Source organism: Oncorhynchus nerka, unplaced genomic scaffold, assembly GCF_034236695.1.
Source record: "Oncorhynchus nerka isolate Pitt River unplaced genomic scaffold, Oner_Uvic_2.0 unplaced_scaffold_876, whole genome shotgun sequence".
NCBI lineage: Eukaryota > Metazoa > Chordata > Actinopteri > Salmoniformes > Salmonidae > Oncorhynchus > Oncorhynchus nerka.
The window spans coordinates 55,128-127,216 of NW_027040411.1; the positions used below are offsets into that span (position 1 = coordinate 55,128).

A 72,089-nucleotide genomic window follows, 5' to 3' on the forward strand; every position below is an offset into this window, starting at 1 on the left:
TGATTTTAAGAGCCACATATAAGCTGTGGCCTAGCCGAACGATGAACACACACAGACACACGGACCACAAGTAGACAGAGACTACAATACATAGACTCAGACGGCAGGGTTCAGGAAAAATCATGTGTCACATGTGCCGAATACAATAAGTGTAGACCTTACTTATGAAATGCTTACTTACAAGCCCTTAAACAACAATGCAGTTATAAGAAAAATACGTGTTAAGTAAAAAATAAGAAATAAAAAAGTAACAAATAATTAGAGCTAGAGCAGCAGTAAAATAACAATGGGGAGGCTGTATACAAGGGGTACAGGGACAGAGTCAATGTGCGGGGTACAGATGAGTTGAGGTAATTGAGATAAGATGTATATGTAGATAGTTAGTGACTATTCGACTAATGCAAAATAAAGGGGTTTAATGACAAACTTACAAATACAAAGTCAAACTGAAAAACAAAAGGCCTAACTATCAGAGCATATATTTTTAAAATCAAATGAAATGTTATTGGTCACATAGACGTGATTTATACACCATTTTAGAAGCAACCTACACCATTTCTGTGATTGCGGGTGCTTATAACTCCGACAGTGTAGTAATATCTAATTCCACAACATATACCCAATACACACATCTAAGTAGGAAGGAATTAAGACTATATATACATATGGATGAGCGATGTCAGAGCTGAACCAGACTAAGATACAGTCGAATAGTATAGAAAACACTATATACATGAGATGAGTAATGCAAGATATGTAGACATTATTAAGTGAATGAGATACCGTAGAATACTATATAAAACAGTATACACACATGAAATGAGTAATGCCAGATATGTAGACATTATTAAAGTGACTAGTGTTCCATTCCTTAAAGTGGCCAGGGATTTCTAGTCTATGCCTATAGGCAGCAGCCTCTAATGTGCTAGTGATGGCTGTTTAACAGTCTGATGACCTTGAGATAGAAGCTGTTTTTCAGTCTCTCGGTCCCTGCTTTGATGCACCAGTACTGACCTTGCCTTCTGGATGATAACGGGGTGAACAGGCAGTGGCTCGGGTGGTTGATGTCCTTGATGATCTTTTTGGCTACATGATTTCACCAAGAACTCACCACGCTAGGATCACTATGTCAGGACTGGTGTAGTTTGAGCGGGTCAAGAACGCACCGATGATGGCTGTTCCGTTCTCCAGACCCCTGGCGGATGTTCTGATCATTTTCTGACATCAGACATGTTGGTCGTACATCTTGTAATATGAGCAGTGTTACAACGTGATTGGGCAAGGACTACTACCAATAGCCAATAAGCACTCAGGTGTGAGACCAAAACATTTATGGCGAAGAAACGGCAACACTCACCGTGCGGACCGACGTGTTGGGAGAGATTGGTGGAGCTGTGGAGTGAACCTGGCTGCATTTTCAATAATACAAGTTTCATATTACCTCCAACTTCCTCTGTAGAATAGAAACTGCATATTGTCCACGTCTACCAGCCATTTGTGGGTCCATATTCTGCACCTCTGGGTCCATATTTCTGCACCTCTGGGTCCATATTTCTGCACCTCTGGGTCCATATTTCTGTACTTCTGGGTCCATATTTCTGCACCTCTGGGTCCATATTTCTGCACTTCTGGGTCCATATTTCTGCACCTCTGGGCCCATATTTCTCCACCTCCGGGTCCATATTTCTGGACCTCTGGGTCCATATTTCTCCACCTCCGGGTCCATATTTCTGGACCTCTGGGTCCATATTTCTGCACCTCTGGGTCCATATTTCTGCACCTCTGGGTCCATATTTCTGCACCTCTGGGTCCATATTTCTGCACCTCTGGGTCCATATTTCTGTACCACTGGGTCCATATTTCTGTACCACTGGGTCCATATTTCTGCACCTCTGGGTCCATATTTCTGCACCTCTGGGTCCATATTTCTGCACCTCTGGGTCCATATTTCTGCCCATAATAATGTGCACACCAATAAAGCAGCTTGCTGTTGGCATTCTTTTCAGAAGCCAACCAATTAAAACGCAGGGCAGGATCAACTAGGGTGTCACGGTGTAATGTAAGCATCCTCGTCCCGGGGTTGAAGATTGACTGAATGATAGATTTGGGACGAGGAAATGTTAGCAAGTTAAGATCCTAGATTTTTTTGTGTGGTGTATACCCAGCATTACTACATTCACATTTGTCATTTACCAGATGCTCTTATCCAGAGAGACTTACAGTAGTGAGTGCATACATTTTCGTATTGGTCTCCCATGGGAACTGTGGTGTTGCGAGCACAATGATCTAACAACTGAGCCAAACAGGACATCAAAGGGAACCAAAGTCCTTTGTTTAAACAAAGTTCCATGGAACTTGGATAGTCTTCAGCTGCTCTCCGTGTGGAAAACCACCAATGCAGCGCAGATGCTGTTAATTTAAACCATAATGAGGCCACTCAGGCCAGGTGACCTTTAGAGCAGGTGGTTATGGGCCGCGTAGTCTTTACCATGGCAGCCATCTTAGGCAGTGGTGTAAAGTACTTAAGTAAAAATACTTTTAACTACTACTTAAGTTGTTTTTTTCATGTATCTGTACTTTACTGTTTTTACTCCTGACATTTACCCTGACACCCAAAAGTACTCGTTACATTTACCCTGACACCCAAAAGTACTCGTTACATTTACCCTGACACCCAAAAGTACTCGTTACCTTTACCCTGACACCCAAAAGTACTCGTTACATTTGCCCTGACACCCAAAAGTACTCGTTACATTTAACCTGACACCCAAAAGTACTCGTTACAATTTGAATGCTTAGCAGGAGAGGAAAATGGTCTAATTCACACACTTATCAAGAGAAGATCCCTGGTCATCCCTACTGCCTCTGATCTGGCAGACTCACTAAACACAAGTGCTTCATTTGTAAATTATGTCCGAGTATTGAACTGTGCCCTGGCTATCCGTAAATTTAAAAAACAAGAAAATCGTGTCATCTGGTTTGCTTAATATAAGACATTTTAAATGATTTATACTTTTGATACTTAAGTACATTTAAAACAAAATAATTTTAGACTTTTACTCAAGTAGTATTTTACTGAGTGACTTTCACTGGAGTAATTCTCTTTTAAGGTATTTTTACACTAGTATGAAACATTGGGTACTTTTCCCACCACTGATCTTAGGGTAGACACCTCCTGTGACAGCACAAGGCTTACTGTGTGGCATGGCCGCAGGTGGAGGGGCTTGTCACATGTGTGTGTGGTAGTATGAAACATTGGGTACTTTTTCCACCACTGATCTTAGGGTAGACACCTCCTGTGACAGCACAAGGCTTACTGTGTGGCATGGCCGCAGGTGGAGGGGCTTGTCACATGTGTGTGTGGTAGTATGAAACATTGGGTACTTTTCCCACCACTGATCTTAGGGTAGACACCTCCTGTGACAGCACAAGGCTTACTGTGTGGCATGGCCGCAGGTGGAGGGGCTTGTCACATGTGTGTGTGGTAGTATGAAACATTGGGTACTTTTCCACCACTGATCTTAGGGTAGACACCTCCTGTGACAGCACAAGGCTTACTGTGTGGCATGGCCGCAGGTGGAGGGGCTTATCACATGTGTGTGTGGTAGTATGAAACATTGGGTACTTTTCCACCACTGATCTTAGGGTAGACACCTCCTGTGACAGCACAAGGCTTACTGTGTGGCATGGCCGCAGGTGGAGGGGCTTGTCACATGTGTGTGTGGTAGTATGAAACATTGGGTACTTTTCCACCACTGATCTTAGGGTAGACACCTCCTGTGACAGCACAAGGCTTACTGTGTGGCATGGCCGCAGGTGGAGGGGCTTGTCACATGTGTGTGTGGTAGTATGAAACATTGGGTACTTTTCCACCACTGATCTTAGGGTAGACACCTCCTGTGACAGCACAAGGCTTACTGTGTGGCATGGCCGCAGGTGGAGGGGCTTGTCACATGTGTGTGTGGTAGTATGAAACATTGGGTACTTTTCCACCACTGATCTTAGGGTAGACACCTCCTGTGACAGCACAAGGCTTACTGTGTGGCATGGCCGCAGGTGGAGGGGCTTGTCACGTGTGTGTGTGGTAGTATGAAACATTGGGTACTTTTCCACCACTGATCTTAGGGTAGACACCTCCTGTGACAGCACAAGGCTTACTGTGTGGCATGGCCGCAGGTGGAGGGGCTTGTCACATGTGTGTGTGGTAGTATGAAACATTGGGTACTTTTCCACCACTGATCTTAGGGTAGACACCTCCTGTGACAGCACAAGGCTTACTGTGTGGCATGGCCGCAGGTGGAGGGGCTTGTCACATGTGTGTGTGGTAGTATGAAACATTGGGTACTTTTCCACCACTGATCTTAGGGTAGACACCTCCTGTGACAGCACAAGGCTTACTGTGTGGCATGGCCGCAGGTGGAGGGGCTTGTCACATGTGTGTGTGGTAGTATGAAACATTGGGTACTTTTCCACCACTGATCTTAGGGTAGACACCTCCTGTGACAGCACAAGGCTTACTGTGTGGCATGGCCGCAGGTGGAGGGGCTTGTCACATGTGTGTGTGGTAGTATGAAACATTGGGTACTTTTCCACCACTGATCTTAGGGTAGACACCTCCTGTGACAGCACAAGGCTTACTGTGTGGCATGGCCGCAGGTGGAGGGGCTTGTCACATGTGTGTGTGGTAGTATGAAACATTGGGTACTTTTCCACCACTGATCTTAGGGTAGACACCTCCTGTGACAGCACAAGGCTTACTGTGTGGCATGGCCGCAGGTGGAGGGGCTTGTCACATGTGTGTGTGGTAGTATGAAACATTGGGTACTTTTCCACCACTGATCTTAGGGTAGACACCTCCTGTGACAGCACAAGGCTTACTGTGTGGCATGGCCGCAGGTGGAGGGGCTTGTCACATGTGTGTGTGGTAGTATGAAACATTGGGTACTTTTCCACCACTGATCTTAGGGTAGACACCTCCTGTGACAGCACAAGGCTTACTGTGTGGCATGGCCGCAGGTGGAGGGGCTTGTCACATGTGTGTGTGGTAGTATGAAACATTGGGTACTTTTCCACCACTGATCTTAGGGTAGACACCTCCTGTGACAGCACAAGGCTTACTGTGTGGCATGGCCGCAGGTGGAGGGGCTTGTCACATGTGTGTGTGGTAGTCCAACAGCATGAGAGACAGGAGTTTAAGCAAGAGACATTTTACTTTAATAAACTATTTAATGTGATTTATTAGGATCCCCTTTAATGACGACCGCTCTTCTTACTGAGGTCGGACATGTAAAAAGAAAGATATTACAGACAAAATACTTTACAATTGACATTTATTTAAAAACATTAAGTGTTTGTGTGCATCGATCAGTTCCACATACATGTCAGTACGTACACACAACAAGTCGGTCACATGGAGGAGAGGCGTTGTGCTTTATTCGTTTTTTGAAACAAGGAGTAACTCAAACGGGAAAATGCATCTCGGAATGACAACTTTGGGGGAAACCAGGGGAGCTGCCTCTCTATTCCTATAAAGGGGGAGCTGCCTCTTAGCCCACGCAGTCTTCTCCTATACAGGGGAGTTGCCTCTTACCCAACACAGTCTTCTCCTATACAGGGGAGCTGCCTCTTACCCCGCGCAGTATTCTCCTATACAGGGGAGCTGCCTCTTACCCCACGCAGTATTCTCCTATACAGGGGGAGCTGCCTCTTAGCCCATGCAGTCTATTCCTATACAGGGGAGCTGCCTCTTAGCCCACGCAGTCTATTCCTATACAGGGGAGCTGCCTCTTAGCCCACACAGTCTATTCCTATACAGGGGAGCTGCCTCTTAGCCCACACAGTCTATTCCTATACAGGGGGAGCTGCCTCTTAGCCCACGCAGTCTATTCCTATACAGGGGAGCTGCCTCTTAGCCCACGCAGTCTATTCCTATACAGGGGAGCTGCCTCTTAGCCCACGCAGTCTATTCCTATACAGGGGAGCTGCCTCTTAGCCCACGCAGTCTATTCCTATACAGGGGAGCTGCCTCTTAGCCCACGCAGTCTTCTCCTATGCAATGGAGTTGCCTCTTACCCCACGCAGTCTTCCTCTATGCAGGGGAGTTGCCTCTTACCCTACACAGTCTTCTTCTATGCATGGTGAGCTCACTCTTACCCCACTGTAGCACATGGGGATGTTGGAAGCCCCAGCCTGAAGTGTCCCCAGCCTGAAGTGTCCCCACTTGCGCCACCGAATAGCTAGCTTTTCGCATGTAGCAACTAGCAAGACACTTCGGGAGGGAGGTCACATGTGCTAGTAAAGCAGAGGTCCTGGTTCCGAGCCTCGGTGTGAGCCCAATCAGGAGGAAGTGGTACCCGCTAAGCACCGTGACATCCATTATACTAACCCCTAACCCCTGTAAAGCTGTAAAGCTGTTTGTGGCTGCTGTGCCAGGAGTCTACTAAACGTAGCTCACAGCAATAGCACCCACTAGAGCTTTTACTAGCAGTTCCACTCTTGTGTTGGCAAGAGTGGATTGCAGCCAGGTGTCAGGGCTCCACATCTGCAGTCAATAAGATGATTAATTCACCAGAAAACCACACCCCTGGCTACGTCCCAATTCTCCCAAATAGTGGCTACATCCCAATTCTCCCAAACAGTGGCTAAGGAGGGTGTGAGAGGCACTTCCCTATCCACACACCCCTCAAGATGCCACAACTAAATGTGGAATAAGGCCAATTCTATTTGATCCGGAAATTAGTGCGCTTGACATTTACAGGTAATTTCAGATTGAGCCGACATATGCAGTCTTTACCATGAATGTGGTCTCCACAAACATTGCCTGTAAAAGGTGCTTGGCTGAAAAGGGGGATAGCGGATGAAATACCGGCCTAAATGCATTAACTGAGTCACTATAAATAAGGACATCTCCTAAATATTATTGCCGTTATATTTGATCCAACGTTGGGATGTTCCTTCCTTCTCCGTGTTATTGTGCTTCTTTTAATATGCTGCCATCCAGCCAATTATCACGTTAAGACAATGAGACTCTGTGACCTTTACACCCCCCCCCTCTTTTTATTCCCCCTTTTCTTTCTCACTCTTTTTCTTGCCCTCATGCCCCTGGGGAGCCTACGGTTCACCGGTGTAAAGCATCTCTTCTGGATCATCACTCTTTACTTCTGTTCGCCCCACATCCTTATTATCCTCCCCCTCTCCCCCTTCTTCTCTTCCTTCCCTCCCCTCCCCCTCCTCTTCTCCCCTACCTTTCCTCCCTCCCCCTTCTCCCCCTCTCCCCTCCACTTCCCTCCCCCTCCTCTTCTCCCCTACTCTTCCTCCCCTCTCCTCTTCTCCCATCTTCTCCCCCCCCCCTCCCCCTCCCCATCTTCTCCCCCCCCCTCCCCTCCACTTCCCTCCCCCTCCTCTTCTCCCCTACTCTTCCTCCCCTTTCCTCTTCTCCCATCTTCTCCCCTCCCCATCTTCTCCCCTCCACTTCCCTCCCCCCCTCCTCTTCTCCCCTCTCCTCTTCTCCCATCTTCTCCCCCCTCCACTTCCCTCCCCCTCCTCTTCTCCCCTACTCTTCCTCCCCCTCTCCTCCCCCTCTCCCCCCTCCCTCCCCCCTCCCCTCCCCATCTTCCCCCCTCTTCTCCCCTCCACTTCCCCCCCTCCTCTTCTCCCCTACTCTTCCTCCCCTTTCCTCTTCTCCCATCTTCTCCCCCTCCCCCTCTTCTCCCCCTCCACTTCCCTCCCCCTCCTCTTCTCCCCTACTCTTCCTCCCCTTTCCTCTTCTCCCATCTTCTCCCCCCCTCCCCATCTTCCCCCTCCACTTCCCTCCCCCTCCTCTTCTCCCCTCTCCTCTTCTCCCATCTTCTCCCCCTCCACTTCCCTCCCCCTCCTCTTCTCCCCCTCCCTCCCCTCTCCCCCCCTCTACTCCCTCCCCCTCTTCTCCCCCTCCACTTCCCTCCCCTCTTCTCACCCTCCACTTCCCTCCCCCTCCTCTTCTCCCCTACTCTTCCTCCCCTCTCCTCCCCCTCTCCCCCTCTACTTCTCTCCCCTACTCTTCCCACCCCTCTCCCCCTCTTCTCCCCTCCACTTCCCTCCCCCCTCCTCTTCTCCCTACTCTTCCTCCCCTCTTCTCCTCCACTTCCCTTCCTCCCCTCTTTTCCCCTCTCCTTCCCACATATCAGGAATTCAGCAGCCTTCCACCTCCAATCACATTTTAATGGGATGCCGATATCCTTTTCCAGAAGAGGGTATCTGGGTCAGATGAGTCTTTCCCACACACACATACAGAGACACACACACACACACACACACACACACACACACACACACACACACACACACACACACACACACACACACACACACACAGCCCAGTGGAGCTGCCATCAGTCAAAGCGGCACGGTGGGTCTGGGGGCATTTACATAGATAGATGATGGAGCGATTACAGGGCACCAGGGTTATTAATCATGCTGGTGAGGAGAGCGAGAGGCCCACTGTGCTCCTCTATAGGGGTGGCTCTCTCTACCTAGGGTATAGTCTCTACTGTAACTCCTGAGCCTTGGTCTATGTGCCTAACCACTGTGTTTGATATAAGGCCTAGAAATGCCTTGTTTCTTTCACTATTAACCACGTTTCCATCCACAGTTTTATGCGAGTAAAGTCATACCGTATTAAAAGAAAATCATGACGGCTGTGATGGAAACAGGAAGTTTCGCTACAAGTGTATAACCACCGACAGATCATTTGTTAGTTCGACATGGTGGGATCTTTTAGTGTCGGTAAAATGAATTATGTGAGAAGTGGTGGTGGAAATGCCTTTATGGCCAAATATTGATATAAGAGCCATCGTATGGAAGTAAACTTGGAGTCACCCGATGATGTGGTGTGTGGTCTTCTCCTAGGGAAACCATGCAGTTTATTAGTCTACAGATGAGATCATTTATGAGGAACTTCATAGGGTGGTGAAAGTGCACAGTGATGATCTTGATGCTCCTTTCCAATAAATATTGAGGGTCTGATTCTGGTAACGTGATGATAGATGCTATGACTTATCCATAATAATCTCATCATGGGGCGGCAGGGTAGCCTAGTGGTTAGAGTGTTGGACTAGTAACCGGAAGGTTGCAAGTTCAAACCCCTGAGCTGACAATGTACAAATCTGTTGTTCTGCCCCTGAACAGGCAGTTAACCCACTGTTCCTAGGCCGTCATTGAAAATAAGAATTTGTTCTTACCTGACTTGCCTAGTTAAATAAAGGTAAAATAAATACAAATCTAGCCTTTCAGCACAGCCTACCTGTACTGTATCTGCCAGCTGTTGGCGAGAGCGCACGTGGCAAGACCAGAGTAGGCACATTTGCTATTTAACGCAACAGTTTCTCTGACAAAAGTAGAGTTGAAAATGTGATGGAAACATATTCAACTTTAGATTATTACTCGGTACATGAAAACTTAAGCGATAAAACACATTGTGTGTGCACTACATCTCATCGCACACAGATTTTTATCCGCAACACATCCATGTAGAAAATGCGCATATTTTCTTTATACAAATTCTAGAATATTCACATGAAAATTTGTCACCAATCAGATGGAAACCTAGCTACTGAAGTACTTAAATGTCAGTTTCATTTAATGTCAGTGACACTTTTATGGACATTCGGAAAATTCTCCATGTTTTCACATGGAGCGACCCCATGCTTACTGTAAGTGTACTAAAACATGCCATCTTCAGCACTTTAACATTTCATACCACCCTAGTTTCTGGTGGTTTAATGAATTTTGAATCGTGAGTGGTGGCTCTCAATATGACGGTCTGGGCGGACGAGGTGATGGCCTAATCTACAGAGACAGGTGAAGTACTGAGCTTCTCCTGGCGGTTTGCTTTGATAAATGCATCTGCCATTCCCTGACCTCAATGGGACGTGACACATGAACCCCCGCCCCCCACCCCCATATCCCACCACCATGGGACGTGACACATCAACCCCCGCCCCCCACCACTATATCCCACCACCATGGGACGTGACACATCAACCCCCGCCCCCACCACTATATCGCACCACCATGGGACGTGACACATCAACCCCCGCCCCCACCACTATATCCCACCACCATGGGACGTGACACATCAACCCCGCCCCCACCCCCACCACTATATCCCACCACCATGGGACGTGACACATCAACCCCGCCCCACCACTATATCCCACCACCATGGGACGTGACACATCAACCCCCACCCCCACCACTATATCCCACCACCATGGGACGTGACACATCAACCCCGCCCCCCACCCCCACCACTATATCCCACCACCATGGGACGTGACACATCAACCCCCACCCCCACCACTATATCCCACCACCATGGGACGTGACACATCAACCCCCACCCCCACCACTATATCCCACCACCATGGGACGTGACACATCAACCCCCACCCCCACCACTATATCCCACCACCATGGGACGTGACACATCAACCCCGCCCCCACCCCCACCACTATATCCCACCACCATGGGACGTGACACATCAACCCCCACCCCACCCCCACCACTATATCCCACCACCATGGGACGTGACACATCAACCCCGCCCCCACCCCCACCACTATATCCCACCACCATGGGACGTGACACATCAACCCCCACCCCCACCCCCACCACTATATCCCACCACCATGGGACGTGACACATCAACCCCCGCCCCCACCCCCACCACTATATCCCACCACCATGGGACGTGACACATCAACCCCCGCCCCCACCCCCACCACTATATCCCACCACCATGGGACGTGACACATCAACCCCCACCACTATATCCCACCACCATGGGACGTGACACATCAACCCCACCCCCACCACTATATCCCACCACCATGGGACGTGACACATCAACCCCGCCCCCACCACTATATCCCACCACCATGTTTCTAAGAAGGAGACCAGTGTTTTGGCTATATTGCTCCTGATCATTCTTTAAATGATCTACATTTTTATCTCAACCATGTTGTGAAGCCAAAGGCACATTTTCACATGTGGACAATTATGTTATTCAAAATCCAATGTATTGAATCCAATTTATTGTATTCTAATAACTTATTCTATCCAGTCAAAAATGGCTGCTAGGCCATGCCTTAACAGACATGGATAATGTTATGAATATCCAAGAAGGGTTGTCTAATATAGACGGACGGATAGATGGATGGATGATAAACGAGTGGATGAATGGGTGCATGGGTGGATATAGATGGATTGACGTATATCTTGGTAGATCAGTCACAGTGACAACGCTCTATGAAGGATGATGCATATATGGGCTTCTGGAAATGAAAAATGTGATGACTCGGAATTTACATTTGATCCAGCTGGCGAGATTATCAGTATAGGCTGCTGTCACAGACTAGCGTACGGTCTCCCCACAAGCACAGCTGTGTCATGCCACAACAAGTCAACACATTCATATAAACATAGAGGTTTGAGGTGTGTGGGAGTTATGCGGTAGCCGATTTCATTATTTTAAATGAGTCGGATCCACATCCACAACAACTTTATCGCCACGTTTGAAAAAGATTGCTGTAAATAACTGAATACGTTACTCTGGGAATTTTTCTAATTTGAAGAGTGTAGATATGCAACTTGTCACTCTGCCAATCACTCCATTAGCTGTGAGCCTTGGTAGTGTTGCCCGATGACATCATTCAGTGTCCTTTTGACACAAGTCAATTTGATTACCCTAGGAGGCTTAAACAGATTGGAAGCAACACAATGGTCTGAAATGATATGGTTTTAGAACACACAGATGGAACACTGATCTACTTAACACCAGCCGTCCTATTACGTCAGATTAGATTTGAGTGGTTCAAAGCAGAACATCAAAACTGTGTCCAACCTCAAGCAAGGCAACACTTTGTCTTGTCTACAAGATACAATATGAATGCTGTATGAGCAGTTCCTTTACTAATTACAGGACAATACAGAAGAAACATAAAGACATTTCTTTGCATCCTGCAATGCTCCTTTCATGTCTTCCATGATGTCCAGTCCCGGTCTCTATTCCAATGTCCACAGGCCACACTAACATACAAAATGAGTATGAAACCATATATCAGAGATGCATTCTAAACAGTGGACATTGCAACACAGCCTCCGTCTGCATAGCGAGCCTCAGTGCTGCCGCCCTGAAATACACCTCCAGTGAGTGACTTTGATTGGCTAATTCCTCAGTGGTCAGTCTGGGGCCTGCCACCGGGGGGAAAGGAGGGTTTAAATGATGTGGAGAAATGTCAGTGGACGTCAGGAGGCTCACCACCCTGATCAATCAATCAGGCTGGCCTGATCCCCCTGTGGTGTGTGTGTGTGTGTGTGTGTGTGTGTGTGTGTGTGTGTGTGTGTGTGTGTGTGTGTGTGGAGGGGGGGGGGGGGCATACCCTAAACATATTAACTTTCCCCATTCATCAATTACCCTGGAAACTGGAGTCTGTCAGAGGGATGAGCAGATGGTGTGTGTGTGTGAGCGCGCGGGCGGGAGCGAGAGACAGCAGGGTTCAGTACGCTCACTCAGGAGGCTGCAGGATAACTAATCAATCTACCTGCCTCAGAGAGCAGGAGAGGCACAGGGAGAGCCAATGAGCAGAGAGCAGGAGAGGAACAGGGAGAGCCAATGAGCAGAGAGCAAGCCAAGGAGGTGCCTGCACATTCTTCAGGAAGGGGGTGAAAATATGATTTTCTGCATCCTTCTCAAAACACATTGGAGAAGGTCTGCGCTTGCTCCCTAATTTTCTCCAATGTGTTAGAATGAGAGGAGAGAGAATGCAAGGAATTGAGGCAAGACTTTTGAGATTCACTCAGCTTCTAAAGAGTCTATTAAATCAAAACAGAATGGGACCCTTCAGAGGTTAAAACACAACAACATTTCTTCTGACCCTGCATGAGTACACATCAGATTAATTGAATTGATAAAATCATGTTTATTGTGAGCAGCAAATAGTGAACTGAATATTAATTCAATCAATCAATCACACAGCTTACTTCCGGCGCCGACAGAGATGGCCGCCTCGCTTCGCGTTCCTAGGAAACTATGCAGTTTTTTGTTTTTTTACGTGTTATTTCTTACATTAGTACCCCAGGTCATCTTAGGTTTCATTACATACAGTCGAGAAGAACTACTGAATATAAGATCAGCGTCAACTCACCATCAGTACGACCAAGAATATGTTTTCCGCGATGCGGATCCTGTGTTCTGCCTTACAAACAGGACAACGGAATGGATCGCATGCAGCGACCCAAGAAAACGACTCCGAAAAAGAGGGAAACGTAGCGGTCTTCTGGTCAGACTCCGGACAAGGGCACATCGCGCACCACTCCCCAGCATTCTTCTTGCCAATGTCCAGTCTCTTGACAACAAGGTTGATGAAATCCGAGCAAGGGTAGCATTCCAGAGGGACATCAGAGACTGCAATGTTCTCTGCTTCACGGAAACATGGCTTACTGGGAAGACGCTATCCGATGCGGTGCAGCCAACGGGTTTCTCCACGCATCGCGCCGACAGAAACAAACATCTTTCTGGTAAGAAGAGCGGCGGGGCGTATGCCTCATGACTAACGAGACATGGTGTGATGAAGGAAACATACAGGAACTCAAATCCTTCTGTTCACCTGATTTAGAATTCCTCACAATCAAATGTAGACCGCATTATCTTCCAAGAGAATTCTCTTCGATTATAATCACAGCCGTATATATCCCCCAAGCAGACACATCGATGGCTCTGAACGAACTTTATTTAACTCTTTGCAAACTGGAAACCATTTATCCGGAGGCTGCATTCATTGTAGCTGGGGATTTTAACAAAGCTAATCTGAAAACAAGACTCCTAAATTTTATCAGCATATCGATTGCGCAACCAGGGGTGGTAAAACCTTGGATCATTGTTACTCTAACTTCCGCGACGCATATAAGGCCCTGCCCCGCCCCCTTTCGGAAAAGCTGACCACGACTCCATTTTGTTGATCCCTGCCTACAGGCAGAAACTTAAACAAGAGGCTCCCACGCTGAGGTCTGTCCAACGCTGGTCAGACCAAGCTGACTCCACACTCCAAGACTGCTTCCATCACGTGGACTGGGACATGTTTCGTATTGCGTCAGATGAAAATATTGACGAATACGCTGATTCGGTGTGCGAGTTCATTAGAACGTGCGTCGAAGATGTCGTTCCCATAGCAACGATAAAAACATTCCCAAACCAGAAACCGTGGATTGATGGCAGCATTCGCGTGAAACTGAAAGCGCGAACCACTGCTTTTAATCAGGGCAAGGTGTCTGGTAACATGTCCGAATATAAACAATGCAGCTATTCCCTCCGCAAGGCTATTAAACAAGCTAAGCGTCAGTACAGAGACAAAGTGGAATCTCAATTCAATGGCTCAGTCACAAGAGGCATGTGGCAGGGTCTACAGTCAATCACGGACTACAAGAAGAAACCCAGCCCAGTCACGGACCAGGATGTCTTGCTCCCAGGCAGACTAAATAACTTTTTGCCCGCTTTGAGGACAATACAGTGCCACTGACACGGCCTGCAACTAAAACATGCGGTCTCTCCTTCACTGCAGCCGAGGTGAGTAAGACATTTAAACGTGTTAACCCTCGCAAGGCTGCAGGCCCAGACGGCATCCCCAGCCGCGCCCTCAGAGCATGCGCAGACCAGCTGGCCGGTGTGTTTACGGACATATTCAATCAATCCCTATACCAGTCTGCTGTTCCCACATGCTTCAAGAGGGCCACCATTGTTCCTGTTCCCAAGAAAGCTAAGGTAACTGAGCTAAACGACTACCGCCCGTAGCACTCACTTCCGTCATCATGAAGTGCTTTGAGAGACTAGTCAAGGACCATATCACCTCCACCCTACCTGACACCCTAGACCCACTCCAATTTGCTTACCGCCCAAATAGGTCCACAGACGATGCAATCTCAACCACACTGCACACTGCCCTAACCCACCTGGACAAGAGGAATACCTATGTGAGAATGCTGTTCATCGACTACAGCTCGGCATTCAACACCATAGTACCCTCCAAGCTCGTCATCAAGCTCGAGACCCTGGGTCTCGACCCCGCCCTGTGCAACTGGGTACTGGACTTCCTGACGGGCCGCCCCCAGGTGGTGAGGGTAGGCAACAACATCTCCTCCCCGCTGATCCTCAACACGGGGCCCCACAAGGGTGCGTTCTGAGCCCTCTCCTGTACTCCCTGTTCACCCACGACTGCGTGGCCACGCACGCCTCCAACTCAATCATCAAGTTTGCGGACGACACAACAGTGGTAGGCTTGATTACCAACAACGACGAGACGGCCTACAGGGAGGAGGTGAGGGCCCTCGGAGTGTGGTGTCAGGAAAATAACCTCACACTCAACGTCAACAAAACTAAGGAGATGATTGTGGACTTCAGGAAACAGCAGAGGGAACACCCCACTATCCACATCGATGGAACAGTAGTGGAGAGGGTAGCAAGTTTTAAGTTCCTCGGCATACACATCACAGACAAACTGAATTGGTCCACTCACACTGACAGCGTCGTGAAGAAGGCGCAGCAGCGCCTCTTCAACCTCAGGAGGCTGAAGAAATTCGGCTTGTCACCAAAAGCACTCACAAACTTCTACAGATGCACAATCGAGAGCATCCTGGCGGGCTGTATCACCGCCTGGTACGGCAACTGCTCCGCCCTCAACCGTAAGGCTCTCCAGAGGGTAGTGAGGTCTGCACAACGCATCACCGGGGGCAAACTACCTGCCCTCCAGGACACCTACACCACCCGATGTTACAGGAAGGCCATAAAGATCATCAAGGACATCAACCACCCGAATCACTGCCTGTTCACCCCGCTATCATCCAGAAGGCGAGGTCAGTACAGGTGCATTAAAGCTGGGACTGAGAGACTGAAAAACAGCTTCTATCTCAAGGCTATCAGACTGTTAAACAGCCACCATTGAGTGGCTGCTGCCTACACACTGTCATTGACACTGACCCAACTCCAGCCACTTTAATAATGGGAATTGATGGGAAATGATGTAAATATATCACTAGCCACTTTAAACAATGCTACCTTATATAATGTTACTTACCCTACATTATTCATCTCATATGCATACGTATATACTGTACTCTACATCATCGACTGCATCCTTATGTAATACATGTATCACTAGCCACTTTAACTATGCCACTTTGTTTACTTTGTCTACATACTCATCTCATATGTATATACTGTACTCGATACCATCTACTGTTTGCTGCTCTGTACCATCACTCATTCATATATCCTTATGTACATATTCTTTATCCCCTTACACTGTGTATAAGACAGTAGTTTTAGAATTGTTAGTTAGATTACTTGTTGGTTATCACTGCATTGTCGGAACTAGAAGCACAAGCATTTCGCTACACTCGCATTAAAATCTGCTAACCATGTGTATGTGACAAATACAATTTGATTTGATTTGATTTGATTTAGCTTGGAAAGGAGAACTGAATGGTCTCCCCCCGCAAACATCTGGATATCGGTACTGATTGAATATAGTAGTCACCAACACTGTAGAATCACTTTGTCAGTTTCGGCCAAACTCTCTCCATCTATGTCTTGTACAGTAATACAGCTACAAATAATTGAAAATGTTAATGCATTTATGTGTGTGGGCTGTAAAACATTCAAGAACATTCAGGCAAATGGGTAGGTCTCTCCAAGTGCCTGATTTCAATCACTATGGTACGCAGGAAATTACCTGGCCCTCGAAAGTCCTACCTGGTACATAAAGGCTTGACCTTCTAAGGTCCTTCCTGTTACACCTGCATACGGGTAGTTGAGTCTTGTCTTGAGGAGACTTCATAACCTCAGACAATATGAGCCCAGGTGATTTTTTTCCTCCCCCCAAAAAACGTTTTGAAGTTCCTTAAAAACACTTCTCACCCTGAAGACTAAACTACAAACTCCTTTCAGAGGGCAGATGTGTTTTCTCTCTCTCTCTCTCCCTCCTCCTCTCCTCCTACCTGCTCTTAAATGTGTACCGGCGGCTCTAGGCCTGTCATATAGCATCAGCGCTCCGCTGATTACTTCCACCTTGTCTCCCTCGTCAGGGAATGATTCTGACACGCACTCACACCCTGCTTTCTCCGCATCAATATGCGTGCGACGGAATAACTGCAGACAGTAAATAAATAATGAAAGAGGAGAGAGAGAGAGAGAGGGTGGGAGGGAGGGAGAGAGGGGGTGGGAGGGAGAGAGAGAGAGAGAGAGAGAGAGAGAGAGAGAGGGAGAGAGAGGGTGGGTGGGAGAGAGAGAGAGAGAGAGAGAGAGGGTGGGAGAGAGAGAGAGGGAGGGTGGGTGGGAGAGTGACACATCGAGCTTCCCTCTCTTTTTCTCTCTGTCTCGCTTTCCTCTCCTGTGTGGTGTGACTCACCCAGAGTGGCCAAGTGTTATGTCGTGCACTGGGGAAGGATCGCGCACGTGTGTGTGCACTGTGCATACATGAACTATCGCCTCACAGACGGAGTTGGATGTGACGGTGTAGGTTTGATGGGTTTTGTTTGGAGAAAGAGACCATTTAGAATACACATTAGGATGAACATAAAACGGATAGAAAACACAGCAGCTGTATACTTTGGAATTAATAGCTAGCTAGGCCCATCCGTGTACATACAGTACATTAAAATGAGCACATGACCTGATCAGGAAAATCTCTTGGCCCTAAACCACAGCCTGTAGTGATAAACGCATGTCTGGTCAGATCACGTGATGAAGAAAAACACCTGGCCCTTAAACTAAAACATTATTTTAGATGAGGTGGCAGTTAAAGATGCACTATGCAGAAATCACTACGCCAATTTCTGGTTGCTAAAATTGTAATAGTTCGCCTGATTTCAGTTTATGTAAAAAGTAAAAAATAAGTATAGTGTAGAGAATCATTGTACCATCTAACTGCTGTTAAATATATTTTCTATAACCAACAATATAGCATTTTCAGGTGTTTGTGGCTGGTGTACAAAACCGAAAGTAAAAGATGCAAAAAACAACAACTTAAGAACGGGAAGCATAGAAATAACACATATAGAACAGCACTATTGTTTCTTATACATGCTTTCAATAAGAATGAATGATCTATAAATCACATTTCTATGTGAATTTGGTCAGGTCACCTAAAAAGTGACATATTGCAGGTGTAAAGGAGGAAAAAACCTGCACCGTCAGGATACAGACGCATCACTTCCGCCCAACTGGAAACTCCATATTTCCCATCAACAACATTCCCATTCCCTGAGCAGCGTTCCAGTATTCACTCATTCCAAGAAAGTGACTGTGCGTTTTCCCTGTGCTAGTCCTGTGTGCCAGGGATAACTCCTTAACGGTGTGAGCATCCCTCCCCTGCAGTCAGAAATCCCTAAAGGGATTACCAGGAGGACCACAAGGACTCCAAATCTCAGTGAAGGGCATGGTTGGGGGTAAGCATCTAATCTCCTGGATGTATTCCCCCTGGAAGATAAAAGGGCATCACCATAGAAATAGAATCCATAGAAAGGGCTTGCAACGCCCACTCATTATGCCATCATGGATTTCAATGGAGAAGCCCGTTCTATATTCCTATGGGCAACTCACTAATTATAACAGTGTTCAGTTAGGTGGTGTAGGTTTGTTGTTTAGGGCTGGTTTCCGAGACACAAATTAACTTTATAGTCTGGACTAAATTGCCTACTCAATGGAGAATAAAATTTCTGAATGCAGGGGAGGGAGGGATGCTCACCCGGTTAAGGACATGTTTTTGGGCCCTAGGTCGAGGTTTCATTTTGATCCGGGAAAACGGACATTAGAGTTTCCATTCTATGACCCATCCACCCTAATGAAATCCTATGAAGCGGGGCTGGAAATGATTTTGAACGTTCTAAAACCAGATAGAAAGTATTTAGAAATGATAATCAACCTACATATTTTTAAACACCTGCACTTTTTCTGGCCCACAAATTGCTTTTGACAAACAAACTGATTCGGAAAAAATGTGTGGCCCTCTGCTGATTTTTAAAATCCACATGTGGCCCTCGAGCCAAAATGATTGCCCACCCCTGCTGTATAGAGTCCTCCTGGCACAGCCTGTCTCACCAAGTCCCCATCCCTAGCTCCATTCCCATCTCCATGGAGATGAGCGCTGCACACATTTCATGGGAGAATACTCAGTTTATACATCTTCATCCCGTTTACTTTACCTTTTTTCTCCTTTACCCCCCCCCCCACACACACACACTCTCAGTGCAGGAGGGGGAAAACGGTACCACAGGGGCCTGAGGACTTTAAATCCCAGTTTCCAGACTGATCCAGGAGAGGAGAGGGAGGAGGAGAAGAGGGGGATTAGAGGAAGCCAATCTCTGATATGGTTTAATCTCAGCGGCCGGCGCTCCCGATGCACGTTATTTATCACCTTCCCATCACCGGCGGTGGCGGGGATTTGCCACACAGACGCATCTGCCGCGGAATGCACGCAGAACGATTTCCAATGTAGCTCTCCTCTCTCGGGCCTTTTGCCGCCAACAGCTCAAGACGCAGGTTACGGCTGCGTGGGTTTCGTTACCGAGGAGGAAAAAATCGGTCCCGGATGATTTCATCTTCCACCGTCTCCTCAGCGACCCCAGTAATTCACAGCAAACGCGAATGCACCCCTCTATCCCCTCCTCCACTGTCCCCCTCACTACTCTCGCCAACCCCCCCAGACCTGGAAATCATTCGGGCTGCACAAGCCATCTCAGCGTGTGACAAACCACATGGGATTTCACTAGTTCTTTAAAGCCTGCTGCCTCTGGGAATGACTCTCTTCCACCATGCGACATTTTAGTATTCCGGGGGAGACGTGACTAGGGATGCAACCAATGCCGTTTATATATCCTCTCCTCGTTGTTGTTTGAGTGATGCTTCGCAGCAGCAGCAAATGAGAGAGGAAAAACATTGCAGGTGAATCATAATCCAATATTTAATTGTACAATGTGAGGATAAAAATGTTGCGTTATTCGTTGACATTCAAAATATTTGTTTTTAGTCCTTTTTTTTATTTTAACACATAAAAGCATCACAACAACAATATACAAATTCTTGTTCATCTTTAAAACCAAAACACATTTACACATGCAACAATAGGGTTTTGAAGACGATGAGTCATTTATTGAATCATTGTTGTCGTTTTTGGAATGTGTTCACTTCTTGCTTCAGCTCAACAGACATTTGTTGTTATTGTGGTCTCTGCAGGAGAAAGGTATGGAAAGTCCCGTACTTCCAGAATAACTGTAGTCAGACAGATACTCACAGTGAACATATATCAGTTATAATGTATACAACTGTTGTCAGATATGTAAACTGTACTGTTGACTTAATATTCCATTTGAATCATGTTAATTTAACCTCAGAATTCCTTTACTAGTATTATTAATAACTCCCTTTTAGACAGCTTGGGTGTAATAACCGGTAACACTTTACTTAGTCTGCAAGTATATATATCATAAACCTCATAAGACATTGTAACGGACATTACATGCTTATAAACAAGTAATAAAGCATTATGCCTGCTTATAAACAAGTAATGAGGCATTATACCTGCTTATAAACAAGTAATAAAGCATTATACCTGCTAATAACAAGTAATGAAGCATTATACCTGCTTATAAACAAGCAATAAAGCATTATACCTGCTAATAACAAGCAATAAAGCATTATACCTGCTAATAACAAGTAATGAAGCATTATACCTGCTAATAACAAGTAATGAAGCATTATACCTGCTAATAACAAGTAATGAAGCATTATACCTGCTAATAACAAGTAATGCTTATAAATAAACAAGTAATAAAGCATTATACCTGCTTATAACAAGTAATGAAGCATTATACCTGCTTATAAACAAGTAATAAAGCATTATACCTGCTTATAAACAAGCAATAAAGCATTATACCTGCTTATAAACAAGTAATAAAGCATTATACCTGCTTATAACAAGTAATGAAGCATTATACCTGCTAATAACAAGTAATGAAGCATTATACCTGCTTATAAACAAGCAATAAAGCATTATACCTGCTTATAAACAAGCAATAAAGCATTATACCTGCTAATAAAGAAGTAATAAAGCATTATACCTGCTTATAAACAAGTAATGAAGCATTATACCTGCTTATAAACAAGTAATAAAGCATTATACCTGCTTATAAACAAGTAATGAAGCATTATACCTGCTAATAACAAGTAATGAAGCATTATACCTGCAGGATATAAGTAATGAGGCATTATACCTGCAGGATATAAGTATAGTGTTACCTATAAGATGACCTTTGTATTTCAAACAGAAACCAGAAGATGATCAGGAGGTGGCAAGACAGTTACATGAAATAGCGAATCATAACACCATCTTTGCAGCGTATCAAAACCAAAGAGAAACAGTCTCTCACAACCACCCCTTTGTCCAGTAACTGTAACACAACGATGCTTCTTTTTGTTTTCCAAAAAAGTACAACTCGCTACACAAGACAATGTGCCCTGTTTCGTAACGTGCTGGACAAAAACTGAAAGAAACCCCAAATGAAAGCATCTAAATAATAATGCCGTTCTCTCTGGCATTGTGCGTCACTTATATGATACATCACATTTACCAAGGAGGACCTTATAGTTTCCCTCAGTCAGAGGCGCGCACACACACAAACAGGGAATGCAAGCATTAAACAAAAATGACACATTTTATAAAAAATAATTCCGCTTCGATATAATAATTTGAAAACGGAAATAAAGGGAAAACACAAGCAGAATAATCAACTTTAAAGATTATTGCTCCAAGGTTGTGTGTGACGATCACATGATCAATCCCAGCAGCGGCCATCTTTGTTGTTGACGTATTGGTGATGATTGTCCATTGAGTCCTTTACATAAGATTGACTGTAAACTTTACAGCCAAACAACACTGAAACACATTCATATACACCGAAAATAGACATTATGATACTGTCAAAAGGTACAATAATTACACAGGAAAGGAAATGACAGAGTTAAACCAACACCATAATGTTTATCGTTTCATCTTTTTAGAGTTTCTGCCTCCTGGTTTAAAAACTGGGAGGTTGTTTGGGTTCTCTGAACCCCCAGTGCTTCCTGCAGTGATGTCATCAGAGTTCTAACTGGACCTCTGACCGCGTGTTGATGTCACTAAGGTCGGGCGCTCTAAAAGAACCACCGGAATGCCTCGCCATTGTTGACTGGTGTCCTCTGTAGGAGAAACGAAAAGAGCAAAGGCAAACGGTTAGCAACAGTTACCAAGGCGAAAGGAAAACTGTATCTTCTTTTGAGCATTTTAAAACCAAGGGGAAAAAATGTGAGTACAGTATACAAGGCCACTGGGGCACCAGGAGGCCTACTGTATGTTGTCTGAGGTGGCCCAGATTTCACCTTAGAATCTTTATTTTCTCTCACAAAGAACACTTTGTTTGTAGAAAGACCACAACAGCTGAGCAGTCAAACCACTCACTTCTTCAACCCAGACATACCTTAGTTATCCCCACGTCTAATTTCCTCTAAGAGCGTCCCAAGGTTAAAGACACCTCCAGTACCTACCACCCACCTCCCAAAAAAACACCCACACCCAAATACATCACTACACCATGATGAAATATTCACCACAAAATTCCCATGATGCAACAATGAGGCGTTTAATTACGGGAAGCTCCAGCCGCAGTGAGGGGGAACCAGCGCGTCATTTCAATTTGGGGCCGCGCCAGCCCCACTACACTGGAGTGACAACCACTTCCTTTTTGGAAACCAACTACCATTTTTAATTCACAACATAAAAAAAAGAGTCCCCGGAAATCCCCATAACCAATTAGCTGTTTTTTGTGTGTTTTTTCCCCTCCAGCTCGATGGAAACGGTGGTGTCTGATTGAAACAAAAAATCACTTTCAGAGAGGAGTGGAAGAGAGAGGAGGGGAAATGTGATATTTCAATATGAGTATAATCACTGACTCTTCACAGAGGAGGTGGATGAGTGTCTTAGGGCTAGGTACTCTGATATAACCAAGATGTGGGCTGCATTAACAACAAGTAGCTAGCCAATTCTGGTGCTATGATACAGTATGTCATATAATCCTACGTGGGATGAGCTTAAATATTGGTACGCAAATGATGTATTCATTCAATCACCCGTTGATGCATATAACAAAAGATCCAGCAACATACAATTTATTCAACTTTCCTTCTGTATTTTGTCAACAAAACTGCCATGTGAGATATACCAGGTACACAACTTTATATTGCAACATTATATTGCAACAATGCAACAATACAACATATTGCAACAATAAACAAGGAAGCAAATGCACATTTTCCCACCACAAAACAGGTGTTTCTCTAGAAAGTCACACAGATCGGACCTCAAGGGGGAATATGGGTAGAGATCCAGCACTGTGTTAGTGAACCAGGTGATGGGTTAGCGGCCAAGCAAACTGCTAAGCACTTGTGTAACAACAACCAACTAATTGATGTACCAGCGAGTCAGTCAGTGAACCAATGACGCAGAGGGAGGGAGGCTACAATTCTATCAATACGGCCAAACACTAACATTACTGAATACAGGCCTACAAATTCCTACAGTATACAGAGAAAGTAAGCAGTTGTACAATTAGAAAATACATGTTTCATTCCTACAGTATACAGAGAAAGTAAGCAGTTGTACAATTAGAAAATACATGTTTCATTCCTACAGTATACAGAGAAAGTAAGCAGTTGTACAATTAGAAAATACATGTTTCATTCCTACAGTATACAGAGAAAGTAAGCAGTTGTACAATTAGAAAATACATGTTTCATTCCTACAAATTCCTACAGTATTTAGCTGGCTAATTGAAAAAATGCCACTTTACCACTTTAGTAATGTAGGTTAATTTACAGGCCCAGTTAATGGAATTTACAGACTACCTCCCCTCAGTGTAACCGTCAGCCAACCAGGAAAGCATTTCAAGTACATCTTATGGCAACATTATTCAATTAGTAAGGTTCAACACAACCATGTATTCATTTATTCAATTAACACACTTTTTTAGGTGTTTTTTTTCTCTGCTCTTTGGTTGAGTGCTCTGTTTACCATTATTTCAAGTGGGCTAAAACGCAGGATAACCCCACACTTACAGGAACCTTTTCCCCCACATCTACTTCCCACCTGTACTGGCAGGCTAACGCTACTGTCGCCTGTTGGCGATACAAAACGGCTCAATGAAATACTGGAGATCACAACATGGAAATGACTGAATGTCCTCAAAGCTTCTCCTCTGGTTGGAATAGAGGTGGGAATGGAAGACAGCAGAATCCAGGAGAATGGAACCGGTCCAGACGCAGCTAACAGAGAGTTAGCCAACATCAGAACGTGTCATGCTATAACAAATGCTGAAGTAACATACTGAAAGAGAATATAGCAAGGCTGTGAAGGTTACGAACACATGGTTCCCACAAATGTCTCAAACTATCTATGAATGAAGGCGAGTGTCAGAATAATGTCGGCTAATACAAACTGAAAGAGTGAAAATGTGTGTGAAATTTGGAGTGAAACGTGGAGAAAGGGAGACAGAGATTCTTGGCAACAGAGAGAGCTACAGAGCTGAAGCAGACAGCTAGAGTGTGTGTGAGAGAGAGAGAGAGAGAGAGAGAGAGAGAGAGAGAGAGAGAGAGAGGAGTGGGAGAGGAGCCTAAAAGTAATCCGCAGTACGAGACGCATTTCCATGTTCACACGTAATTAAGAAGCGGCCCAGCCATGGGAAAGAACCTGCACCAGGAGCAGATCCTTCAAATTAAACCCCAAAATAAGAATGTGAAAGAAATAGATGGGAGTGCCGCAATGTGTTAGAATGTAGATCCTGGTTATTGGACTAAGAGCAAGAAAAAACAATAAGCAACATGGAACCCTGTGCTGAAGCTCACTCCACCACCACACTCCTAAAACATGATACTTTACCAGAGGGCATTTGACATGACAGAGCCATGCCAAACCATGCTGTACTGAGCTAGCCGGGTTACACATCCACCACACTCCTAAAACATGATACTTTACCAGAGGGCATTTGACATGACAGAGCCATGCCAAACCATGCTGTACTGAGCTAGCCGGGTTACACATCCACCACACTCCTAAAACATGATACTTTACCAGAGGGCATTTGACATGACAGAGCCATGCCAAACCATGCTGTACTGAGCTAGCCAGGTTACACATCCACCACACTCCTAAAACATGATACTTTACCAGAGGGCATAATGACATGACAGAGCCATGCCAAACCATGCTGTACTGAGCTAGCCAGGTTACACATCCACCAAAGTCGCTTGAACCATGCTAAAAAAAAAACTAGAAGCACAAGCATTTCGCTACACTCGCATTAACATCTGCTAACCATGTGTATGTGACAAATAACATTTGATTTGATTTGATACTGAAAAAAAGGACACTGCTAAAATAAATGATGGAGCCAACACTGTTTGCTTTGGGTCGATAGTGTGCAAAAGGTATAAGCTTCCCTAGTCCAGAAACATGACAGTTTGTTAGGTAGAAGACTGAGGCAGTGAGAGAAAGGAGGGTAAGGGGAGGATGTTTATGTTGATCCATACATTCGGTCATTGATCAGTCCCTGGATGGAAGTGTGATGCTCCACTCTCCACAATAATGACCCTGATGTGGGCGCTCGCCATGTCTCCGTTTTGTTAAGTCCTGCGCTATCGATCTATTTGGCGGTGGGGACTCTTGAGTGCTGCTTGCATTGTGTGTCTGAGACAGAGTATGTGTGTGTGTTCTCAGATTCCCTCGTTCTCTCAGGTCCCTTGCCTTGGCTCACTGCAGTGACCAGGCACAAAGGCAGCTCAATTAGCACAGCTCCACGTCTCCTCGCTCCCCCGCCTGCCTCCACAGCATCCCATCGAAATCACTCCATCAACCCACCGCCAGAGAGAAAGGAGGCAGAGAGAGGGGGGGGGAGAGAGAGTAGATAAATGGAGAAGAGAAATAAGATGAGGGAGGGAGAGAAAGAGATGGAGAAACGAAACAGAATGGCACAGCGTGTGAGAGCAGAGAGAGAGAGAGAGAGAGAGAAAGGGAAAAGGAGGGTGAGGAGGGCTGATAGTGTTGCTCCCCTGTCCCCAGCGTAACACTGAGGTTTCACCTCATATCAAGCCAGAGTAACGCAGCGGCTCAGCCTCATGTCAACACCACTGGAACTCTGACGCCACCAGAGGAGCATAACTACCCAGCTACAATAACACACAGGTAAGGAACATAATGTGAGCTCCTACTGGGTTGGACTTTAACCGAGTGAAGAGATTCACAACTCCCCTGAAAAATACAAATGACTCCAAACCCCCAAACTGGAAAGGCCCTGACATTTAAAGCAGAGCCACAGAGTTCAGGTAAATATCTTTAAAAAGGGACATGGGGGAGACAGGAAGTCAGAGTTCACACGGACTGGGATGTGTTCCGGGTTGCCTCAGAATAACATTGAGTTCACGAGGATGTGTTCCCATTGTGACTATTAAAACCTACCCTAACCAGAAACCTTGGACAGATTCGTGCAAAGCTGAAAGTGTGAACCACCACATTTAACCACGTCAAGGTGACTGGGACGATGGCCAAGTACAAACAGTCCAGTTATGCCCTCCATAAGGCAATCAGACAAGCAAAACGACAGGAAAAGTGAAGTCAGTGAGACAAAGTGAAGTCGCAATTCAACGGCACAGACACAAGACGTATGTGGCAGGGACTCCAGACAATCACGGATTAGAAAGGGAAAACCAGCCACGTCGCGGACACCGACGTCTTGCTCCCAGACAAGCTAAACACCTTCACCCGCTTCAAGGAAAACAGTGCCACTGACGCGGGTCACGGCCACTCCTGAGGATTGTGAGCTCTCCATCTCAATGGCTGATGTGAGTAAGACATTTAAGCGTGTTAACCCTCGCAAGGCTGCCGTCCCAAACGGCATCCCTAGCCGCGTCCTCAGAGCATGCGCAGACCAACTGGCTGGAGTGTTCACGAACATATTCAATCTCTCCCTATCCCAGTCGGTTGTTCCCACTTGCTTCAAGATGTCCACTATTGTTCCTGTACCCAGGAAAGCAAAGGTAACTGAACTAAATGTCTATTGCCCCGTAGCACTCACTTCTGTCATCCTGAAGTGCTTTGAGAGACTAGTTATGGATCATATCACCTCGACCTTACCTGACACCCTAGACCCACTGCAATTTGCATACCGCACCAATAGATCCATGGATGACGCAATCACCATCGCACTGCACACTGCCCTATCCCATCTGGACAAGAGGAATACCAATGGAAGAATGCTGTTCATTGACTACAGCTCAACCTTCAACACCATAGTACCGTCCAAGCTCATCATTGCGTTTTGGGCCCTGGGTCTGAACCCCGCCCTGTGCAACTGGGTCCTGGACTTCCTGACAGGCCGTCCCCAGGTGGTGAAGGGGACCCCCAGGGTGCATGCTCAGCCCCCTCCTGTCCTCCTAGTTTACACATGACTGCGTGGCCATGCATGTCTCCAACTCAATCATCAAGTTTGCAGAGGATACAACAGTGGTAGGCCTGACTACGAACAACAACAACGAAACAGCCTACAGGGAGGAGGTGAGGGCCTCCCCCTCAACAAAGCGAAGGAGCTGATCATGGACTTCACGAGGCTAAAGAAATTTGGCTTGGCCCCTAAGACCCTCAAACTTTTACAGATGCACCACTGAGAGCACTCTGTCGGGCTGTATCACCACGTGGTAGAGCAACGGCACCGTCCGCAACCACAGGGCTCTACAGAGAGCGGCGTTGTCAGCCCAACGCCTCACCAGGGGCACACTGCCTGCCCTCCAGGACATCTACAGCACCCGGTGTGTCACAGGAAGGCCAAGATGATCATCAAGGAACTCCGCCACCCGAGTCACGGCCTGTTTACCCCGCTACCATCCAGAAGGCAAGGTCAATACAGGTTATTAAAGCTGGGACAAAGAGACTGGAAAAAACAGCTTCCATCTCAAGGTCATCAGACTGTTAAATTGTCAACACTAGCCGGCCTCCGCCCAGTACATTACCCTGTACAATACCTGCGACCAAGTCGTTCTTTCTTTGCTCTGTGGCAATGTTCTTATCCCTGCTTGCTGCTAACCAGCTACACAGTCACGACATCTGCAGCCAGAATAACAGCAAAGTAGCTGTTTTCTATTGCCATTCATTTGGATACATCCATAACAATAAGCTGATAATGCCTGGTTGAGCTAGAAAAGCTTGCCTTCTCGTCAGAACACTCGTCAACTCTGTTAATTACGAGGAGACCGTATTGGATATCAAAGACTACGGTAAAAGCTAGCTAAATATTTGTTGGTAGCAAACTTGCCAATATGACAATCGAATTCAAAAATATCAGTTGCTGAAAACAGCTGGTGAAAATAGCAACATGTGGGAGGATTTGACAGTTTTAATGGCGGAGAGAACCGGAGAAATGAATTAATGTTCATCACTCACCACGTTAGGGCATCAGATGCTCAACAAAAATGTGTCTCTAATAACAAATCAATACTAGCTAACTTTTGTCCTCGTTGGACCTGCGTTTACAATGTAGTTTTGTATAGTTGTTGGTTTAGCTTTCTGTGACTGTAGAGAGTATGGTCTGAATGTGTAAGCACATATTGCATCTTGATTTCAAGGTGTCCTGTTATCTGGTTTTAATGTCCATACTAGAATACCCTTCTAGCCAATCAGAAACAAGTATTCAACAATGCTGTGGTATAAATATATGTATACTCCGGACTCTTCCTAATATTTCTTTATTTCTAAATTCCATTATTGTACTTTTTAATATGTGTATTGTTAGATATTATTGCAGTGTTGGAGCTAGGAACACAAACATTTTGCTAAACCTGCAATAAAATTAGCTAAATATATGTATGCGACCAAAAAAAAATAGATTTGCACTAGTCTGGCCTTCCTCTCCTAGAAGGATACAGTGAGGTCCTGACGACAGCTGATGCTGATTGGCCATGGCAGTGTAGTTAATGGTGGGAGTCTGGCGTGTCCTGATTGAGGAGAAGGGGTGAGAGGAGGAGGGTTGAAAAAGGGATGAGGGGGAGGAAGAGAGTTGAAAAGGGGAGGGGAGGAGGGGGGTGAGAGGTAGATGGGGGGGGGGGGGGTAGAGGGGGAGGAGAAAGGTGGGATGAGGAGGAGAGGGCTGCTGACTCATAATCAACCCCCCTGATCTGATAGTCTGTCAGGGCTGTTGTGATAACACATACCAGATAGCACCCAAACACATCCCTCCTCCCTTTCTCTTTCTCACATTCACAGTCTAATGCGCACACACACACACACACACACACACACACACACACCCGGCAGGCAGGCGTCACACAGAGCAGAGTGTAGCATTGGTAGGGTCCAGAGATAAACCACTCAAGACGATGAGGACGATAATGGGCCACGCCGCAGCACCTCAAATTCAATCAACGCCCGCACGTCAATGCGAATGAGCGTAAAAGTGAAATATGCTCGCCGGCGTGCGCTAAAAGACGCCACCCAGGGCCGGGCTTGAAACATCAACATCTAGGAGAGACGAACAGAGGGGGAAAAAAGGAGAGAGAAAATGAAAATACTGTCTCTCCCGCCCTCTCTACACGGCTCAGCAGCGGCGGCTGCTTCCAGGAGGAAGAGTCCCACTGGCATTCAGAGCAGCCCTACTTTAACCACAGACGGTGAATAAATTACCCTTTTGAACTTGGGGTGATTGCAAATGTGCCCTGGTTCCCTTGAGACATGTCTGGCACTAACCTTCTCTTACAATCTCCCCTTCCCTTCCCCAAACAAACACACACACACACACACACACACACACACACACTCTTACCCACCGCTACGGTCATGAAACTTAATTCAGCCGTAAATACGCCAGACCATTTCTGAGCAGTACTAACTCCCTGCTCGGCCACACACTCTCTCTTTATGCTTCTGACTGAACAGAATATTCAAGGAACTTTACTATTTTCTCTCCCTCCGTCTCACTCAAAGAAAAAGAAACTGTGCTAGGGATGAAAAAAAAGAGTCTGGGAAAAATGTGTGAAGTGTCTGAAAAATCAGAGCAGAGGGAGAGAGACAGACAGACACAGAGAGACAGACACACATAGAGAGAGTCACACACAGATAGACACACACAGAGACAGACACACACACACACACACACACACAGAGACAGACACACACACACACACAGAGACAGACAGACACAGAGAGACAGACACACATAGAGAGAGTCACACACAGACACACACACACACAGAGACAGACAGACACAGAGAGACAGACACACATAGAGAGAGTCACACACAGACACAGAGACAGACAGACACAGAGAGACAGACAGACACAGAGAGACAGACAGACACAGAGAGACAGACACACATAGAGAGAGTCACACACAGATAGACACACACAGAGACAGGCAGACACAGAGAGACAGACACACATAGACAGACACAGAGAGACAGACAGACAGAGAGAGACAGACACACATAGAGAGTCACACACACACACACACACACACACACACACATAGAGACAGACACACATAGAGACAGACACAGAGAGACAGACAGACAGAGACAGAAGCTTCTCAGGAGACACACATAGTTCATTGTCACTGGGCAGACCTCCTTCCCCTCCACACTCTCACCAGGGGAGGCTGAACTGAAGTGAATAGCAGTCTGGGGAGAGTGGTGTTCTTCTCGGCTGCCTGATGTGCTCCAGAACGCCTCATTATAACACACAGCCCCCATCCATACGTTACCCTGACGCAGCCATTATTTATTAACGGCTAGACTGACTGGGAACCAGGCCACCTTCCAACAACTGCTGCAATCCTTTGGAGGAGTCAATCCTGACAGCCCTGGTGTTCTGCTAATAAAATACAACACACACAAAGCTATAGATACACACGTGGGGACACACACACACGCACCCGCTCGTTGACACTAGGCTAGCAGTCTCTCCCAACGCGCTGCCCCTCAACTGTAATTACAAACACATTCCACACGCCGTAACAACTGCAACCCAAACTGAAACTCAAGTACAAGCGAAGGTCAAACAATTTGGTTCTTTTTTTCCGCCCCAAAGTTCCCGCTGCCACAAAACACAGCAACGCCACGTCAAGGCAAAGCAGGCTGCTACTGTCTAGATAGGCCCCTTCATCATGTCGGAACATCTTGAAATTAAACGGTTAAGAGGAGAAGAAAAAAATCACCTTGATGAATTTCTTTACGCTCTTAAGTGGAGGCAGACAAAGGTAAAGAGGAAGGATGTGGGGGAAAAAAGAAACTCAAGCTGTCAGAACCAACCAAAGTGTAGCCTAGGTAGGAGAGAGAGCCAGTCACAGATTCTGGGCCGCTCTCCACGGCTGTGTTCCAAATGGCAACCTATTCTCTATACAGTACATCGCTTTTGAACAGGGCCAATTGGCCTCCAGTCAAAAGTAACGCACCAAGTAGGGAATAAGGTGCATTTGGGACACAGCCCAGTTCTCCCTGCCTGGAAGAAGTTTCAGCAGCGGTGCAGTCAGCCTTAACTGATGGGTTATATACTGCCTGTCACGTCCTTCTGAGGGAATATTGGGGTGTTGCAGAGACTCACACCTGGAAGGTACGGCAATCCATCACCACCTGCACTCTGAGGGGTGTGTGTGTGTGTGTGTGTGTTTACGTGCGTGCTTCAGATCTCATCGACGCTTCTAGCCAATATACCAGCCACCCAATGCCTGTTTATAACCCAATCCTCATCCATCCAAGGCCGCCATCACGGACAGATCACTCTCCTACACGCCATTGCTCCACTCCCAACCTCGGCCGCCTTCCCTGCATCAAACGTCAGTCATAACGCAACACCCCCCTTCTACATCCATCTTCAACCAGAGAGAATATTACCTACGCAACGATAACCATCAAAAAGTGTTGGGTTGGTCTGGGGGCTGGGACAGAGACGTAGCAAAGGGAATAAACCATTTGCGCTGAGATGAAATCCTCCTCTTCCTCTCCAGCATCAGATGCATCACTCTTCCTCGTGGATTAGCAGTATGGTTTGTGGCCGAGGCCGTTTGCTCCACTACACTAGATACACACGTTCACAGTGCAACAGATGAACTAGTGTTAGCCAGAACGGCTGAGCAGCAGCAATAGTCACAGTGCAACAGATGAACTAGTGTTAGCCAGAACGGCTGAGCAGCAGCAATAGTCACAGTGCAACAGATGAACTAGTGTTAGCCAGAACGGCTGAGCAGCAGCAATAGTCACAGTGCAACAGATGAACTAGTGTTAGCCAGAACGGCTGTGCAGCAGCAATAGTCACAGTGCAACAGATGAACTAGTGTTAGCCAGAACGGCTGAGCAGCAGCAATAGTCACAGTGCAACAGATGAACTAGTGTTAGCCAGAACGGCTGAGCAGCAGCAATAGTCACAGTGCAACAGATGAACTAGTGTTAGCCAGAACGGCTGAGCAGCAGCAATAGTCACAGTGCAACAGATGAACTAGTGTTAGCCAGAACGGCTGAGCAGCAGCAATAGTCACAGTGCAACAGATGAACTAGTGTTAGCCAGAACGGCTGAGCAGCAGCAATAGTCACAGTGCAACAGATGAACTAGTGTTAGCCAGAACGGCTGAGCAGCAGCAATAGTCACAGTGCAACAGATGAACTAGTGTTAGCCAGAACGGCTGAGCAGCAGCAATAGTCACAGTGCAACAGATGAACTAGTGTTAGCCAAGACGGCTGAGCAGCAGCAATAGTCACAGTGCAACAGATGAACTAGTGTTAGCCAGAACGGCTGTGCAGCAGCAATAGTCACAGTGCAACAGATGAACTAGTGTTAGCCAGAACGGCTGAGCAGCAGCAATAGTCACAGTGCAACAGATGAACTAGTGTTAGCCAGAACGGCTGAGCAGCAGCAATAGTCACAGTGCAACAGATGAACTAGTGTTAGCCAGAACGGCTGTGCAGCAGCAATAGTCACAGTGCAACAGCAATATTCTGGCATGTTTATCAAACACAGTTAGGCTTTTACTCATAAATCATACCAAAATAATGCTCTAAACATGTCATTTAACAAAACCACAATGACTAATCCTATATTATAAACTGGGCAGTTCGAGCCCTGAATGCTGATTGGCTGACAGCCATGGTATATCACGGGTATGACAAAACATTTATTTTTACTGCTCTAATTATGTTAGTGACCAGTTTATAATAGCAATAAGTCACCTTGGGGGTTTGTTGGTGCATGACCAATATACCACGGCTAAGGTCTGTATCCAGGCACTCAGCGTTGCGTCGTGCCTAAGAACAGTCCTTAGCAGTGGTAAATTGGCCATATACCACACCCCCTTGGGCCTTATTGCTTAAATAACAGTCTTAATTCTAAGAGTTGCATGTTTCTGCTAACCCATCTACTAGTAAGGGCATAAGGGCAGTAAAAGCCTTGTCGAGTGCAGCCCAGCTATGGGAATGAAAAAGTCGGGCCAATCCTATAGATGAACCCTTCTCTTTTCAGTAGCCATGAGTCCTAGGCCTATCAGTACAGAGAGCCATCAGGATATCAACCCCCACATTTCATCAACACCCATGATGACTAAGTGTAGCAATACAACTGTAAAGATCAGTCAGATCGATATATCACCCGAGTAACAAAAGCCTTTTAAGATCTTTATTTCAAATAAAAAGACTCATAAAATGGTAAATAAATATTAACAGGTCATGAATATTTAAACAATTAAAAGCTCTTGAACTTGAAGCAGTTGAGATTTAAATCCTCCAGCCAGGTCTTAAAATGGCTGCAGACAGTACAGGTGTTGAACACACACACTGTTAAGCAACGTTGTACTTCTATAATGATCCTGTAAGTGCTATAACCAAACCGCTATAGGACACCTTTAACAAGCTTTATGAGAGAAGTGTCTCATGAATGTCCTTGAAATGACTTTAGCCTCTTATTAAGCAGCTGATAAAGACGATTACAATTTTTTTTTAAATGCAAAGCGAGACATATTAAATAGTATATTAATAAATGACAGGAATGTAAAGTGTCAAACTATTCCATTGGCCCTTGAATAGGCCTTTCCCAAAGCAGCATGTACAGGAAGCAAAAGGTTGGAATAAAGCTGTTATTTTCACCTGAGCCAGATCTTTCTTCCACACCATCTGTCTTCCAATGAGAACGCACGACAGACACCACCTCAAAAAGACATCAACCAACCAATCAAACCTCATCTCAATCTGCAACACTGCACTAATACGAGCAGACAGAGAACCTTAGTTACCCAAGTCACTCCTCTAATAGTAGAACAGTGGGTTAAATGTGCCCTGGCGTGCACCGGGCGAGCGTGCGCGTCCCACGCTCCAACTGATCATGCATCCTCGGAGCAAATCAAGCTAAGTGTGTTGCGGATGTTTCGTGAGTAATGAGGAATTTGGGAGGTTTTTGCTGACTGCTCGATACGGAGTGGAGGGGCGGGGGTGTATGTTGGCATGCTTAAGAGAGCTGGTGCTCAGGGGGGGTGGGGGGGGGTCACAGGAGAGGGATTGAGAGAGAGCGAGAGAACAGATAAAAAGAGATTGAGAAGGAAGAGAGTATGAGAAACAGAAGGGGGGAGACAGAGCGGGGAAGAGAGAGAGAGAGAGGAGGAGGAGGGCAATTAGCATAGATGCAATACTGGCGCGGTCCTCCGACTTGATATTTGACCTTCTGCGAGAGCCTTGCCAAATATCGCCCTGAGAGACCCAGACAACCATATGGCAAAGTGCCGCCGGAGGCCCTGCTCAGTTTGACTCTCCTGGGCCACCGTATGCTAATGTGGGGGAACGTAATTACACTACAGTATTCCTATAGGAGCTGTACTTTACGGCGTCACTATAGCAGCAGATTTACACTGAGATAGCAATTGGGACTAATTTCATCTTGGGGGATGAGTGGAGTGGAAATGTACAGTTTTATCCAGTTTAGCATTGGGCTGGCAATGGGATGGAGGTGGAACCACTGCGTTAGAATGACAAGAACAGACATTCCCAGTCAAATTGACAAGGTCTAAAGTTTTTTTTTTACCATTCTAGGGATTCTATTTCTATCAAGTGACCCAGTAAGAGTAAAACCTGGTCTAAACATGGAAAGGTAGTCCTATTGTTTATGCTATATATTTCACAGCTCTACTGTCAATGCTATAGTCAGTCACACTTCACTGCCATAATGTCTGTTAACGTCCGTAATATCAAAATAGTTATTATTTTGAATGAAAATAGCCTAGTGTAAAATAAAAACTAAAACCCCCACAGTCCAACATTGATGACCCATGTATTGATCTGTATCAACCCAGAAACACCACTCGTCATCAAAATCCAGTACAACGAAGGGACAGAAACCTTTGAAAGCAGGATTTGTACATATTTTATTCCTTTTTTAGTCTGAAGAATGTATTGTTTTGAGCCCTGTAAAGAAACTAATTCTATATAAAAAGTACTCGCTATTCAGCCTCTCTGACAAAGAAGGAACGGATCAAACTGCTCCCACTGTTTAAAAAAGGCACTCACCGTCTGTGATATATTAGAAAGAAATTAAACAAGTCCTTGTTGCTCTCGAACGCTGCTCAGACAACCACCCCCATTTATCACGGCTTGTAAACCCAACACATAGAGTCAGAGGGGGCTGACCTACTACAGAGGGGCTGGGGGGGGGGTTGGCCCCTGGGTCAGTCAGACCTTTACGTCTGCAGCTCCACAGCAGATAAGATCACATTGGCTGTGTTCAGTAGGGAGAAAACATTTGGAAGTGGGGAGGTGCTAGTCTGGAGTTCTCCAATAAGAAACTCAATATGTTTGTTTCACAGACCAAAACATTTCTAATACTTTGTACCCTACAGGACTCCATTTAAATTAGCCTCACCTAATTCCCCTTGTGAAACTAGCAGCCCGGCCAAGCCTTCCCGCAGAGAGCTAGCCAACACTCCACTGGGAGAAAACCCTATCTGGGGTACTTTGGAGCGACAGAGGTTTCCAGAAAGCAAAACGAAGACAGAGAGAGAGGGTGAGGTCAGTGGCGTTCTAAAATGGGAAAAACAGACAGACAGAGAGAGAGAGAAAGCAAACAGGGGGAGGTTAGATGGGAAGGAAACCGAAAACCAAACTACGGGACACACGTCAAGTGTGCAGGCGCAGGGTACCTGAGGGATCTGGAGGAAACTTCCAGCCCTTTGAACGAGCCATGTCAGTGAGCGCCTGTTGGCGTGGCGGCCAGAAGAAGCCATGTGTGGCTGGTGGAAAGAGGGCCTAAGGGAGGCAACATATTGCCAGCTCCTCTGAAATGTTAAATCAAAATGCAAAGTAGGAGAGCTGAGTGTGTGTGTGTGTGTTGAGTGAGAGCAGCTCTCCACAGATTCTCCACAGCATCCAGAAGAGGAGGACTGGCGCCAACATACAGGTCTGTACTAGGGGGGGGTGGGGGGGGGTCTAAATTAGGAGGCAGGGATATTTATGGAGAAAACTACATATAAAGCATACCGCATCACAAACAGTACAGTTTTAGTTGTGAAAACCTCTGATGAAGGCTATGGGCAGACAGTCATCAATAAAGGACTGCAGAATAGCCTCTTCACTGTAGTTGAGATGTGAATTATACTGTACAGGTACTGTAACACCACACAGAGATGAGTAATTTTCTGGGAAAATTAACCAATTAAAATTAGACAATTAAAAAAAAGCCAAAAAATTTGATAGCAATTACCTCTCAATTAACTATTACCACTAATTAGCAGACACTATGACCATACAAAAGCGGCAACAACATTTGACCTAACAAGCATTAACACATTCCCGGGGGCCAAAGACGTGGATGTTGATTATGGCAGCCCCCTGCACCTCTCTGATTCAGAGGGGTTGGGTTAAATGCGGAAGACACATTTTAGTTGAATACATGCAGTTGGACAACTGACTAGGTATCCCTCTTTCACATGCATGTGTAACCCAACAGGTGTCTAACACACGCTAAGCCACTATTAGTATAGCCCATGGCTAATTAACACACAATTATTCAGTATGTTTCATTATTTAATAGTATAGTAATAGTATTGATACATGATCAAATTTAAGACTGAAATCAGAAGACATTTAGACCGTAGACAACAGTATAGACCAGGGTTACTCAATTCTGACCCTACGAGATCCTGAACCCGCAGGTTCTCTGTTCTACCTGATAATTAATTGCACCCACCTGGCGTCCCAGGTCTAAATCCGTCCCTGATTAGAGGGGAACAATGAAAAAACTTAGTGGAACTGGCTTCGAGGTCCAGAGTTGAGACTAGAGACTAAAAATATTTTTAAAAACATTGAACTATATAGATTAGAGGTCGACCGATTTAATCGGAATGGCCGATTAATTAGGGCCGATTTCAAGTTTTCATAACAATTGGAAATCGGTATTTTTGGACACCGATTTGGCCGTTTAATTATTTTTTTTTTTTTTACACCTTTATTTAACTAGGCAAGTCAGTTAAGAACACATTCTTATTTTCAATGACGGCCTGGGGGCAGGGGCAGAACGACAGATTTTTACCTTGTCAGCTCGGGGATTCGTTTTTGCAACCTTCCGGTTACTAATCCAACGCTCTACCACCTGCCTTACATTGCACTCCACGAGGAGCCTGCATGGGTCACATAATCACTAGTTAACTACACATGATCGATGATATTACAGGTTTATCTAGCGTGTCCTGCATTGCATATTAAATTTAATATCGAATCACAGCCTACCAAACGGGTGATGATTTAACACTGTCGTTGCATAGACATTTTTTATTTTATTTTTTACCCCGTTTTCTCCCCAATTTTGTGGTATCCAATAGTAGCTACTATCTTGTCTCTATCTACAACTCCCGTACGGGCTCGGGAGAGACGAAGGTTGAAAGTCATGCGTCCTCCGATACACAACCCAACCAAGCCAAGCCGCACTGCTTCTTAACACAGCGCACATCCAACCCGGAAGCCAGCCGCACCAATGTGTCGGAGGAAACACCATGCACCTGGCAACCTTGGTTAGAGCGCACTGCGCCTGGCCCGCCACAGGAGTCGCTGGTGCGCAATGAGACAAGGATATCACTTCCGGCCAACCCCTCCCTAACCCGGACGACGCTAGGCCAATTGTGCGTCGCCCCACGGACTTCCCGATCGCGACCGGTTACGACAGAGCCTGGGCGTGAACCCAGAGTCTCTGGTGGCACAGCTGGCGCTGCAATACAGCGCCCTTAACCACTGCGCCACCCGGGAGGCCATCAATGTCTTTCTTTAAATCAATACACAATTATATATTGTTAAACCTACATATTTAGTTAATATTGTCTGCTAACATGAAGTTCTTATAATTAGGGAAATTGTTTCTCTTGCGTTCCGTGCAAGCAGTCAGGGTTTATGCAGCAGTTTTGGCCGTCTGGGTCGTTGTGAACTGTGTGAAGTCCATTTCGTAACAAAGGCCGTAATTCATTTATCAGAATTGTACATAATTATGACATAACATTGAAGGTTGTATAATGTAACAGCAATATTTAGACTTGGGGATGCCATCCGTTAGATAAAATAGGGAAAGGTTCCGTATTTCACTGAATAAACGTTTTGTTTTCGAAATGATAGTTTCCGGGTTCGACCATAACAATGACCAAAAGCTCGTATTTCTGTGTGTTATTATGTTATAATTAAGTCTATGATTTGATATTTGATAGAGCAGTCTGACTGGGCGATGGTAGGCAGCAGGCTCGTAACCATTCATTCAAACAGCACTTTAGTGCGTTTGCCAGCAGCTCTTCACTGTGCTTCAAGCATTGAGCTGTTTATGACTTCAAGCCTATCAACTCCCGAGATTAGGCTGGTGTAACCGATGTGAAATGGCTAGCTAGTTAGCGGAGTGCACGCTAATAGCATTTCAATCGGTGACGTCACTTGCTCTGAGACTTGGAGTAGTTGTTCCCCTTGCTCTGCAAGGGCCGCGGCTTTTGTGGAGCGATGGGTAACGATGCTTCGAGGGTGGCTGTTGTCGATGTGTTCCTGGTTCGAGCCCAGGGGCGAGGAGAGGGACGGAAGCTATACTGTTACACTGGCAATACTAAAGTGCCTATTAGAACATCCAACAGTCAAAGGTATATGAAATACAAATGGTATAATAGAGAGAAATAGCCCTATAATTCCTATAATAACTACAACCTAAAACTTCTTACCTGGGAATATTGAAGACTCATGTTAAAAGGAACCACCATCTTTCATATGTTCACATGTTCTGAGCAAGGAACTTAAATGTTAGCTTTTTTACATGGCACATTATTGCACTTTTACTTTCTTCTCCAACACTTTGTTTTTGCATTATTTAAACCAAATTGAACATGTTTCATTATTTATTTGAGGCTAAATTGATTTTATTGATGTATTATATTAAGGTAAAAATAAGTGTCCATTCAGTATTGTTGCAATTGTCATTATTACAAATACAATTCAAATTAAAATAAAAAATTTAAAATCAGCATCGTCTTTTTTTGGTCCTCCAATAATCGGTATCGGCGTTGAAAAATCATAATCGGTCGACCTCTAATATAGATACACATTCACAGTGTAACCAGCCAACACATTCACAGTGTAACCAACCAACACATTCACAGTGTAACCAGCCAACACATTCACAGTGTAACCAACCAACACATTCACAGTGTAACCAGCCAACACATTCACAGTGTAACCAACCAACACATTCACAGTGTAACCAGACAACACATTCACAGTGTAACCAGCCAACACATTCACAGTTTAACCAGCCAACACATTCACAGTGTAACCAACCAACACATTCACAGTGTAACCAGCCAACACATTCACAGTGTAACCAACCAACACATTCACAGTGTAACCAGCCAACACATTCACAGTGTAACCAACCAACACATTCACAGTGTAACCAACCAACACATTCACAGTGTAACCAACCAACACATTCACAGTGTAACCAACCAACACATTCAGTGTAACCAACCAACACATTCACAGTGTAACCAACCAACACATTCACAGTGTAACCAACCAACACATTCACAGTGTAACCAGCCAACACATTCACAGTGTAACCAGCCAACACATTCACAGTGTAACCAGCCAACACATTCACACAGTGTAACCAGCCAACACATTCACAGTGTAACCAGTGTAACCAGACAACACATTCACAGTGTAACTAACCAACACATTCACAGTGTATCCAGACAACACATTCACAGTGTAACCAGCCAACACATTCACAGTGTAACCAAACACATTCAACACATTCACAGTGTAACCAACCAACACATTCACAGTGTAACCAGCCAACACATTCACAGTGTAACCAACCAACACATTCACAGTGTAACCAGCCAACACATTCACAGTGTAACCAACCAACACATTCACAGTGTAACCAACCAACACATTCACAGTGTAACCAGCCAACACATTCACAGTGTAACCAACCAACACAATCACAGTGTAACCAGCCAACACATTCACAGTGTAACCAACCAACACATTCACAGTGTAACCAGCCAACACATTCACAGTGTAACCAGACAACACATTCACAGTGTAACCAGCCAACACATTCACAGTGTAACCAACCAACAAATTCACAGTGTAACCAGACAACACATTCACAGTGTAACCAACCAACACATTCACAGTGTAACCAGCCAACACATTCACAGTGTAACCAACCAACACATTCACAGTGTAACCAGCCAACACATTCACAGTGTAACCAGACAACACATTCACAGTGTAACCAGACAACACATTCACAGTGTAACCAGCCAACACATTCACAGTGTAACCAACCAACACATTCACAGTTTAATTAACCAGACAACACATTCACAGTGTAACCAGCCAACACATTCACAGTGTAACCAACCAACACATTCACAGTGTAACCAACCAACACATTCACAGTGTAACTAACCAACACATTCACAGTGTAACCAACCAACACATTCACAGTGTAACCAGCCAACACATTCACAGTGTAACCAACCAACACATTCACAGTGTAACTAACCAACACATTCACAGTGTAACCAGCCAACACATTCACAGTGTAACCAACCAACACATTCACAGTGTAACTAACCAACACATTCACAGTGTAACCAACCAACACATTCACAGTGTAACCAGCAAGCACATTCACAGTGTAACCAAACAACACATTCACAGTGTAACTAACCAACACATTCACAGTGTAACTAACCAACACATTCACAGTGTAACCAGCCAACACATTCACAGTGTAACCAGCCAACACATTCACAGTGTAACCAAACAACACATTCACAGTGTAACCAACCAACACATTCACAGTGTAACCAGCCAACACATTCACAGTGTAACCAACCAACACATTCACAGTGTAACCAGCCAACACATTCACAGTGTAACCAGCCAACACATTCACAGTGTAACCAGACAACACATTCACAGTGTAACCAGACAACACATTCACAGTGTAACTAACCAGACAACACATTCAGTGTAACTAACCAACACAAGCACAGTGTAACCAGCCAACACATTCAGTGTAACTAACCAACACATTCACAGTGTAACCAACCAACACATTCACAGTGTAACTAACCAACACATTCACAGTGTAACCAACCAACACATTCACAGTGTAACCAGCCAACACATTCACAGTGTAACCAACAATTCACAGTAACCAACCAACACATTCACAGTGTAACCAACCAACACATTCACAGTGTAACTAACCAACACATTCACAGTGTAACCAGCCAACACATTCACAGTGTAACCAACCAACACATTCACAGTGTAACTAACCAACACATTCACAGTGTAACTAACCAACACATTCACAGTGTAACCAGCCAACACATTCACAGTGTAACCAAACAACACATTCACAGTGTAACTAACCAACACATTCACAGTGTAACTAACCAACACATTCACAGTGTAACCAGCCAACACATTCACAGTGTAACCAGCCAACACATTCACAGTGTAACCAAACAACACATTCAGTGTAACCAACCAACACATTCACAGTGTAACCAGCCAACACATTCACAGTGTAACCAAACAACACATTCACAGTGTAACTAACCAACACAATCACAGTGTAACCAGCCAACAAAACAAGGTGACACACTAACGTCATTCTATAGGAGAAGAGGTTCAAACGGACACAGATTTGATTGACACCAAGATAGACAAACTACTAAAACAGAAAACCGACACCCAGTCACAGCGTAGCCAGAAAACAGCCAGCCAACGATGCAACGTGATACGCTGAAGGCAAAGCGTTTAAAACTGAACTAATCTAAGCAGACGACCCCCTGCTCAGTCATCCAGCTCCACACTGATCAGACACAGAAAGTAAAATAAACCAGCTCCTTTCCAGATCCTCCCACTGCTCTTCACAGTGGAACTACTCCAACCATCTCTCTCAAAGCTTTCCAGATCCTCCCACTGCTCTTCACAGTGGAACTACTCCAACCATCTCTCTCAAAGCTTTCCAGATCCTCCCACTGCTCTTCACAGTGGAACTACTCCAACAATCTCTCTCAAAGCTTTCCAGATCCTCCCACTGCTCTTCACAGTGGAACTACTCCAACCATCTCTCTCAGTGTGACAACCATAGAATAATTAATGATATAGTTCTATGGTGACAAAAACTACTTCCTTTTAGAATATGAACAACATTCTATAGTTCTATGGTGGATTCTAGTTCTACAACCATAGCTATACAATACATTTGTCATTGAACGTAAACAGCAAAAGTGACAACGGCTCTATATACAACGTCCTTCCTGGTTTGTGAATGGAAAATACGCCTCCTGATGTCATCAACAGAGGCACCATCCATTCTATCCTCTTTGCTCGGGGGGCAGCGATTGACTTCACTCCTCTAGTGACATTCTCTAACCCCGAGGGGTTCAATCACAACAACAACAAAAAGCCTTAAAATGTCTCGCTGCAGACGGTATCAGATGCTTGGCATGAAATATTCATATTTGAAAGCAGACCCGGAGTAAAGGGAGGTGGTGGTGATAGGCGTGGATCTGACTTGCAGAAATGGAGACGCTTTAACCGCACTGACCGATCTCTATATCCACCACAAATAGATGACAGAAACTCACTTCCTTGTCAATTCCCTTGGATGAGAGAAAGAGAGGCAGAGGGATATTGGAAAGGGTTTTGTCAATGGCTGTGTTTGAAATGGCCCCCTATCCTCTACAGTATATAGTGCCCTACTGGTAAATAAGGAATAGGGGTCCATTATAGTGCACTACATTGAGAATAGGAAGCCATTTCAGACCCAGACAAACAGGTTGTTTTCTCCTGATTCTTCCTGAAAACAAGACACCTCATCATTGCACCTACCATATTCTAAATGATTAGCTATCTGCAATGATAGCTGAGAAACACTATATTACAATTAGATGAATATCCTTCTGTAAATGTGCTAAGACCTAAACTGCCATGGTTGACGCAGTGGCCTCGTTGCACTTACTAACATCCGCTCTTCTCCCTTCACACGGGTTCCCAGTAATGACGAGATACCTTTAAGTTCTCTGCCAGAGCCGACCATCCATAATTTACCATCTGTTTAAAATTTAAAGGTGCCACACATTAACGTCCTCAGCACCTGCACTTTCACGCTGTCCACCCGCCACGCTCCGTTGCGCTCCCTCATCCCACCTTCTTCCCCCGCTCCCTCATCCCACCGTCTTCCCCCGCTCCCTCATCCCACCTCTCCTATTATTCAGGCCAATGACAACGAGTTCCCTCTCTCCACCGAGCTGTGGGATGTTAAATCAAAACGGGGGCAGAGGGAGGAGACGGGGCCGCGGGGCTGTAAGGGCACCTCCGATTACACCCCAGACTTAATTGGTGGCAGTGGCAAAACTATCAATTCTTTAAGGGCTTTTTTGCTAGCTGCTGGCGGGACTGGGAGTATAGCCTAGCGGTGTTGCAAATGAAAGCTGACAGAGCCACCGCTGCTGCAAGACAAATCTTAATCAAATAAATAAATGTTAAAAAGACAAGAAGGGAACAAAGACCGAGAGACCCTGGCTTCTCATGAGTAGCCCCGGGTAGAGGGTAGCATGCAGGAATGCAGCAGGGAGGAGAAGAGAGGCTAGGTATGTATAATTAAGCGGTCTGCGTGGCAGCTCGGTTGGCAAAATCCTATTGTCTTGACAGAAGCTTAAGGTTGCCCTTCAGGTTGAGACCACGCGCGTGTGAGGAGGCGTGAGGGGCCTCATTTCCCCCTCCGTCTTTTATTCCCTCACTCAGACCTCCGTCAAATTAAATCGGTGGTTTTAAAACTCAAATAAATCCAACAAGATAGAAGATCCGCCGATCTAAAAGGCCGTCTGTCCCTCAGGGTTATTTCATTCTCGCCACCCTCCACTCTACCTCGCTACTCTCTGCCTGAAGAGATTGGCTGGGAGGGGAGGGGGGCGACTCTGCGTTATCTCCAGGGAGGCAAAGGTTGGGGGAGAGGGAGAGGGAAGAAAAGGCCACAGATTGGTCCTTATCTATTCTGAGCACACCTAAAACAAATTAGACTCGGGGCGCAGTCCCGCCGACGCGTCCGGCGATTATTTGGCACGGCCTCTCTCTCATTAAGAGGCTTGAGATGGATCCCTGGCTCTATTTTCTTCAAGGTCCTGCCTCCCACCATTTTAGGGTGCCTTATCACAATTAAAAAAATGTTGTTTTTATGCCAGAGGATGTTGTGCCGCTGCTGACCGCCGACGTTTCATCTCGCCATTTCATGTATTTCACAACACGCCACAAAGAGAGAGGAGGACGAGAGAGAGCGCTGCATGCACGCCATTTTCCGTGGCACTCTGTTTTTCCTGGGGCCGATGCCATGGCGGTGGCCTTTCAGATTCGCTAATTGAGAAGCGGTTTTCTGTTCAATGGGATTGTGCTCCATTTCTCTCTCTCTCTCCTGCATGTTAAGACAACCCATGGTATCAGAGATAGCCTGTAAACACCTTTCCAAGGCTAGCTAATCATCTCCTTTTAGTATATAGTGTCGCGGTGAACAGTGGCTCTGTTTACAAGATACAAGGATACATTGGATGTCTCAGAAACTCAATCAATAAAATATTACTTGAAATGTCTGAGGAATTGTCCCTTGTCTCTCAAGCAGGCTAGGAAGACATACTCTTGCTGTTGACATCTTGCAGTAAACGTGAGCCTTATAACATCTTGTGAACAAATCTCAGATGTATTGAATCGTTCTAAATGGGATAATATGTATTTATTGGCAAGATGGTAAGGAGGTTAGATTGTACAATAGAGCACCCATTTGTCAAGTAAAGTGAAGAACTAGCAAAGAGACTGGGAATAAAGGAAAATGGAGCAGACCGCCGGCCTCCGAATTTGTTTGACTGAAAAGGATACGCTGTAGATCTGTACCAAGTACTACAATCTGAATGGGGAGTCTTAGGGCCTCACCCTGTGCTGAATAGAAAAAGATGCTGCTGAACATTTCTCTGGTCTGTGACATCACAAAGCACTATGATACACCAACACACTCAGGGAGGGAAAGAGTCCTGCACAATGCCTTACTTCTCAGCGCACAACACAGCAGCCATCTTTAAAAACTAACAAGCCAACCGTCCACAATCACAGTTTGTCGTCGTCTTAACTCGCGCATCGCTATTCGTATGAATTTGTGAAGATCGCTCAATGAGCAATAGTAGCTTTAGCACGTGGGGAAACGGAGTATCTCATTCCCTCTGACAGCCCCTAGCGATCTTTCAATAATTCATGGTGCATTTAAGCTGCATCTCTCTCACACTTTTAAACTGTTTATGAAGACAACCTCTGAATGGGGCTGGTAGAGAAATGGATACACATTAGTCCTGGAACATGAGTCCTTCCCTAAAATCAACTACAGTGTAACAGTGTGATAGCGCTCCACACACTAAGTGGTAAGCCTGAAGTAAAAGAAGAGATGAGAAATAACACCTGGGTTCAGTCAACACTTCAGTTGGAAGGTGCCTTCGGGAGCAGGACATAAGCATTTGGGATATACTCAGAAACTGTCACAGCCCTGGTGAGACCTGGTCTACCGTACCAGGGCTACAATGACATTGTGTTTAACTGCAGGACGCAGGGCCCCCTTGCGGAGGAGACTTTGGTCTCAATGGGACTCCCTGTTGAAATAAAGAGGAGTATAGGTTCTCTCAGACACACGAACACGACTGCACCTAGAACCCTGGAGCCACACCAGGCAGAGTTAGCTGCTGGGGAAATATTAGGTTGAGTGAGATGCCTCCTCTACACCACACTAATCCATTTTGGGGTCAGACAGAGAGAGAGAGACAGAGAGAGACAGAGAGAGAGAGAGACAGAGAGAGAGAGAGAGACAGAGAGAGACAGAGAGAGAGAGAGATGGAAAGGATGGAGAGAGAGAGACAGAGAGAGACAAATGGAAGGGGTGAGAGAGAGAGAGAGAGAGAGAGAGACAGAAAGAGACAAATGGAAGGGGTGAGAGAGAGAGAGAGAGACAGAAAGAGACAAATGGAAGGGGTGAGAGAAAGAGACAAATGGAAGGGGTGAGAGAGAGAGAGAGAGAGACAGAAAGAGACAAATGGAAGGGGTGAGAGAGAGAAAGAGACAAATGGAAGGGGTGAGAGAGAGAGAGAGAGACAGAAAGAGACAAATGGAAGGGGTGAGAGAGAGAGACAGAAAGAGACAAATGGAAGGGGTGAGAGAGAGAGAGACAGAAAGAGACAAATGGAAGGGGTGAGAGAGAGAAAGAGACAAATGGAAGGGGTGAGAGAGAATGAGAGATTGCATTGCTTGCTGGGTGTCTGTATAGCACTGACATCGGCTGATGTAAAATACATTTGATTGATTGATTGATTGATTGATTGAGGGAGTAAGAGAGAGGGAAAGAGATATGGAGACACAAAGAGAGAATGAGGGAATGACAGATTGAGAGAGCGAGAGAAGCAGACAGACTGCTGCAGAACAGAACAGCACAGCGGTGACACAGGGCAATCCTCCAGGGTCCTGCATTAGTGCGCTAAATTAAAGGGGGTATTAGATTAAATTGGCTCTCCGATTTCAGGGGTGTGAGTAAAATTCTGATTTGCATTTATCCAGCGCTACTTAAGATATAATTAGTTCAGGGTGATTCCCATGTGGAAAACACTGACAACCAAATCTAACTGGCTTCTGCCGCTAGCTTATAGTCTCTTCCTCCCTTCCTAGGTGAAAGGTACAAGCTGCTAATGTTTACGTGTGTGTGTGTGTGTGTGTGTGTGGAGTGGGGGACTGTGACTGTGTGAGTGTGACTGTGTGAGTGTGCCTGCGTGCGTGCGACTGTGTGACTGCGTGCAACCCCGTGACTGTGTGCGTGTGACTACGTGCGTGCGACAGCATGACTGTGTGTGACTGCGTGCGACCGCGTGCGTGCGACTGCGTGCGACCCCGTGCACCTGTCCTGAAGTCTATACAAACTCGCTCGAGTGCTTATTTTCACCACGTTTGCGTCTCAACATGGAACCATGCAGGATTGTTTACAGCACTGAGATGTGGTGAAAAAGGACTGAATCTGAACATATCAAAAATACATCCAACCCAAGTGGGTATGTAACTAACTTCACACCTTCTACAATGCCTTTGAACCCCAACACACACACACACAGCCTCCTCGGCACAACCTGATTCTATAATTACAGGTACCGAGACATAAATAATCATTACCGTTACCGGTAGAAGAGGAACCCCATAATCTGAATGACAGAACTCACAATTCAAGTACCTATCTCTCTTTTAAAAGCAAGTTTGGATTTGTTTTTGTTTTTCACACCCTCCCTTCCTTCCATGGTAATTCCAACGGTCTTAGTTGGCAAATGGATGTTTTTCCCGAACCCAGCCAAACCATCCATCAGGCATGAAAGGGCGTCTTCCTGAACACCTCGTTTGAGAACACCTGTTAGGACCCGGGATGTGGAGTCAACATCAAATGAGCCTCTATTAGACACCTGCAACCGCCAGCATTTAACGACATCCTGTAGTCATTTTTTTCACTTTTCCTGTTGAAAAACTAAGTAAACACATGCTAAAGGATACCAAAAGAAATTGCTGCACAAAATAGTGTATTTTAGACAACTTCAAACTTCCAAGGAGTAGGGCATTCAAAGAGTTGGTCTGAAGTGACTGTGATGTCATCAGCCCCCCTTGCTTGAGGAATAGATAACAAAAAAAAAGCCCCCCTCCCCCAGGACCACCTACTGAGATCTGCCTTTTGTTAAGTGAACTGGGTGTTAAATGAGGTGAAAAGGAGACCGGAGTAGGACTTTAAAAGCCACAACAAGCAGGTTTCAGAGGGAGGTGCAGAGGGAATATGTCTCTTGTGGTTAAAGGAGTTATATGTCGTAAAGCTGATGTTGATGTACTGGTAATCAAGCCAAGTATCAATAACACTAACCTGGTCCCAGGCTGTATAGCCAACGCCTAAGGTCTTTGTCAACAGATCAGGGACCAGTCTAGGAAAACACGGACCTACCTGTAACACGGGTAACAAGGATTGTGTGGTTTAATGGAGGCAGCAAAGTGATCAATATTTTACCACATGCACCATACAGTCAACACTGAATGCAGCCTGATGTAGTCATCGCACGCTAGAAATATGGGACCAAATCATTAACTTGACTAAAGTGAATGCACTATAAATCCATCCAAACGTGACACCTTCAAATGGGGGACGAGATACATAAAGTGCTTTCATTTCTAAATGGTTAAACAGACGTGCATGAAAATACCCTCAAATAAAAGGTGACATTTTGTACTATCCCCTCATAAAATATTTGATCTCAAATCCAAAATACTGGAGTGTAGAGCCAAATGTTTAGCTTCTCCGTCCAAATAAATACACAGGGTAGTATATGCGTGTACCATACAGTCTAAACTGAATCCAAAATTTGAGGTAAACAAACTAAACCTCCATAGTGTACCGTTAACACAGAAACCATTAACTCACAATCCTTCAGATGGACCTAGAAGACAGTTCAGGACAGTATCATTACTAATTCCATCATAACATTCAGTCTGAAGCATGGAACCAGCCAACAATCTCACTTTCTTATACACAGTCTGTTGGAACCAAACAAAATCCTGAACAAATTGGCGGTATGATGAGTAAATAATAAAAAGATATCCTGGGTCTTCACTAGATCCACAACATGCATTCATCTGCATATTCACTCAGATCCTGTGCATCATTCAGGAGTTATGAATCAATGTTTCCATTGTTTTCTATAAGGTAGGCAAGAAACATCAAGGGAAGCAATAAGAAAACCGCCTAACAAGGAACCTCGTGCTTTCTTTAACCCGTCTCCTCCTCTTCATCTACACGGATTGAAGTGGATTTAACAAGTGACATCAATAAGGGATCCTAGCTGGTCACCTGGACTCACCAGGTCAGCCTACGTCATGGAAAGAGCAGGTGTTCCTAATGTTTCGTACACTCAGTGTATGTCTGTATCTCAAAGGAACAACAAGCTTTCAACACATTCATAACCACGACCAAGTTCTGAAAAAGGACTATTAAACGTTGGAGAGAGACGTACTGTACAGTAAGTTATTCAACAGTAGACCAAGTGATATTATATTAGGACCCCTTTTTAAAAACTCGGCTCTACCTGCCACTTAACTATTGAACCAATCGCTGGCCCGTGCTGGCCTACCGTGCCATAGTGTGTGGTGGTGGTGTACCACAATAGAAACCTGTGTTGTGTCAGAGGAAGTCATTGCCATGAACACAATCTTACAACTATCTGTATTCCACCACAGTCCTTTATAAACTAAATGTCAGGCGCCAAATAAATCTATTAAAATCAGCAATTAAAAAAAAACAGCCCTGCCCTCTAAATGTAGAGGGCACTGAAACGAAATGCTCTCGCTAGCTGTCAATTCTGTTTGTTCATTTTCTCTCTTTCCTTCCTTGGTCTAAAAACCAAAAACACACCAATACTAGTTTTTCCAGCACTATCCCATTACTGTAAGTGCATCACCCCAAAAACTTCCAGACATCTTTGCATCACAATTGTTTTCTAGGGCCCATCATTACTGTATTCAAGTATGTGAAAAGTATCACCCCTAAAATATTGATCCACATTCGGTCATAATGGTCTCAAATACAATAGAAAATGATTTCACCTCAAAAACCCGCTATCCTCAATCAATTCCTACAGGATCAGGCGAACAGAATGTGTCTGGGGGGGATTTTATTTCATTACACCCCTCCCTCCGTATTAAACTAGGGGAGTGTTATGAGACGGACGCCATCAGCGGGCCCTGCCATCACTCTCACGGTGGTCGGCCCTGGTGCTTTGTGGGTAATCGATCTTCACCGTCCAGAGACGGTCTCCATAATTGGTTAAAATGACCGGGGTGCAGAGAGGGATGACTCTCTCACCCCCTCTCTCGCTCTCTCTGCTGAAAACCATTTCCCAGCTCTGGCTTGGAGCCGAGCCAAGCCCGGGGTTGTTCGGATGCGTTCCAGCCCCAGCCTGACTGGCAGCAATTACGGGGTGTCTGAGCCAAGCTCAGCTTGCGCTCCGCACAAACACCCCTAATTACTGCCAATTAGGCTAGGCGGGTAGGCAGATTGGAGAAGCCGGGGGGATGTTCAGGCATGGGTGGGCATGGAAACTATTTTCAAGGGCTTAGAAAACGTGACTGGATGAAAAGGTTAATACTTTGGAGTGTGGGGAGGGAGGGAGGACGGTGAAGGAGGGGAGAGAAGGATAATAACAAAAGAAAGGAAAAGGGGGAGGGAGTGAATGCCCCCTCCTGGTTTCCTGGTTCTATTTTCTCACCTCCAGCGACGAGCCGGGTTTCTTTTTCAGCTCCTCACATTTCCTGAACTTGCAGATCTGGTGGCCCGTCTTACGGTTCCGACAACTGCTGCACACGCCGCAGTTGATTAGCCGCCGGCAGGGCGCGCACACCCCGCACCGCTTCCTTTTCTTCTTCGCTGGGTTCCCGCCGGACGCAGAGGAATTATTCTGTGGGCAGTCTGCCAGATTGGCAATTTGAAACGCACTGTCTGTAACGGCTGCCGAGGCTGCGGGGGAGTGAAGGGCTGTCATGACGATGACCCCGGGAGGTAATGAGATGCCCCCTAAAGCCGGAATGGCGGAAAAAGTTCCGACACGTTCCTGGAGATTCATTATCTCTGCTTCGCCGGCGCCGCATTTCAGCTTGTTCATGCATTCTCCCGCTAAAGGTCTGCAGTGTTCGGGGGATAAGGTAGAGAGGAAATTATTATTTGCCATTTGCTGTAGCGTTTCTGGCGGCACGCCATGCTTCCCCGGCCTCTGGGAGTCATTCCTGTGCATGCTGGTCCTATTAGGGTTTATTGTGGCCGATTTCCTCCCCCAGAGCATGGCGTTATCGCAGTTCCACGGGGACATGCCTATCCGGGCACTGGGGAAAATGGGGGTCGTGATGCGGGCGATCTTGGCCGTCTGGCCGAACGCGCCGTTGGTTTTGTAAAAGTTTGCGAAAGAGCGGTACCGTTCCATCTCGGCGTTATAATCCAAAAGTTGGCTTAATCCACCATCCTGGAGGTTCTGCAAGTTCTGCAGGTTCTGCAGGTTCTGAAGGTTATCCTTTTGTAAGAGAGACACATCTGCGTTCTGTCCGGTCTCAATGCAGAGAGCATTGTTTATATTAGACATGGCTGGGGGACGGTTGAGCAGGGTTCACTGGGGAAGAGTCCGGGGTCGCCGTCAACGGTGGCCTTCGTCAAACTAGAAGCTGCTGGTTACCACCAACAATATGTTACCATCCTGCTTCTGTCTCCTCCAGCACTAGAACACAAAGAACAAACAATTACAGACACAACAGGAAAACAACATCCTCAGCCTAATCCATTTCCATTTTTCCATGAGATAAAAAGCAGATAAAAGACGTTTGACAAATCAGCTGGCATGTCATTCATTTTCTTCTTTCCGACTATTTTAGAATGAAACGCATCTCAAACTATTGCGAGCAGATCCTTATCTGGTGACAATAATATAATAGCTGTGACACACCAACATGTCATAACGGGATACAGGAATTAGCATGCTCGAGAAGACAGCACTAGCTTCGTGTCAGAGAGAATGTCAAGAGATTTTTTTTTAAATACGGTTGTCAAAGGATTCCTGGATATATTGAAATAAGTCTTATCAATTCTGTATTTGATGGTATATTCTGGCAGAGGATAAACAAATACATATGGATGGGATATAAACGACACCAGTCACTTTAACAATATAAACACAATATTCAACCAAAAAGTATCATCCATGCTCACTGAAACTAACTACTCTGGAACGTCAACACAAAACCAACCTGTGTAAACCCACTCCCGTTCGGCCTCTTAATAGCACCTGCTTTTCATTCATGGATCCCGGGTTCTATTACACTGACAGCGGAGAGAGACCACCACTGGTGCATTTCAATCCAACCCGTGAAGCCACAGACAGACCTCCACAGACAACCGTAGTGTCAAGTGCCTTAGGGGGGGGAGAGTCCATTTCCTCTCTTCCCTCCCTCTCTCCCTCTCTCTCCCCCAGTCTGTCTGGAATTGGTTTCCACTGATAAAAGCCCCATTAGACACTTCTCTCTTTCCCCCTCCCTCCATTAACTTTTGCAGGCTCTTTCATTCTTTGTTTAATTGCCAAAGCCAATCCATTGCGGGTAAACACTGAAGCATTTTGAGTCTCTTCCATGGTACAACCCAACAGCTAGCTCCCAAAATGAATGATAAATATCCACACAGGAACAGTGGAACCACTGAGAGAGAACATATCTACAACTGCCCAGCAAGCAGTAATTGTGCTTACATCTCCTCTACCACAAAATGAAATGACTGAATTATGAAAATCATGCCAAATAATGGATTAACCGTTTTTGTTTGATTAATATTCAACTTGAGGACAAAGCTCAAATATATCATAATTTTTCTAAAATCACAATATTAAACAAATGTAATAGTAACGGTTTGAACACAATGACAGCCTACCTGATAATATGAAGCAAATATCCATACAAATGCATAATATAGATATAGATAGATAGATAAGACAGATAGTAGGTGGAAACAAAAAACATGCCTTGGTGTGCCATCCCAAAAGCACCCCACCGCCACCAGTAAACAAAACCGGCCATGCCTCAATGATCGGCCCTGCTCGCAGTCATTATTACTTAATCAATTCACCCCAGGAGCAAAATAGGCAGCCCAAAGGCAATCAAGTCACGACTATCGATTCTCAGCCTGTAAACAAACTTTGGAAAGACAGAAATGTTCGATACTTAGAGAAAGAGAGGGAGGGCGAGAGAGGGAGACAGAGAGAGGAGCACAGTAGTGTACGTCCGATGACGACTGACGAGCCCTTGTGTGACTGCTGTGGTTTCCATTAATTATCGCTAGTCTGGTCTGTCGGAGACACTCGGAGACCAAAGGTCATGCAGAAACAATCCATAGAAGGCTCTGGACAGTACAAATAAACCGTTACAATCAATCCGACAGCGCCTGGATCACTTTACCGACAGCTTTAGCCGACGTAAATCGGGGGGGGGCAGAGGATTCGGGGGGGGGGGGGGGCAGCAGTCTCAGAAAAGCATGCAAAATATCATATGACGCTGCCTGTACTGGGTAAAATGGAAGAGCATCACCTACCTACCAGGTTCCTGGCGAGAAGAGATTCCAGACGCCTAGCAGTCGGCTGCCAACACAGAGCGGCACATTACCGCAAGGCGCGATGGAGATACAAAATAACGCGAGGATGTGGGAAGAGCACAGCCACACTGAAAAAGAGCGCTCAAAACAAAAGGAGCATGTTTACAGACTTATTTTCCTGGCTTGAGAAAAAAAGTACAAAAAAATAGCAAACTTAAAGCGATAGCTTATCGAGCTTTTTAGAAGAAAAAAAAACGGTTTATTATTATAAAACCACGGCGCTGTAGGGGGGAAATAACGGTGCGTTGTAGGTGTTTCCTCTGCTTGGTCCGAGGTGTATTGTGTGTGGCTGCCTAGTGTTAGCTCCGCGCTGTCTCCTGTCGCTGTGTGTGGCTGATTGGTGCTGAGGTGAGGAAGCTAGGATGTGGACACCTACTGATCATTGGTTAGAAATTACTATAGAAACACTAGGAGCACTCGGGAGGGGGCTGGCTTAGGGCCAATGACTGTGGCTTAGGGCGCTCTGCCGGGAAATAACTCCGGGAAGCTGCGTCTTAACCTTTTGTCGTTCCCTTTCTCTCCTCTTCCATTTCATTCGGACACGCGAAGCGTTTAGAGGGTTGTCATTTACAGTATGCGTCTTTTAATAGGGATTTGCGCTTCGCGTGAGGGAAATCTTGTCAAATTAATTGGAATTGAGCGGTCCAGTGATGAAGATAAAATGCCTCCTATCAGGGTGTTTTTTTCTCTCTCCCCTCTCGGTTAGAACGACTGCCATAATTACGAAGACCTGCGCGTGCCACCACGGGGATTCATCACGATTAGGCTATAAATCCTTCCCGATGGCCACAAATGCATGGCTCCCGCGTAGAAACACATGGATGCACGGCACATTTATTCTATGTGCCCATGTGAGATGCACTCCATTCACAATATTATGGAATATAATTTCTCGCTAATGCACGTGAAATATGGTAATGTAATGAATAATGAAATTATGGCGCCAATCAATTACCGAGCCAATCATTCAACCAACACAAATTAGGCATATAGATGTGCAGTTGGTGGTGTAGGCTAGCCTGAAATGATTAAACATCCCTCAAACTCAAGGTAATTAATTTCATGAATAGACTATGCATGAAAAGTGCCAACACAATGCGATTTCAATAGATCTGGGCTATTTGCCCAAATAGAAGTTGATCCCAATTTGACCGAAATCTACCTTTAGTTATAATTAGTGACAAAGCTGTCAGATCACTTGTCAACTTTAAAATGTCTTGAAAATACACTTAAATAAGTAGCCTATTTTAAAACGGTAAACTTTAAAGTAAAAATTGCTTGCGGCTAAAACAAAGCTCTCCCAAACAGACAGCAACACACACCCCTGATTACAAATGACAGGCACCTGTGCGGCAATTAGCCACTCCCACAAATCAGCCAAGACAATGAGCGGAGCAATTAACAGAACGTCTGGAGCTATCTGCCACATTCATAACAACTGGGAACTCGAAAAATACGAGGTCAAATAATGACGTCAGTGATCTTCAGGTCGGAAAGTCGGAGCTCTAAAAAGAGGCTCGAGTTCCGGTGCTGGAATTCCGAGTTGGATGACCATTCAAATCGATTTTCCCCAGTCAGAGCAAATTTTTTCCGGAGTTCCCAGAGATTGTGGCAATAGTAAGCACTGATTATGGAGAATGATTGAATGGGTAAATTACATAATTGTATACACATATGCTTCATAAATCTATAGTTTAAAAAGTAAAACAAGTTTAAATACTCTAAAAATTTAAATTTATTCCATTGTGAAGGACTACCCTTCACAGTTATACACTATATATACAAACGTTTGTGGACACCCCTTCAAATGAGTGGATTCAGTTATTTCAGCCACACCAGTTCTTCACATTTCGGCCCTGCTAGAGCTGCCCGGTCAACTGTAAGAGCTATTATTGTGAAGTGGAAACATCTAAGCGTGTCAACTGCTCAGCTGCAAAGTGGTAGGCCACACAAGCTCAGAGAACGGGACCGCCAAGTGCTGAAGTGCATAGCTCATAAATATCGTCTGTCCTCGGTTGCAACAATCAACACCGAGTTACAAACGTCCTCTGGAAGCAACATCAGCACAATAGCTGTTCATCGGGAGCTCCATGAGGTGGGTTTCCATGGCTGAGCAGCCACACGCAAGCCTAAGATCACCATGCGCCATGCCAAGCGTCGGCTGGAGTGGTGTAAAGCTCACCGCCATTGGATCTGGGTTTGGCGGATGCCAGTTGAACGCTACCTGTCCTAATGCATAGTGCCAACTGTAAAGTTTGGTGGATGAGGAATAATAGTCTCGGCAGTTTTTCATGGTTCGGCTAAGGCCCCTTAGTTCCAGTGAAGGGAAATCTTAACGCCAAAGCATACAATAGCATTCTAGACGATTATGTGCTTCCAACTTTGTGGCAAGAGTTTGGGGAAGGCCCTTTCCTGTTTCAGCATGACAATGCCCCCTTGCACAAAGCGAGGTCCACACAGAAATGGTTTGTCGAGATTGGTGTGGAAGAACTTGACTAGCCTGCAGAGCCCTGACCTCAAATACCATCAAACACCTTTGGGATGAATTGTAATGCTGACTGCGAGCCAAGCCTAATTGCCCAACATCAGTGCCTGACCTCGCTAATGATCTTGTGGCTGAATGGAAGCAAGTTGCCGCAGCAATGTTCCAACATCTAGAAAGCCTTCCCAGAAGAGTGGAGGCTGTTATAGCAAAGGGGGAACCAACTCCATATAAATGCCCATGATTTTGGAATGAGATGTTCAATGAGCAGGTGTCCATATTGGGGCTCCTGAGTGGCGCAGCGGTCTAAGGCACTGCATCTCATTGCTTGAGACGTCACTACAGACACCCTGGTTCGATTCCAGGCTGTATCACTACCAGCTATGATTGGGAGTCCCATAGGGCGGCGCACAATTGCCCCAGCGTCATCTGGGTTTGTCCGGTGTAGGCCGTCCTTGTAAATCTGAATTTGTTCTTAACTGACTTGCTTAGTTAAATAAAGGTTAAATAAAGGTCAAGTAGTGCACCTAAAAACGGTCAAATACATTGGCCCATATTAATGAAATGTCTCAGAGGGGGAGTGCTGATCTAAGATCAGTTTTCCCTTTAGATCATAATGAATACGATTGTATGCACAGGGTGGATCTGATCCTAGATCCACACTCCTGAATAAGTTGTCTGCCTGAGCCAGTGGGATGCCAGTGTGGCCTATTCTATAAAAGGAGACGGGTACTAATGGATTGCCATCATTTTAATTTATAGTGTTGGCACTCGCCAGTGTAAGGAACAAGCCAAATTGGCATTTCATTCAACACGGCCTACCTCTGTAGTTATATGTAGAAAGTTGATTATATTTGTGTAGTAGGCTAATGCTGTAACTACACTATACCGACAACATTGTATTGATGGCAGTGTAGCCGTTGCCTTTAGCCTATACAGAAAACCATGCAACCTATTCTCAAAATAATCTTTAGATGATACATACATTAATATTGCCAAGTCATGCATCCTACTACGAGCTTACATTACACAGAGATCCCCCTCATGAACAATTACTAATAGAAACAACAGCAGTCCTTGTCGTTGGATACAAGGAACCATGTGGTGGTTAGCTATAACTCAACATTACTCGTATGCTCTTATTTCTGCCTCTAATTAGGGCTGGATTAAATCCATATTGCCGAAGTATCGCGGAAGATAAGAGGTCAAATGAAAAGGTCATTTCCGATTGAGCCGACATATGCAGCGTTTACCGTGAGCGAATGAGTCTCCGCGGCCACGGAAACGTTGCCATTTAATTGTCAATCGCACTATAAAGCGGATCTTCAGTGCTACGGATTGAATAGAGCCCGTAGTCCTTTGGGAGTGTTTCCTGGTTAACCCTTCTATTACATGTAAACCATCAGTATCAGCCGTTGCACATTTACACATCTGTGTCTACGTTGCCTAACCATCACCGACTGAAAATCATTTCATCTTACCAGCGTCCACACCCCCCTGGGGAAATCTGCCTAGGTGGTCCTAACCTCTGTCTCGCTAAGCCACACAGGGCATTAGGAAGCAGGGTCTCGACTGGGGCGGCTGTGTCTCTAGGATAGTTGTGGGAGGAATGGGCTCCACGTGGCAGGCCTTTGTTCCTGGCCGTGTGCCCCAGAATCCCCCCCCCCCCCCCCTCCTCCTCTGGATTTTAAGTGAACTCCAAGGAGTAATTAATAATGACGATGCCAGATTTAAGTGTAGCCAGCGTTTAGTCGATGGAAATGGGATCCAGGAGGAGTAAGGTCATGGTATGTGAGACACGGGCGGCTGGGCCAGGCGGCCTGGGCGTGTGGAGGTTGGACATGGGAGGATTGGCAATGCGGGCTGGGAGTGTGTGTGTGTGTGTCTGTGAGAGCGAGAGAAAGAGCATAATCTTTCTTGTTCTCCAAGTCCTCATATCTGTTGTCAGAGCCGCTTTAAATGAATTAAATGACTGAGTATATAAATGGCAATTCAACAAAATCATCAAAGTATGGGCATAAATTACACTCCAGGTTAAACAAGACGTGAAATTATTCCTAATATTGGTTAATGAATTCTATAAAAATAGAATGGCACAGTCTTATCATTGGAGCTGTTTCTCAATGGAATGATGAAAAAAGAGATGGAAATGGGGAGGAGGAGCAACGTTATAGTGTTATTCATCCTGGAGGTGCATCTGATGAGCTCATCCAGTTTGCCTGTTATGGAGACTAGCATCCCCCTGAGCCCCCTAGAGCATGAGGAGAGAGAGGTAGAGCGAGAGAGAAAGGGGGAGAGATAGAAAAGGGAAAAAGAAAGAAAGACGGGAGAGAGAGAAAGAGGGATGAGACAGAAAGTATAGAGTAAAAAGAGAGTGATAGAGAGAGAGAAAGAGAGAATGTGAGAGAGAAAGAGAGAATGGGAGAGAGAATGTGAGAGAGAAAGAGAGAATGTGAGAGAGAAAGAGAGTGACAGAGAGAGAATGTGTGAGAGAGAGAGAGAGATAGAAAGAGAGAATGTGAGAGAGAAAGAGAGAATGTGAGAGAGAGAGAGAGAGAAAGAGAGAATGTGAGAGAGAGAGAGAGAGAGTGATTGACTGCAGGCAGGGAAGGGAACAAACAGTGTGAGGAGATTACTGCACGGCAGTGGCGTCGACAGTGATGCGCCTCCTCAGCACGCCAGCGACCTTGGCTGGTGTTTATTTAGAAACCTGCCTCATTTCCCCCTCCCCTCTGAGGTAATATATGGTGCTGTCTCACCTCACGCACATTATCCTTCCATCTGTGGCAACATGATGCAGATCACCTGTATTCACCCTGGCTATCTCTCTCTGATATACTGGGGCACACAAGCACGAGTGAGTGCACACACACACACACACACACCGCTCTACCATTTCCCAGCTTAATTGGAGTGTGTACAGCACCCTTAATTATCTAACATGCAGGTTTGCTGACAGTGACACCGTGACCTGACCAACTATGACTCCTGGCACGTAGGCTGTGTCTCAATCCATAAGCAGCATTATTAAGATACCCTGGAAATGGCACTTTAAAAGGGCTATGTTAACAGCCTCAAAAGACAACATCCTTGTGTATTGAGACACAGCTGTAGTCTGCATGGAAACGATGACTCCATCTAACCTCAAGGCAGCCAGTGGTTGGAAAGTACGTTTTAGGAGGGCTAGTGTGTAGACAAAGAACAAAACATGACCAGCCACACAGATGTAAACAATAGGACAATGCAACAACGAAGAGCTTCCTTAGACGCCAGAAGGTGATTAACCTGACCAAAGATAACAAACAGGAAGCTTATTGTGGTAGAAAGGATTGGTTGTGTTTGTATGAAGAAGGGTGAGAGAGTCCAGACCAATGCCAGGTTTGGAAACTACACGGCACATTACACAGCGGGCAGAATTTGGCATGAGATGTCATCATCGGGTTCAAAACTGGTTTGGGATTGTAAAGACGTGAACCATATTACAACCAGGTGAAGACTTCCTATTTCTTGATGATGTCATAAAGACAGCGTTGAAAGTCATATTTTAGTTGTTATCTGGTCATACAATCAGTGAAATATGAATTTAAAAACATCCTTTTACAACCAGTATACAACCTGACCATGATTTAACATTCACAAGAGATGTCGTAATTATCACTAAACTAGTATTACGCAACAGTTTACCTGTCTCCTTTACTAACATCAGTGTATTAAAATGTCATCATTCTTGGAGTTGAGTTATCATTTTACCTAATCATTTTCTTACAAGTGCCAGCTGTTGGCATTTGGCGTTGTATAGACATCCACCTCAAACCAAGACGCTCTCTCAAACAACAACGTCTGACTTCATTAAACAAGGATCAGTGCTATCTGGGTTCCTTGGGACCTCCTTATCCTAAACCCTTACCCTAAACATAACCCTTACCATACCATTTTATATTTCAACTTCAATGGGGTAGGGACCTCCCAAGGATCCCGGCTAGCACGGACCATTAAATAAGTGACTGCCACGTGTAACGGCCAAAGTGTCCCCGTTTGCAATAGAACAGCGGCGTAATCATTAGTCAGAAACATTTTGCAATGGAAATGAGAGTTTCTATTTGACAAATTCATCTAGGTCCCTCCCCGTTTCGTTCCATTTGGTTCTGTTTGGTTCCTAGTGAACACACCACAGGAAAATGGGAGAGTGCTCTCGCTTTGCCTCCGTGCCAATATCAGCAAACACTGAGGCGTCGTGCTCATCTGAGGAAGCAGGTGAGAAAGCAGCCTTGGCAAATACAAAGACATTGGAGACGCGACGCTAAGCCAACCAGTCACACTCAGAATGTGGCTCAGGAGGACAAAGCTTCAAACGTGTATATTTTACACACCTTCTGCTCGCAGGAAGTCTTTACACACAGTGCTTATGCTCTTAGAAGGTATTTTCTTACTATCCACCACTATGTTATGTTTCACATCCGTACAGAACCACCTTTCTGTGCTCTGTCAGAGATGTGGAGTGATGGAGAGGCTGTGGTGTGGTGTAATATCTGATGATTTAACCTGAAGGTCTGCTATAGGTAGTTTAAGACAGGAAAGGCACTACCTGAACACTGGCCTATCTGTAAAGGGAAATACATGTTCAGTGAAAAGAGCAGGTCATCTCATTCTGTCCAAAACCTGGCAATGTTTTGAACCTGATCTTAGGTAAAAAGACAGTACTGTCAACACATTTGACGTACATCTGTGTCTGTGCCTCCTTTTATGTCATAGAGATGGACAGGCTAGCAATATTCCATCATGCTGTCCCCCACTAGACGGAGGGTCAACGGTGTCCTCCATAAAATGGAGAAAACAGATCATCATAAAAAGCCTGCCAGCTAGATCAGGAAGAGGTTCAAAGAGAAGGTTGGAAATGTACACATAAAACGTCATGAGTGCTCTACGGGCTGCAGGAGCTGAGCCACAAACATTCTGGATCAGTTGAAAAATGTAGCACACAAACACACACACTTTCACAAACACGTGCATACCTGCACGCCCAAACACACACACACACACACACACACACACACACACACACACACACACACACACACACACACACACACATACACACACCACACACACACACAAATACAATGAATCATCATCTTACATCAACATCAAGCAACATGAACACAACTTTTGATTCCTCTCCGTCAGAACGTTCAACCATAACTAGCTTCTATTCATCTGACTGGATCCCGACATTGAAGACTCGGACAGACAAAGTCGACAATGGCAGACTCAGTATAAATCGGTACCGAGCACAATGGCGAGAGAAAAGAAAATCGATGTAATAGAGGAAAACAGTCTAAAAGCACCGCTCCTACAACGAGTGGACTCCGTGAGACGCAGTTTACTGCCACCTCTGTAACCCGCATAGCATGTCTGAGCAGCAGTGTTCTCTGAGATGCAGTTTGTCTCTGCATGTTATCAGCTTCCGTTTTACTTGGATTCAGATGCATCTGGGAGTTTGAGGTTGGAGACTTTGTGATATTGTCCCATTTTTTACTTAGGAAGTGAATGCAGGTAGGCCTACACACCAGAGCACAGCCAAACATCATTTCCTCGTGGTTTGTGGTTGATGGAGAATCCCATGTAGAACTAGAGAGGACAGTGTCGAAATTATTTAAAAGAGAACAATTTCTTATCAGTTTTTTTTTTGCACTAATTGTTGGATGGAGTTTGTAGCAAAAGTGTAGAAGCCTAGTCTAATTGTAAAAACACCAGTGTGTGTGTGGGTGTGTGTATTGGGGGTTTTGGCCTGGGGCTAGCAGTAAAGAACAACATCAAACAGGTAGCTATCAACAGTGAATAAGTCATAATCTCCACGCATCAAAAAGTTAAAAAAACACAAGCTAAGTAGAAACATCTCAACTAGGCCAGCTGGGTGAAAACTGCACCTCTGGCTCTGAGGTGTCAGTCAGTCCGTCTGCATTGGTGAGAGTTGATGATACACACACACACACACACACCAGCCTGTCATAGTACATACACACATGCACACACAGTTCTCCCCTCAAAATCATGGATGGATGAAGCATCTCTGAAGCAGACATGTCGGCAGCCCATAAAACAAACATGGGCAAAATGGAGGAGAGACTTGCTTGCTGCTCACGCACACTGCTGCATGTCACAGTTCTCTAATGAGAGGGCCTCCCTTTCCCCTCTTTGGAGAGCGCCGAGAGAGGTGCGAGGCGAACTGGGAATTAATTGTGAGGGGCGATGCTGGCAAGCGAGGAGCAGATCATTACCACACGCCTCCTACCGGAGCGCCGCGGGCAGAGCGCACAATTCCCATGATTCTACAGGAGGGATAGGATAGGGGAGAGAGAGAGGGGGGAGAAGGGGGAAGGGAAACAGAGAGAGAAATATACTGAACAAGAATATAAAAGCAACACACAACAATTTGAAAGGTTTTTCTGAGTTACAATTCATGTAAGGAAATCAGTCAATTGAAATAAAAAAATTAGGCCCTAATCTACGGATTTCAGATGACTGGGAATACAGATATGCGTTTGTTGGTCACAGATACCTTTAAGAAAAGGAAGGGGCGTGGATCAGCAAACCAGTCAGTATCAGCTGTGACCACCATTTGCCTCATGCAGCACGACACATCTCCTTCACATAGAGTTGATCAGGCTGTTGATTGTGGCCCGTGGAATGTTATCCCACTACTCTTCAGCGGCTGTGCGAAGTTGCTGGATATTTTGGAGGAACTGGAATACACTGTCGTACACGTCGATCAAGAGCATCCCAAACATGCTCAATGGGTGAGTATGCAGGCCATGGAAGAACTGGGCCATTTTCAGCTTTGTGTACAGATCCTTGCGACATGGGGCCATGCATTATCATGCTGAAACATGAGGTGATGGCAGCGGATGTATGGCACTACAATGGGCCTCAGGATCTCGTCACAGTATCTCTGTGCATTCAAATTACCATCAATGAGATGCAATTATGTTCATTGTCCATAGCTTAAGCTTGTCCATACCATAACCCCACCGCAACCATTGGGCACTGTTCACAACGTTGACATCAGAAAACCACTTGCCCACACGATACCATACACGCTGTCTGACATCTGTCAGGTACAGTTGAAACCGGGATTCATCCGTGAAGAGCACACTGCGTGCCAGTGGCCATCGAAGGTGATCATTTGCCAACTGAAGTCGGTTACAACGCCGAACTGCAGTCAGGTGAAGACCCTGGTGAGGACGACAAAAAATGCAGATGAGCTTCCCTGAGACGTTTCTGACAGTTTGTTTTGTGCAGAAATGATTTGGTTGTGCAAACCCAGAGTTTCATCAGCTGTCATTAAACCCACAGTTTCATCAGCTGTCATTAAACCCACAGTTTCATCAGCTGTCCGAGTGGCTGGTCTCAGATGATCCCGCAGGTGAAGAAGCCGGATGTGGAGGTTCTGGGGGCGCGGTTACATGGGGTCTGCGGTTGTGAGGCCGGTTGGACGTACTGACAAATTCTCTAAAACAGCTTATGGTAGAGAAATTAAAATTAAATTCTCTGGCAACAGCTCTCATGGACATTCATGCAGTTAGCATGCATATTGCACACCCCCTCAAAACTTGAGACATCTGTGGCATTGTTTTGTGGGACAAAACTGCACATTTTAGAATCGCCTTCTATTGTAATTTTCCCAGCACAAGGTGCACCTTTATCATGATCATGCTGTTTAGTCAGCTTCTTGATATACCACACATGTCAGGTGGATGAGTTGTCTTGGCAAGGGAGTAATGCTCACTAACAGGGATTTAAACATATTTGTGCACATCACTTGAGAGAAATATGCTTTTTTTGTGCATATGGAACATTTCTGCGATATTTTATATCATCTCATGAAACATGGGACCAACACTACATGTTGCGTTTATATTTTTGTTCAGTGTAGATAGAGAGGCGAGACGAGGAGGTAAGCTCTCTCCTCTATGTCAGGGTAAATGGATGCTAAACTTCTTCAATGTTGAAATGAAGAAGTGAATAGTTAAACCATTATACTCTCCTTTGGACATGGAGAGAAGGTCCTAGAGATACAGTATAAGACATGAGGACACCCTGTCATTATACTCTCCTTTGGACATGGAGGGAAGGTCCTGGTGGTCGTGTATTAGTGGTTCTGGGCTGCTTATGAAACTACAGGAACAGACTATTAGATGACGGTGGATATGAGGCTGGATATTGGATTTGAACACTGTAATGGAGATGTAATACGCTATTAAGGAACACACACGCACACATTTTTCCTGCGTGGTTGAGTTTCATGGACGACCCTTAAAAAGCCTCTCAGTACATGACATCAGGTTGAATACATTGGACACATTGCCCTCTGGTGGCGTTTTGACACATTACTAATTCCTACACAACAGGATTAGGGAGCAGTTCCTATTCCTTGTGTAACTGCAAAAGCACTCAACTCTATTCCCAACTAATGGAAATGCAATTGACTCATACAATGCAGCATGTTGTTATGTTGTTGCTAGTGTAATACCAGTGTTACTATGTTGTTACCAGTGTAATACCAGTGTTACACATACAGCATGTTGTTACCAGTGTAATACCAGTGTTACTACATACAGCATGTTGTTTCTAGTGTAATACCAGTGTTACTACATACAGCATGTTGTTACTAGTGTAATACCAGTGTTACTACATACAGCATGTTGTTTCTAGTGTAATACCAGTACTACATACAGCATGTTGTTACTAGTGTAATACCAGTGTTACTACATACAGCATGTTGTTACTAGTGTAATACCAGTGTTACTACATACAGCATGTTGTTACTAGTGTAATACCAGTGTTACTACATACAGCATGTTGTTACTAGTGTAATACCAGTGTTACTACATACAGCATGTTGTTACTAGTGTAATACCAGTGTTACTACATACATACAGCATGTTGTTACTAGTGTAATACCAGTGTTACTACATACAGCATGTTGTTACTACAGTGTTACTACATACAGCATGTTGTTACTAGTGTAATACCAGTGTTACTACATACAGCATGTTGTTACTAGTGTAATACCAGTGTTAACATACAGCATGTTGTTACTACCAGTGTTACATACAGCATGTTGTTACTAGTGTAATACCAGTGTTACTACATACAGCATGTTACTAGTGTAATACCAGTGTTACTACATACAGCATGTTGTTACTAGTGTAATACCAGTGTTACTAGCATGTTGTTACTAGTGTAATACCAGTGTTACTACATACAGCATGTTGTTACTAGTGTAATACCAGTGTTACTACATACAGCATGTTGTTACTAGTGTAATACCAGTGTTACTACATACAGCATGTTGTTACTAGTGTAATACCAGTGTTACTACATACAGCATGCATGTTGTTACTAGTGTAATACCAGTGTTACTACATACAGCATGTTGTTACTAGTGTAATACCAGTGTTACTACATACAGCATGTTGTTACTAGTGTAATACCAGTGTTACTACATACAGCATGTTGTTACTAGTGTAATACCAGTGTTACTACATACAGCATGTTGTTACTAGTGTAATACCAGTGTTGTTACATACAGACTACATACAGCATGTTGTTACTAGTGTAATACCAGTGTTACTGTTGTTACTAGTGTAATACCAGTGTTACTACATACAGCATGTTGTTACTAGTGTAATACCAGTGTTACTACATACAGCATGTTGTTACTAGTGTAATACCAGTGTTACTACATACAGCATGTTGTTACTAGTGTAATACCAGTGTTACACATACAGCATGTTGTTACTAGTGTAATACCAGTGTTACTACATACAGCATGTTGTTACTAGTGTAATACCAGTGTTACTACATACAGCATGTTGTTACTAGTGTAATACCAGTGTTACTACATACAGCATGTTGTTACTAGTGTAATACCAGTGTTACTACATACAGCATGTTGTTACTAGTGTAATACCAGTGTTACTACATACAGACTACATACAGCATGTTGTTACTAGTGTAATACCAGTGTTACTACATACAGCATGTTGTTACTAGTGTAATACCAGTGTTACTACATACCGCATGTTGTTACTAGTGTAATACCAGTGTTACTACATACAGACTACATACAGCATGTTGTTACTAGTGTAATACCAGTGTTACTACATACCATGTTGTTATACATAGTGTAATACCAGGGTTACTACATACAGCATGTTGTTACTAGTGTAATACCAGTGTTACTACATACAGCATGTTGTTACTAGTGTAATACCAGTGTTACTACATACAGCATGTTGTTACTAGTGTAATACCAGTGTTACTACATACAGCATGTTGTTACTAGTGTAATACCAGTGTTAGTACATACAGCATGTTGTTACTAGTGTAATACCAGTGTTACATACAGCATGTTGTTACTAGTGTAATACCAGTGTTAGTGTTACTACAGTACATCAGCATGTTGTTACTACTGTAATACCAGTGTTAGTACATACAGCATGTTGTTACTAGTGATTTACTATCAATTTCTTGTGAAGTGGTACTGATTTTGTAGATATAAAATAAAGATATAAAATAAAGGGTAAACTAATGTGATACATTCCCGGTGGCGACTTGTGTATTATGGCAAATTAATATTACATTTAATTATGTACATGATATAATCCTTACACTATACAGTATTGTTTATATTTATTTTTATTTAACCTTTATTTAACCAGGAAGGGCTCATTGAGATTAAAATATATTTTTCAAGAGCATCCTGGCCAAGATAGGCAGCACCAAGTCATTACAAAAATTACAGACAAACCACATGAAAAACTACAAGTAATCTAATAAAATTCACAAGAGTATAACAAAATCAAAAACAGCTAATTAAAAACATTGACATGTCAGGGAATCAGTCTCAAGATCATTCATCAGTGATTTAAAAATACCAATCGGGACAAGTTCTTCCGGTTTAATAGTATTTTGTAAGGCGTTCCAAAACGATGGCGCAGAGTACATAAAAGCCCTTTTACCAAATTCAGTTGGGACATTAGGAACAGTTAGCAGGATAAAGTCCAGCGAACGAAGAGAGTACCCACCATTTCTGAACAATAAAAATGCCCCCAAAAAGTAGTAAACCCAAAATGGCTTTGTAAATAAAGTATACCAGTGCCTGAGCCTACGAGTGACTAGAGAAGGCCAGCCAACCCTGGGAGACAAAGTGCAGTGGTGCGTAAAGGGTTTTGCAGTTTAAAATAAATCTCAAAGTGCCATGGTAAAGGGTGTCAATTGATCTCAAACACTGAGCGGAAGCATTCAAGTTCACAATGAACTTCCCACAGTAATTAATTTCATACAGAGAGGACAATTTGTAAGTCGCTCTGGATAAGAGCGTCTGCTAAATGACTTAAATGTAAATGTAAATATTGTTTCACACAGTATAAACACAAACTCACTTCAGGTGGACATTTGGCAAAAGTAGAAATGTTGCCATTAGAAATGGAAAGTTTGTTCCAAGTCAATCCAACGCACCTGCTGTTATTAGCAACAAATGCAATTAAAATTTTAATTGGGACCTATCTGTTACCACAAACCCAGTAACACATGACTCAGCAAAGACCGAACTCAGACATATGGCTACTAAAATGTAATTCCTAAAATAATAACTGTCAACACATTACAACACAAGTAATATTTGAGCGTTACACCATATTTCATAGAATTTCCCCCTTCTTAATACGAACCCCAGGTACATTTTGTTGAGCATTAAACAAAACAAAAAATAGAAAAAGAGGAGAGAAAAAAAATGATGGATGAGAGCCACACCTCTTTGATGGTGGGTTTAATGGCCCCATTCAGTGCTTTGCCTTTCTCAGGACTCTGCCAATTAGAGCTTCTAATGAGACGGGTGCTGCTAGACCCCAGGGGAGGGTGGCAGGTCCAGGCCCATCACATTTTTACATGAAATCACTTAGGCCATGTCTCACTGAATAAAATATCCTTATGTTGGAATCTGTGTCTCTCTCGGTTGGTCTCGCTCTCTCTTCCCGGTCGATCTCTCTCTCTCTCTCTCTCTCTCTCTCTCTCTCTCTCTCTCTCTCTCTCTCTCATAAAAAAGCCCAACATTAGATGGGTGATTTGTTCGTTAAGCCAGACAGTGACAGCGTTCACATCACATGCCCTTGCCTCCCTCGGCATAAAGACATTAGGCTAAAACGTTCCCTCTTTGCCCACAATCTCGTTCTGTGTTTTGAGCTCTCAGTTGCATTCACTGAGTCAGGAAGTAAACAATCAACATGTATGTTCATTTTGAGACTCATGTCACATATTCATGTTGTGTGGTTAAAGTCAGTGTATTAGGCATTGCTATATTATGAATGTCTGCGAACACAAATCATCATAATTTACACTACCGGTCAAAAGTTTTAGAACACCTATCATGGAATCATTTTCTACATTGTAGTAACCAAAAGAAATAACATATATGGAATCATAAATAAAATAAATCCAAATGTATTTTATAATTGAGATTCTTCAAATAGCCACCATTTGCCTTGATGACATCTTTGCACACTCTTGGCATTCTCTCAACCAGCTTCACCTGGAATGATTTACCAACAGTCTTGAAGGAGTTCCCACATATGCTGAGCACATGTTGGCTGCTTTTCCTTCACTCTGTGGCCCGACTCATCCCAAACATTCTCAATTTGGTTGAGGCCGGGGGATTGTGGAGGCCAGGTCATCTGATGCAGCACGCCATCACGCCCCTTGGTAAAATAGCCCTTAAACAGCCTGGAGGTGTGTTGGGTCATTGTCCTGTTGAAAAACAAATGATAGTCCCACTAAGCCTAAACCAGATGGGATAGAGTATCACTGCAGAATGCTGTGGTAGCCATGCTGGTTAAGTGTGCCTTGAATTCTAAATAAATCACAGACAGTGTCACCAGCAAAAGCACCCCCACACCATAACACCTCCTCCTCCATGCTTTACGGTGGGAAATACACATGCGGAGATCATCCGTTGGAACCAAAAATCTCCAATTTGGACTCCAGACCAAAGGACAAATTTCCACCGATCTAATGTCCATTGCTCGTGTTTCTTGGCCGAAGCAAGTCTCTTCTTATTATTGGTGTCCTTTAGTAGTGGTTTCTTTGCAGCAAATCAACTATGAAGGCCTGATTCACACAGTCTCCTCTGAACAGTTGATGTTGAGATGTGTCTGTTACTTGAACTCTGAAGCATTTATTTGGGCTGCAATTTCTGAGGCTGGTAACTCTAATGAACTTATCCTCTGCAGCAGAGGTACCTCTGGGTCTTCCTTTCCTGTGACGGTCCTCATGAGAGCCAGTTTCATCATAGCACTTGATTGTTTTTACAACTGCACTAAAATAAACTTTCAAAGTTCTTGAAATTGTCCTTATTGACTGACCTTCATGTCTTAAAGTACTGATGGACTGTCGTTTCTCTTTGCTTATTTGAGCTGTTCTTTTCCACAATATGGAATTGGTCTTTTACCAAATAGGGCTATCTTCTGGCTATCTTCTACCTTGTCACAACACAACTGATTGGCTCAAACGCATTAAGAAGGAAAGAAATTCCACAAATCAACTTTTAAGAAGGCACACCTGTTAATTGATACGCATTCCAGGTGACTACCTCATGAAGCTGGTTGAGAGAATACCAAGAGTGTGCAAATCTGTCATCAAGGCAAAGGGTGGCTATTTGAATAATCTCAATTATAAAATACGTTTTGATTTATTTAACACTTTTTTGGTTACTACAGGATTCCATATGTGTTATTTCATAGTTTTGATGTCTTCACTATTATTCTACAATGTAGAAAATAGTTAAAATGAAGAAAACCCTTGAATGAGTAGGTGTTCTAAAATGTTTGACCGGTAGTGTATGTAAATTATAATTTGTGTGTTTGAGGAGGGTGTTGCATGAGTGAGTGTGTGTATGTGCCTAAATCATGCCTAACCATGTACCATTCTCCCTGTGGTGCACACACACACCTGAAATTGATCATCAACTACTTTTCTCACAACATGTAGCCAGCGTGGGCAGCAGGAGCAAGGTCACATCCAAGGTCACACCACCATCAGCGCTGGGGTTTGGAGAGGGCTTTTGACATCAACACTCAGCTTCCTGTAGCGACACACACTGAATCACCAACCAACATACTTCTTCACCTCCTAAAGTGGCCTGTGACCTTAATTACTTAAAGCTACAATCCGGGACATGATCAGAATCCCAGATTGTACCTTAAACACTGTACACGTCTATCTCCTGTCCTGATTAATCCTAGCCTTAAACTAGTTCACCTGGTTTAACAAGGCTAGCAGAAGGCTGCTCTGATAGCTCATATCTATCCTCTAGTCTCCAAGATTATTCCAATAGGGGGCCGGGTGAAACCTTCCGGTTGTGCCCTGCTTGCTTCTGCCTGACAGGGTTAAGTGCCGTGGCCCATGTTGGTTCAGCAGTCAGTTCGGAGGGGGGGGTGTTGACTGGTGAAAACAACATGCCTTGGAGCGTGTGTCGTGTGTGTCATGCTGGGCCAGGCCTGTATCAGGTGACGGATGATTTCATGTCAGTGCTATCTGGAAAGACTGCCTCAGCTGTCACACACACACTCGCTAGTGGTGCAACGGATCACAAAACTCACGGTTCGGATCACGGTTTCGAGTCACGGATTGGATCATTTTCAGACCAGCAAAACAAAAAAGAGACAAATATAACTTTGCCTTCCATTTTATTACTTAAAGAACACGTAAAGCAAGGAACTTTCAATGTTTAAATTAAATCTTTAAATTAAATATTCAACACTCAATTGTTAAATTAAAGTGCAACATGCGGTTTTGTGGGTGGTTGTTTTCAGTCTTTGTGTGTCTGCACCAGATCGAACTGGTTTGTAATTTGAAGTGTTCAGTTTTTTATTATTATTAAATTACGATCAACACTAACCACGCTGCGCCTTGGTCCTCTCCTTCTTCCACACGAGAACCGTTACACTGTGTCCAACGTCATCAAACAAAAGTAAAGAAAAGAAAGAAAAGCAGACCTGAGCTTGAAACTTCAAATTATTTTTCAAAAGATGATGAGGTCTACATTGTCTGGCTGAGAGGGTCGACCTCTTTGCAGTTACTATGTCTCCTGCCGTGGAGAACACCCTCTCGCTAGGAACTGAAGTGCCAGGCACAGCCAGGTAGCATCTTGTCATCATGGCAATGTGAGGGCATTGCTCATTGCTTTTCCACCATGCCAGTGGATCACCAACCTTGCTGCCTTGTAGGATGACACCTCTTGATGGTGTTGGCAAAAGGCTTGCCTGTGTCCTACTCGCAAGGTCTAGGTGAGACCGGGACTTGAATCTTGGATCCAGTGCAGTAGATCTATGAAGGTAGTCCTGTACATTAGGGGGTATCTGGGGGTTCAGGTCCTCTAATGGCAGCCTTGACATCTCTAGTGATGGTGCTGTCTTCCACTCACTTGGGGTCATGGATTGTAGAATCCCTTGAATCCTTGTTTCACCCCATACTGAAGTGGGTGCGCGAGGGATTTCGTAGCGTGGCCCAAGCATTTCACCATATTTTAACCCTTTGTTTTCCACAACAGAGTACAACCTCATGTCTGCAGTGATAAACATCCCCAATAGATTTGGTGATGGCTTTAGCCCGGTCTGATTCTGCAACAAAGGGCTTAAATGTCGCAGTGAGAAGT

General features: G+C 44.8%; 1 protein-coding gene across 1 annotated transcript; it reads right to left on the reverse strand.

Moving 5' to 3' along the window:
* Positions 1-21,111: 21,111 nt before the first annotated feature.
* Positions 21,112-55,180, reverse strand: LOC115115040 (CXXC finger 4). The gene is made up of 3 exons (XM_065016772.1): positions 53,836-55,180; positions 50,984-51,979; positions 21,112-22,265 (listed from the first exon to the last, which is right to left on the reverse strand). Exons 2-3 carry the CDS (start codon positions 51,845-51,847, stop codon positions 22,221-22,223), a joined length of 909 nt encoding a protein of 302 aa, XP_064872844.1. The 5' UTR covers positions 51,848-51,979; positions 53,836-55,180; the 3' UTR covers positions 21,112-22,220.
* Between the last annotated feature and the right edge of the window lie 16,909 nt (positions 55,181-72,089).

Excerpts from the sequence above, each read along its gene's own strand:
- LOC115115040 (XM_065016772.1), bottom strand. The coding sequence starts at position 51,847 with ATGTCTAATATAAACAATGCTCTCTGCATTGAGACCGGACAGAACGCA. Across the intron at positions 22,266-50,983 it reads AACCCGGCTCGTCGCTGGAG|AGGACACCAGTCAACAATGG; the intron begins GTGAGAAAATAG and ends TTTCTCCTACAG.